This window comes from Ruditapes philippinarum, unplaced genomic scaffold (assembly GCF_026571515.1).
Source record: "Ruditapes philippinarum isolate M1 unplaced genomic scaffold, ASM2657151v2 ctg6577_1_1_1_1, whole genome shotgun sequence".
Classification (NCBI taxonomy): Eukaryota; Metazoa; Mollusca; class Bivalvia; order Venerida; family Veneridae; genus Ruditapes; species Ruditapes philippinarum.
Genome location: NW_026861897.1, coordinates 1 through 51228, shown reverse-complemented (window position 1 = coordinate 51228; position 51228 = coordinate 1). Strand labels below are relative to the sequence as shown.

At 33.4% G+C, this 51228-nt stretch overlaps 1 protein-coding gene and 1 long non-coding RNA gene across 2 annotated transcripts; both read right to left on the bottom strand.

Annotated features, from left to right (window-relative positions):
• Positions 1–11372: 11372 nt before the first annotated feature.
• Positions 11373–48525, bottom strand: LOC132717295 (small ribosomal subunit protein eS21-like). Its single transcript, XM_060700726.1, has 5 exons — positions 48375–48525; positions 36939–37002; positions 32670–32741; positions 14098–14153; positions 11373–11447 (listed from the first exon to the last, which is right to left on the bottom strand). The coding sequence occupies exons 1-5, from the start codon at positions 48422–48424 to the stop codon at positions 11438–11440; spliced, it is 252 nt and encodes an 83-aa protein (XP_060556709.1). The 5' UTR covers positions 48425–48525; the 3' UTR covers positions 11373–11437.
• Positions 44318–45387, bottom strand: LOC132717294 (uncharacterized). Its single transcript, XR_009623941.1, has 2 exons — positions 45207–45387; positions 44318–44885 (listed from the first exon to the last, which is right to left on the bottom strand). It is a non-coding gene; the product is annotated as an uncharacterized LOC132717294 (long non-coding RNA).
• Positions 48526–51228: the final 2703 nt, after the last annotated feature.

The following is a 51228-nucleotide window of genomic DNA, read 5'->3' as shown; positions in this document are numbered from 1 at the left end:
AAAATAAATAAATATATCTACGGCCAACAAGAATTCTTTAGATGTCAGGATTATTTTGCTGTAACTCTGTAGGATCGATTAATGCGTTAAACAGTCTTTTCCTGTCATGACAAAATCTACTGTCTGAATGCATCTCCTGTACAATAGACCTGATTGAGTTCACAAATTGATGTAGTCAAATAAAATAGGCAAGAACTTAGTGTCACTAATGTAATAATGGCTCCTGATAAATCAAGTAGTCGAATAATATATTTCTTATCCTGAAGTATATATTTATCTATTTTATTCGTTAAAACATACATTTTTGTCCGAACAACATTTATGCACTATGTAGATTTACTTTTTTCATGTTATCAAAGATATTTTACTTGGCACAAATGTTTCAATAAATTTGTTTTACAGAATTACTAGAACATGTATTAAAATGAATTCATTGACATAAATAAAATCAAGATTTGCATTTTGAGTAATAACAATCGGTACCATAGAATGAATTTTCATATTTTGTAAATGATAACTTATAAGAACAGTGCGCTAAACAATAATTCAAACGTTAATTTACACTGACGTCAACGTTCATCCTTTATTTGAGCCGCGTCATGACAAAACTAACGTTATGCGTTTGCGACCAGCATGGATTTAGACCAGCCTGCACAACCGCGCAGTCTTATCAGGATCCATGCTGTTCGCTTACCAACTCTATTACAAGTAAAGAAACTTACAGCGAACAGCATGAATCCTGATCAGACTGCGCGGATGCGCAGGCTGGTTTGGATCCATGCTGGTCACAAACGCACTATGTTGGTTTTGTCGTGACGCGGCTGTTTTGTTTCAGTTTATTTTCAATCTATAATGAGTTCTTGCTCTGAACTCCAAACATTAAGCCTTTTGACGTGAATATTTCTTAGTTATTTGTTGAAGTTCTTGCATTCATTTCTTGTCGTATAATCAAAATTACTTGACTGAAGTTGCTATAAAACTTTACGTTTAATTTACTGATCTTGATAATAAAAGGTTAATAAATAACTTAAAACAGAGTTGTGAAAATAAATAAAATAGTGCTTGGTGGTTGATGTGTACTCGTTTCCTTCATTTCCTTTCTGAAACAATAAAATATACTTAAAACAGAACTTGCAGTATACTTGCATTAAACAAAAAAATGAAAATCAAATCAACTTTTAATTTGAAATATTGAGTAGTTTACAGTATAAGTTGACAGAAGTTCTTAAAAATGGACAAATGGAAGTTAGCAACAGATTTAAAAGATACTCTTTTCTGTTTTTCTTTGTATGCTGTTGTTTTTATTCATTTATTTTCACTTTTCGGGGCCGGGGTGAAAAATCTGTGAATTTTGAAAATCCACTACAAAATAATATTTTCATATGTCGTTTTATTAAGTCAAGGTTGTACAAAATCGTAGTATAAAATAGATGAGCAATATTACAGTAATAGGATATTAAGTCAACAGCACCTAAAACAGAACATTTATTAACGTCAGTTTCCATATTTTAGGTCACTGATACGTAAAAATATCACCATCCTTTTGACAACTCTTAAGTTGGCTGTTAATACGATATCTTTATTTACAGCATTACAAAAAAAACCTTGTAGATCATGTTGAAGGGTGTTTGTAACTGCTCTTCTTTCTTGCAGTCCTTGATAATATCAAATTACTTCAGATGATATAACAAATGATCCGATACTCTAAGTAGTAGAAAATACAGACTTTGTTGAGATAATTCTTTAGAATATGAATACAGAACATTCAATAATTACTATCTGCAACTTATTTTAAGAGTTATTCACTAAATTATTAACAATGTTGAAATTATATAATGACAAAGCAATTCTCCTATAATACATATTTTTTTCTCTATAAAACAGAAACACAACATACCATTTTATGTCGATTTATTTTTTAGAAAAAACAATTTTTGGGCTTAGTTGTTCATCATAGAAAACATCTTACAAAGACTTCTCCGACATCAGACGATAAATTTCAACAAAAGGAATCATATGAAAAGCTACATGTCTCGTGTCCCATACACTCTGCCAAATTGCGCTTACCATACATGTTATCAAGACTTGCAGAGGAAGACAAAGGACCTGTAGTTAATTACACAAGGTCTTTAATGAACGCTTCCTTAAAAATACCATTGTCTCCTCTTCCCCTGAAATACTTGAGATAATACTATTTTGAAACCTATTACAAAAATATATCTTCAATAAGTTAAAATATTAAAGTTCAAATACTAACAAGTAGGTAATAGTATAGCAAATTTTCCCCAAATACAGCAAATTCAATACGAAAGTAAGTGCAACGTGCAGAGAAAACACACGCGCGCTCACACACGCACATACATGCAAACAGAAACATGACAGGTGTTCTTTCATGCATTCCCGGACAATGCTTTTCAAATATTTAGTATCAAAAATCTTATATTGATAAAAAATATCAAATATTGATAATATCTATTACAAATTCCAATTAAAATGCTTAGAATCAAGCAAATAAACCAACAAATTTTGCAGGCTCGGTTCAATTGGTTCTCGTCATACGCTCTGTTGAAAAATCATCACAGCCAACGTACCGTAACACCGGTTTTTATAATAGTTTTAGTCATAGTTTAAGTACATCCATTAACATGGCAATTTTTGCCACGTGAAACCTTTTGACTTATTACCATGTTCTGTTTGACCCTACAAACTAAATGAAAGGAAAGGGACAAAACCATCTAAACCTTCGATTTAGAATGGATCCGAGCTTGAAATGTCCAATCTGTTTCATAACAATATGGGTGACCCTTCATTGAAATGTTTGAGAACAAAAAGCCATAAATCCGAAGAAGATAAAAAGTCAACAAGGTCGATGTAAGTAATGTATTATGGTCCTGAACAAGCTTATTGAAACGGAGCCTGAACCCTTTATATCAGACATTTTAGATAATTAAAAGCAATTTCAAAATAAAGCAAAAGAATATTCATCACATACTTACATATGTATGCCGTTTTTGCGACTCCGTAAAAATGGCACTGCACGACCATGTATACAAATTTTGACGAAACAAATACGAGTGTAAAGCGTAATTAAGGATTTATTCATTTTTTACAGTTCTAATTTTCTGTTCTTGGTAAACTGAATAGTTTATTCGTGTAGGTTTATTCTTTAATTGATTGAATATGTAGAATGAAACAATTTAATTCAACTCCTTCAATAAATTCAATATTGAACCTACTTTCATTCAATATCCTCTATTTATTGAATAGTTTTCTTATTTCTGCACGCTTCACGTTTAATTTCATGTGTCTTTCCAAAAAGAGTGCAATATGATTTATGTTATTCTTCTTGCTTTATTTGTTAGACAGGCATGTAGACAAAAATGTTTTGATAAAAGATCTTTCACAAGTGTATACCCGTCAAACAGTTATAAAGTGGTAGTGATCTGTGAACTTTATTACAGAGATATTATTGTCGCCAATCAATGGCTTTCATGAGTAAAGAAGATCTATTATACAGACTGTACTGAGGGTACTAAATACAATAACTCAGTTAAATTTTGGAGATCTTAAACGCACCCCAAAAGGATTAAATCATTAAATCGGTGGAAAAAATCATAAGCAAACAAAATCGCACATTTTTGTTAAAATCAACCACAATTTTGAATAAGAAAGCATTGTTTTGCTTCCGGTTAATCTTTGTTTATGTAATTTGTCATATACCATGTATGCGCTTATATTGCAGTTTGTCTAGTATAGTGTCTCTCCACAAATTGGAAACGTACTTCTAATTATAAATAAGGATTCTGAATCTTCACTTTCACATCGATCTACGAGAAAACTCCTGATATAAATATATTGATGGTAAGTAGCAAATTATCATGTAATCATGGTCTGGCTGCATATAAGACTAAATGCAATTAAGAAATAACAAGATAAGATAATTGATATATATATATTTATACAACACGTCCCGTTCTCTTTGTTGATTTTAAGCGCTCACCATTGTTTGATGTTAAACCATATTAGAGGTCAATATATTTATTTCTGATAGATAAAGAATCTTTTGTTGTTGTTGTTGTTGTTATTATTATTATTAGGAGGGTCATATCATTGCGTTGCTAATGCGAGGTCAAACGCAACGCAACTGTACATCATATGTGTTTTGTAGTATTTGCTCCATCACCAGTAATGTTATGCAATTAATATACTTTTATGTATTTGCTCTTTGTGAAAAGAGGCAAAGCCTGTAGTTGACAGTTCCCCACAAATGGATATATATATATTTATAGTATACTTTATTTAATATATACCTATTTATTATACTGGAAACTATTATAGATATAAACAAAATCCTCATGTTGTGTAAGTAAAAAAAAAGTTACTGAAATTGGTTGTATAGATTAGTGTAACAGAATAAAATGTTCTGGACAAAATATTCCGCAGCTAGTTTAGTAGGTTTGACAATGATTTAACGCATGTCCTACTCGCTTTTAATAAATTATAGTGACATTTCTTTCATTCTAGTTATTCTGTAATTATTGTAATCACAATATGAAAACACAGAGAGCAAAGACAGCAACTCTACTGCTGTATAGCGTTATACACTTTAATTGCAATAGTGCTCCCCTAATTTCAATGAGCCGTTGCTGTAACACAAATTTAAGGGACCATCGAAATTAATCTAAACGTGTGCTATAGTTTAAAAAAATATGTGATAGCTTACAGTACACCACAGATTACTGAATTCATATAAATTAGTACATTTGTTTGCACTAATTGATATTGTTGTAGTAATTTGAACTTTAACTGAAAAAGTGCGTTTTGTTTGTTTGTTTCTTCTTTTTTTCTCTTTTTTTTGCATTATGAGATACGTTATTATTTTTCGAGCGAGATATTGCGGTATCGTCATCAAATTGACTTTACCGTCTTTTACCAAGTACGTCATGCTATGTCCAAGACAACACGTTATTTCAATCAAAACTGCCACCCAAAAATACAAGAACAACACACACACAAGAACTCTGTTTTAATGTAAGTTACAGTTTAACTTTATCGTGCACGCCGCATATTGTAATATGAATTTGCCTTTGTAATAAAAATTAGTTTATTTTAACAGAATACATCCATATAGAGCCAAATGTTTTCACAACATATTACAATAAATGTCAACCTGGATACAGTGATCGCCTGTCTGTAGCGGTCATTTTAGCTCATTCCCTTGCTGACCACTATAGGCAGGTTAGACTGTATTGTCATTTCATGTAACTTTATTATCGTTTATACTAATTTATTTTAGTTCGATTGTGTTGGAAGCTATAAGTTTATTGAAACACTCTCGAATCCGTTCCTGGAACCAACCAGTACTAAGCAATAAGTGTAAGGTGTCTTGCTCGCGAAAAAAAAACGGCTTGCCCCCTTGGCGGGGTTTGAACCAACGCAGCAGTCCTTAGAATACAAATCCAACGCATTTACCAATCGACCATGCCACCACTCAATAACTTCATAACTTGGGATACTTCTTCAAATTTCTCATTAAAGTTATCGATTGTATATTTCATATTTTACTTACGCCATGAAAATACTAAAACTACTTTTTTACCATGTAATAATGTAACGTGGGAGAAAGCATTAACACCGCCCAAAGTATGGTATAAAATATTAACATATTGACCTAAAAATACCAACCTTTATACCGGCTAACATGTTATAGATATGTTTTAAAAAAGTTTTTCAGAGTATTAAAAACCTACAATTCAGGTAATGTATGGAACTTTTACACATGTATATACATGTATTAAAATCGGTATTCAGCGACGGTCTATTGGTTTTGCACTTTTCACGCATATATCAGAAGTAACAATAGATTTGATGAGGCAATTGATTTACATTGACCTGTACTGGAAAGGACGAATAAAGCAGCGTGTAGTTATGAAGAAGATTTAATCATTCAGCTTACAAATCAGACGCAAAATAATGTCACTGCCATACAAAAAACTATTATTATGAGGAGACTAAATCACTGCATTCCCAAAACATGACAAATTATAAGACAATCATATAAAGTGAACTGACAAAGGACTTGTACTTATAAACAATTGTCAGATATATTTTGTAAAGTACAAAACTTTTTTGAAATTCACGACTTTAAAAGAAATGGAGAAGAAAAAAACAGAATCTTTCAAGAAAGCCAAAAACGGCAAATTTGAAAATATGACAGGCTGTTGGATGGACGATACTGGATAGTGCACGCCACCATCCACGCCCCCTAGCACCGGCTTAAGCAGATGAAAATGGTGAACTTTTAAATTTAGAAGCATCTGCAGATGTATCCACATCCACACGTTGGTTAACATGTAAACCTCGTGTGACACGTCTGAGCCATTTCATAAAAAGCGAAATAGTGCTATAACGTATGTTTGACACAACAACTAGGCCACAGTGACTACAGAAAATTAATGTTGGGTTTAAAATGGATGTCCAGTACGTTGCAACTGATAGATTAAGCCGCAAAATATTTTATTTTCATTAGAAATATCTAAAGGTCGACTTTTCAATATAAGAGAAATTTTCAATATTTTCACTTCGATAATATATATCGAAACAATGTTTCCTCTAACAATAAAACAATGGCTTTGTGTCAAAATATGTTATATTGCATCTGCTTTGACCCTCCCTTTGAATAAAAGTTCGCAAAGGATGATTTAATAGTCCCTTATAGCTTAAATTGAAGACTTATATCAGTCCATATATCAGTCGTACAGTAAGTTATAATTAATAAATCTACTACATGTACATGTAATTAAATCGACCTGAAGGTTCGTAACGTATTCACAGCAAATAATATTGATGCAATAATTCCTGTCCTCGTCTTCTTTGCAACTCGATCATTAAGGCAGACCAAATTTCACCTTGTTGCAAAAAATTAAATTAAAGCCTTAACATAAACAAGAGCAACGTTTTGCGTCCAAACTTCCTAATTCTTCAATTTCTGCTACTTTTTTTAAGTGGACACAAACATTTCGAACGATTGATTGTCATCGATAAATAATACAAGAGTGTAAATGCATGTAGTTACTACGATTTCCTTGCAATGCTCTCCATTCATGTTTAAAAACGTTTCAACCATTTAAATGGCTTAATATTATGGAAAGCCTTGACTGTCTTATAATTATAAACCTAAACGCTGTTATGTCCATATAGCAGTATATTGAGTCAACCTTTCCTTACAAGGTGCACTCATCAATATATTATGTGGATCCATCTTTATATGTAGTCAACTGAACAATATATGATGTCAACGTGCCTTTATATGATGTCAATCTATCATTATACGTTGTGCATTTTTGAATATATTATGTGGAGCCATCCTTATATAGAGTCAAAATAACAATATAATATTATGATGTCAATCTGTCCTTATATGATGTCAGTCTGTCTTTATATGATGTGAAGTTATGAATATATTATGTGGAATAATTCTTATATAGAGTCAACATTACATGATGTCAACGCGTCCTTATATGATGTCATTCTATCATTATACGATGTGCATTTTTCAGTATACAATGTATTATGTGAAACCATCCTTATATAGAGTCAACTTAACAATATATGATGTCAACACGTCCTTATATGATGTCAATTTTTCATTATACGATGTGCATTTTTCAATATATTATGTGAAACCATCCAGTATATAGAGTCAACTTAACAATATATGATGTGAATATGTCCTTATATGATGTCAGTCTTTCATTATATGATGTGCAATTACGAATATATTATGTGGAACCATTCTTGTATAGAGTCAAAACAACATTATATTATGTAGAACCGTCTTTATATAGAGTCAACTTAACAATATATGATGTCAATACGTCCTTATATGATGCCAATCTTTCATTATACGATGTGCATTAATGAATATATTATGTGAAACCATCTTGATATAGAGTCAACTTAACAATATATGATGTCAACACGTCCTTATATGATGTCAGTCTTTCATTATATGATGTGCAATTACGAAAATATTATGTGGAACCATTCTTATATAGAGTCAAAACAACACTATAGTATGTAGCATTGTCTTTATATAGAGTCAGCTTAACAATATATGATATAATTTACTTTGAGTTTTCCCGCTGTTGCCATGAACGGTGCAAAGTGAGATATAACCCGGTAAATTTAACCCCATCAGTATAATGACAGAAGCACACCATATAATGATGTTTGCACTTCATATAAAGCAGCGGTGGTATAACAATAGATGCACATCGTATAGTGAAAGATTGACATAATATATTGATAAGTTGACTGTATATAATGATGCAACCACATAATATATTTATAAATGCACATCGTATAATAATAGATGCACATCGTATAATGAAAGATTGACATAATATATTGATGAGTTGACTGTATATAATGATTCTACCACATCATATATTCATAAATGCACATCGTATAATGATTGGTCGACATCATATAAAGACACATTGACATCGTATATTGTTCAGTTGAATCCATATAAGGATGCATCTACATAATATATTCATGAGTGCACATTATATAAAGAAAGAGTGACACAACAACGTTAATTTTTACAATGATAAGACAGTCAAGGCTTTCCATATAATATGATTTATGCATACATGTATATACGAGCGTAAATGCTTGTCCGATCCCAATAGCCTTATTGGTAAGTTCTTGGACTTTAAACTGAAGACTGTTTGTGCTTGTTCGCATCAAGATCAAGAATTGTATTTTTCTGTACTTTAGAGACATTTGACCACTGTGCTTTATAATGAAATCAAATACCTAACAGTTGAATACTTTAATGATCAATACTTTACCAGGAAACTTCGAAACAATCTACACCAAATGAAAAATCTAATATCTCTAGCGTCTTGGAATAGTTTTCGAGAATGGCCGTCGAATCAGAAAGATTTTAGTGAATTATGTGCATACTTGTTTTGTCTACTCACCATGATGGCTTGTTTCGGCAATTTATTTGCAACATTCAATTTTACTTTTAAGCAATTCACGCTATTTTCACACCGCTACATTACTAGATAATGCCTACAATTCAATACATGTCTGTTTTGTCTCTTATGAGACAACAACATAATTATGCATGTTGAATCAAGATACTTTCATATAAGAACACAACTACCCGTCAAAACAAGAGCAATCAGTGATCATGTGTCGCCTGGTGATAGCAAAATGCATGTTGCAGCTACTGTGCAGGAGACACAAAAATCATTAACATGGCAAAACGGGTTTTTATTCAAGAGCCATAACCCGGCCAAAAATCCTTCAACCAGGGAAAACTCATGTAATACGTGCAAGTATTTGAGCTGTCAATCAATCCTGTAACGTTTCATTGAAATTTCTTTAGTGGTATAAAAGACCAGTTATCCAAATCAACCGAAAATTGCCGCTATGCACAACTAGACTTGGTACATGTACTTTCATTCCTGTATAGTTTAACTGAAATTGCACTAGTAGTTTCCGAGTAGTCCGGACAAGTTTTGTGATGGACAGACGACGAACATGTAACGCCTATATGTCCCCACTACTCTAGAGGCGGCACAAAAATGGTTCAGTTCAAATACACAAAGAAATTACCCCTTTAGCTACATGTATTCAAGAGGCTGCAACTCTCATGTATACTGGTATCAGACTGATGTTTACCAATGATAAAAGTTCTGTGCAAACATTTTTTTCTGCAGGCAAATTGTAGATGATAGGCTGAAGACAATCCTCCTCCTTGTAGCTAATCGCATTTTTTTGCAATGCTTGACATCCCAATTCTTCGTTGTAATTTCATAACAAGAGCACCGCATATGTGTTAACACTCATCTGTAAAGGGCAATGAAAACAAGAGGGCCCAGAGAGCCCTGGATCGCTCACCTGAGAAATAGGTCAAACGGTCAAAGTCAAGCCCCTTTTCACCCCAGAAGCACAATTTGAAAACAAGGAACAGCTTAATCTAAACAATTTTTGTACACTGTAACCAAGAAAATTGTTGTGTAAAATTATTTCAAAATTGAACCAGTGGGGGGTGTTGTTTACATGTCGTTGTTTTTAATTTTAGCTCTGGCATCCATTTTATTAAACAGTACGAATGTCACTTAGAGAGGTGAGCTAATAAAAATGACAGAAAAAGAGAAGGAAAACAATCATTTGACCTTGTTGGGGATTGGACTGTCGACATCGATCCCCTGGGGCGGGGCCAATTTTGACCCTAGGGGTTTTATTTTAATAAACATGGTAGACATACACTAGAACATGTTTCATGCAAAATATCTAAGCTCTACCTTTTTTGGATTTTCACAGTTATTACTATATAAAATCAATGACCCCCCTGGGGCAAGGTCAATTTTGACCTTAGGGGTTTTATTTGAACAAACCTGGTAGACATCAACAAGAACATGTTTCACTCCAAATATCTAAGCTCTACCTCTTTTGGATTTTCACAAAAAGATTTTTTAAGTTTTTACTATATACATATAAGGAAAATCAATGACCCCTGGGGCAGGGCCAATTTTAACCCTAGGGCATTTATTTGAACAAACTTGGTAGACATCCACTAGAAGATGTTTCATGCCAAATATCTAATCTATAGTGCTTTTGGATTGTCACAGGATTTTTTAAGTTTTTACTATATACATGTAAGAAAAATCAATGACCCCCTGGGGCAGGGGGTCAATTTTGACCCTAGGGGTTTTATTTGAACAACATGGTAGAAATCCATTAGATGTTTCATGCCAAATATCTAAGCTCTACCTTTTTTTGGATTTTCACAATGTCAATAAGATTTTTACTATATACATGCAAGGGAATTCAATGACCCCTGGGGTGGGGGCAATTTTGACCCTATGACTTTTTTTTTAACAAACTTGGTAAACACCCACTAGTTTATGTTTCATGCCAAATATCTAAGCATTAACTCTCGTGTTTTTACAAGATTTTTTGTAAAATATACTTTTGGTTGCCATGGCAACAAGAGTTCCTTATGGAATTTAATTCTTTGAAGAACTTCGTAGAGCTTCACGCAAGGAACATCCCTGCAAAGTTTCATCAATTTAGCCAAGTGTTCTAATCGAAGAAGTTGTTTAAGGAAATTGTTGAAGCATGCACCGACGGACGATGGGCCATCACAAAAGTTCACCTTCAGGACATTGTCCTCAGGTGAGCTAAAAAGATATCTTTCAGAATAATGCCCCTTCTTTAACAACTGCACTTTGTTATGGTAAGCAAATATTCCAAGTTTCATGTTCATAATTTTCAAAAATGATTGAAAAATGGGCTACATGAAAGTTTTTGTATGGCGATCATAATGGCATGACAGATAAGCAATAATATTCATGATTTTTTTCTCTTTATTTTTTTTCTTTTTACATAGAATTACAACAGCCGTTCTTCATTTCTAGAAGTTTCTGAAACAAAACAATAAAATATTTTATTACATATATCATTTTACCAGTTTATAAATCATATCAGATGCTTTATACCATATATAATGAATAACACTTTTGTGTATATTGTATTATTTCTAAAAACAATAAAACTTGTTAAATTCATCAATAAAACTTGTTAAATTCATCAATAAAACTTGTTAAATTCATCAATAAAACTTGTTAAATTCATCAATAAAACTTGTTAAATTCATCAATAAAACTTGTTAAATTCATCATATCATTTTCCTGTTTAAGCAAATTCTCAAATCTAAAATTCATTTCACTCATTAAAAACATCATAAAATGTTAGATGTGATGTTACTTAGGAAATAGATATCAATCCTGAGTTGTTGTAGAATAATGCACGGTTTGAGTTCAAATGTGTTGTAATATAATCACGAAGGCCGATAGGCCTGAGTGATAAATTACAAAGCATTTGAATGAAAAACGTGCAATATTATACAATAATGCACGAAGAATTGATATCTATTTCCATTCTAACACATCAAGAAAAAATATAATTATCATTATAAAGTTGGACTTTATGTTTGGCGGTTAAATTTGTTTTCGCCTCAGAGTTTTCAATAGAAACATTCTTTAAAGGCTATTCCAGTGGGTGAAAAAAACTGTTGTTAAATCTACCACGTGTAGAAACATTTTGAGAATAACGAATTTTGAAAACGTTGATAAAACTTTGTTTGTTAATTTAATTTCACTCTATAATTTTTCAAACGAAATACAAATTATTAAAAGTGAAATAAATGTAAAACTAAACTTGTTTGCGACATTAAACTAGCCTTCTTGATTTGATTGTTTTGCATGTGCTGTTTGGTGCTACATAGTGACGTCACGTAAACAACACTTTAAACGTTTGTACAGCGTTAACGACTGAATTAAAGATATTGGTGTTCGGATTCATTTTCTTAGTTAGACCATTTTCTTTCATTCTAGATAGTTTTCACAACAAAATTCGACAAAAAATTGTTTTTTATTTAACAAAAAGGCGCCCTGAATGTGAAAATGCACGGGGTGATAATAAGAACGGCGAGTGCATTGTTGTAGAATAATGCACGCTTCGGACCTTCTTTGTTTATATAGAAAAAATTCCAAAAGTGTTAGAATTATTATTTTTAGTCTCATATAAATGTAGTTTAACTAATTGTATTCTTAAGAATAAAATACATCCATTAAAAACTGCATGATTTGTTCTTCAAATTAATTCTGTTGACTATTGTACAAATTTATTCACAACTAACAAAGAAATCTGTAAGTGATAGAACTATCCCACTTAAATTCATCCCTAAATGACAGAATGACCTGACCATCCAGCAATGCACTATCTATCATGAATTGACATTTATATTCTTTTTAATTCTAAAAAAACACTACAGTTAATTTACAATCATGACATTTGACTTGACCTTTTAGCTTCAATACTTAATGCCAGTGTTGTCTTGACAGGAATGGGGTCAAAATTGCTTGATAAAGTAGTTAACTACATGTGATTACAATCATTTTTCAAAATCATTCCAAAAAATCTGGATGGTGACTTTTTTTAAATTTACAATATAAAACGTGTATTTATATCATTCCATCTCATTTTGTTATGTCAAACAGATTTCCATTTTTGATGAGACAGTTTGTTTTTATTTTATTTATCTGGTTTTGGTGCCTATTTTCTTCAAGTTTAAGTTGGGTCATATATGAAAGGAAAATACTTAATATACCGTACAAACATAAAGAAACAGTCTATAATTAATATATGATAAACTAGAAATGTGTCCATAGGACACGGATGCCCCCACACGCCACTGTTCTGTCAATCTTATGACTCTAGGTCAAATATTTTTTGAACTACATGCCGCAAGTTGAAAACTAAAAATCAACAAAGGGCCATAATTCTCTTAAATTTGGTCGCAGCAAAAATTCCTTCCTTTACTACCATCTACACCTTAAGGTTGTTCATCCCTGTAAGTTTAAGCAAAATCTGCCATCCGGTTTAAGAGGAGTTGCATTCACAACATTTCTACATAGTATATAGTGAAAAAATCAACAAAGGGCCATAATTCTGTTAAATCTGGTCGCAGCAAAAATTCCTTACTTTACTACCATCTACACATTAAGGTTGTTCATCCCTGTAAGTTTAAAGCAAAATCTGCCATCCGGTTTAAGAGGAGTTGCGTTCACAAAATTTCTACATAGTATATAGTGAAAAAATCAACAAAATTTTAAGGGCCATAATTCTGTTAAATTTGGTTGCAGCAAAAATTCCTTCCTTTACTACCATCTACACATTAAGGTTGTTCATCCCTGTAAGTTTAAGCAAAATCTGCCATCCGGTTTAAGAGGAGTTGCGTTCACAAAATTTCTACATAGTATCTAGTGAAAAAATCAACAAAGGGCCATAACTCTGTTAAATTTGGTCGCAGCGAAAATTCCTTCCTTTACTACCATCTACACATTAAGGTTGTTCATCCCTGTAAGTTTAAGCAAAATCTGCCATTCGGTTTAAGAGGAGTTGCGTTCACAAGATTTCGGGACGTACGGACGGACGGACGGACAGACGTACGGACGGACAAGTGCAACGCTATATGCTCCCACATTGTGGGGGCATAAAGAAGCATCTTACTTGGCTATGATTCCATCTCTCTTTGCTAATCTGATCAGACAATCATCAGACTCACCCTGCAATGAAAAAAACATTAAACTTTAAAAATGCCTTATGAAAAAAAAAAATCATATCATATACCAATGATCTGATAGGTAAAGATTGTATAACAAGTCAAAATGAGATCATGATGATGAACATGGATATAAAATGTATTATTCTCCACCATTATCTGATTTTTTTATTCAACTGTCTCTATCTACTTTTGTTTACATACAGCAACCCTTTCTATGATTTTCTTCAATTTGGTATCTAATTTTAATCTTAAATATTTTCATAGTTCTCTTTTTGCTTTTTCAATTCAAAACTACTTCAGCATACTGGAATGTACCGGTAAACCAGTATATTATTGTGACACCCCAATTGTAAATTAGCCAAATAGCAATTTTTTTCCAAGAAGGGGAAAGAAGTTACCGAAAGTGTTTAATGAAAAAAAAAAAGTTCATATAAGATCATCAGCACTTAAATTGTTTTATAACAGTTTTATATTACATATTTAGGGAAAGTTTTGAGTGATGCTTGCGTCATATACTGACAGGGCAATAACCTAAGGAGTGTTCCTGTTCTGCAATTTTAAGGAGTGCTGCAAATTTTCTAAATTGTCTATCTACAAATTACAGCCATATTCTACGAATATATCAATTTAATCATTAGTCGCCGGTAGAAACCGGCGACTATATTTGTAACAGTTTAATATTATACCTATGGTAGGAGAAGGCATTAATTTCTGTAAATAAAAGCATAACAATTACTGAACAATTTAAGACTACAATTGTTTTCAGTTATCTCAAAAATTCAAACATACAATAATGTTGCTAAATAAATTGAAATATTCAAATACTGAATTTTTATAAAATGAATTAATGACGTATCCCTATGGACCAGTCATTGAATTTAGGGATGCTTTTACTTTTTTTAAAGTGTCAAGCGTTGCTATTTTATGATAAACAAGCAATTATCATAGTATTGCAAGCAATCCATAAGTCCCCTACCGGTAAGAGCCCAAGCAACATTCTGAAGGGCCATTGGCCTTTCACTTAGGTTCCTATTTTAAGTAAATTTGTTGAAAAAGTTCTTTAAAAGTGATCACAGGAAATAGTTTTTATGTACAGACAAACTGAAAGACACTATAAAGTTATTTTTTAAACATCCCTGTTATCAAAATATAACATTTTTAAAATCCTATCATGATTGAAGAAGTTGGAGTAAAAATTACCAATTTCTCAAAAAAATGTCTAAGTTCAAAAGGGGCATAATTCTGGAAATAGTCTTGCTAGAGTATTGAACACTCACAAATGTTGAGTGACAATAAGAAACATTTTTATGAAGTTTGAAGTAGATACATTCAGAAAAAGAAGTTATTAAAAAAAAACAATGTTTTTTTCATGAAAATTTAGAGTTCAAGGGAGGTAATTCTGATAAATTTTGTGCTAGAGTTGTAAACCTTGTCACATATGATGTGGTTGATGACAAGCAACTTATATTTAAAGTTTGAAGAAAATACCTTAAGAAATAAAGAACTTATAGTGAAAAAACTTAAAAACTAGAATCAGAAATCTTGAAATTCAGTCTATTTGTTGCCATAGCAACCAGAATTTTCAGGATGTGAATAATTTCCATACTGCCATCTACCCATATGTCAAGTTTCATAAACATATTTTCAGTACTTTTTGTGTTATCACTGGATTCAGGTTATGTGTAAAATTTGCCATATTTTCAGTCTATTTGTTGCCATAGCAACCAGAAGTTTCAACATAGGAAGAAATGAAAAAGACGTGCATAATCTCCATACTGCCATCTATCCATATATCAAGTTTCATAAAAATATTTTCAATACTTTTTGCGTTATCGCGGGATCCAGTGTATGTGTAAAATTTGTCATATTTTCAGTCTATTTGTTGCCATAGCAACCAGAATTTTCAACATAGGAAGAAAAGAAAAAGACGTGCATAATCTCCATACTGCCATCTATCCATATATCAAGTTTCATAAAAATATTTTCAGTACTTTTTGCGTTATCGCGGGATCCAGTTTTGTGGACGGACGGACAAACGGACGGACAGACTGACGGACAGACGGACGGAGGGTAAACCTAAAGTCCCCTCCGGTAAACCGGTAGGGGACTAATAAATCATGCATGATATTTGAAATGACACTTTTAAATTATCTGGTTGTTTGTATCTTATGAGACCTATTCTATTTTTTATCTTATTTATTATAAACAGTTTCTCCCAGAATCACGTGACTACACGTTGTATGTTATTGTTATGAAATCTATTTATAGTAACAAATGGCTGATAAGATAGACATACAGGTACATGTAACATGTGAATGGTTGGCAGCTAATAAAGTGCAAATCAAAGTAATTTTGTATGAAAAATCTCGGTATGACAGTAGGGGTCGGAATCGTATTGGATACACAGAGAAAACTAATAAACCATCTTTGTGTCGATAGTTTATCGCACTGAAAGGCAATTAAACATAAACTCTATCGTATGTGACGACAGGAATATTGATTTCAGCTAAATAATATATTTTTTTGATAGTGCATAAGAATAATTTGTTTATGCAGACACCACTTTTACTGTAGAATTGCATTGTTTTATGCAATAATTAAGCATATATATATTCATAGTCACTTTGTAAATATTCGATGATCGGTAATAATTTGTCGGTTGTTATCGGATGCTGAAGAAAACCATACGTACAACGGTATATGTATAAAGAAGAAATACAAATAGAATTATAATCATATCACTTGCTTTACAAGCCTCGATGACAAGGTGGTAGATTTTAAGTTAGTTTCAAATTGAAGACTGTAGGTTTGATAAAGTGATTTTTTATGTTTTCTTTTATAATACTTTTTGTTTTTTGCAAAACTTGACCGTTTATCAAAATTATGAAACAAGAGGGCCATGATGGCCCTGAGGTCGCTCACCTGTATATAGCCCCCCTCCCCCCCCAACGGCCAATTTTTACCCAAGGGCTTTTATTTGTTTATTTGAACAGACTTGGTAGACAGCCATAAGAAGATGTTTCATGCTAAACACCTAAGTTCTAGCTCATTGGGTTTTTTAAAAGAAGATTTTTTAAGTTTTAACTATACACATATAGTTAAAAACAATGACACCCCTGGGGCAGGGCCAGTTTTGACCCCAGGGCTTTTATTTGAACAAACTTTGTAGATATTTACTTAAAGATGTTTCATGCTTAATATCTAAACTCTAGCTATTTGGGTTTTTTCAAAGAAGATTTTTAAGTTTTTGCTATACACATAAAAGGAAAATCAATGACCCCCGGGGCGGGGCCAGTTTTGACCCCAGGGCTTTTATTTGAACATACTTGGTAGACACCCATTAGAACATGTTTCATGCTAAATATCTTAGCTCTAGCTCTTTGAGTTCTTTAAAAGAAGATTTTTTAAGTTTTTACTATGTGCATATAGGGAAAATCCATGACCCCCTGGGGCGGGGCCAATTTTGACCCAAGGGCTTTTATTTTAACAAACTTGGTAGACACTCATTAGAAGATTTTTCATGCTAAATATCTTAGCTCTAGCTTTTTGGGTTCTTTAAAAGAAGATTTTTTAAGTTTTAACTATATGCATATAGGGAAAATCAATGACCTCCTGGGGCGGGGCCAATTTTGACACCAGGGCTTTTATTTGAACAAACTTGGTAGACATTCACTAGAAGATGTTTCATGCCAAATATCTAAGCTCTAGCTCTTTGGGTTCTTTAAAAGAAGATTTTTTAAGTTTTTACTATATGCATATAGGGAAAATCAATGACCCTCTGGGGCGGGGCCAGTTTTGACCCCAGGGCTTTTATTTGAACAAACTTGGTAGACACTCACTAGAAGATGTTTCATGCTAAATATCTTAGCTCTAGCTCTTTGGGTTCTTTAAAAGAAGATTTTTTAAGTTTTTACTATATATGCATATAGGGAAAATCTATGAACCCCTGGGGCAGGGCCTATTTTGACCTCAGGGCTTTTTTTTAACAAACTTGGTAGACACTTATTAGAAGATGTTTCATGCCAAATATCTAAGCTCTAGCTCTTAGGGTTGTTTAAAAGAAGATATTTAAAGATTTTTCTTTCGGTTGCCATGGCAACCAGAGTTCTGCATGGAATTAAATTCTTAGAACAATTTTTAAAGGTGACCACCAAAGGAACATTCCTGTGAAGTTTGGATGAAATTGGCTCAGTGGTTTATGAGGAGATGCAGGGCCTTTTTACCCTTCTTTGCTGTAGCCGGTATTCGGCTTCTTCCCCAAGCCAACATACTACCTTTTTTCCCCAAAAAACAGTCTAAAATTCCCCTACTTGCGAAGATTTTCCCTTTCAGATCAAAGAAAAAAACTTGTAAACAAACTTTCTTGCATAAAAAAAGATCATTGTTTTTGTCCAATGAAAGCTAATTATTCAATTACCCGCTAGAGGGATACCTTGATTCAATACAATTGATGTTTACTCACAGCCTCTGGCTGAAAGCAACATGGGAAAACCCCGCTGCACACGTGATTTTTTTACGACAATACGGCGACCGATTTACAATGTCGCAAATGTAAACAATGTCACAGAACCAGACGATTGAGTGACATTTGTAATTGTTTATGAAAAATTGGACAAATTGTTGACCTTCCTGTAAGTCCAAGAGAATCCAATACATGTATCCACTCGCAAATTCATGTGTCCGAGTAGCACAACATGCCCAAGTGTGGGAAATAGCGAGTCTAGCACAACAGTTCCAGTAATAGTGATATGGTGGGAACTGATAATAATGTTCCCTCTGAATCAAATCAAGAACCCTCACATGTCCTACGTAAATTTTCTATAATTAGGAAAGATGAGTCAATGTATTCTTGGGCAAATATAAAGTGGCAATAAATTGATCTGTAAAAAAATCCCTTTAATAATTACTTATGTTGGGCAGAAAGCTCCTGAAATAAGTGTGTTTTGAGGAAAATATGCAAATATATTATGATATTTCCCCCAAATGTGTGATTTAAATAAGTCTTTATTTATAGTAATAATGGTTAAACAGGGTTGCCAGCACTTTGGTGAAATAAAATTCCCTGACTTTTCCCTGACCAATTCATGTTTTTCACTGACCAAAATCGTCAAACACATAAACGTCCTCCTGACCTCCCCTTTTAGCCGTCCAATCCTCCCATTATATTTTTGCATGTAAACTTGTATTTATTTTCCAAAATATAAAACATTTACATCAAAGTAATGATTCAAACATTGTGTTCTACTATTCTTAACTATTTCTATTCAAATACAGTGTGACTGTTGGTCAGTGAAACATATGACATGAAAATCAGAAGAATCATAATATAAGCATCTGTATTAGAAATCACATAAGTCACTCTTTCCTTCCCAGTAGTAACACATAAAACATCAAGACTATAAGAGTAATACTTGTATGACAAAACTTAAAATTCAAACATCTCTAAACTATAAGAACAATAAACATTTAACACAGTTACTTGTATAAGGCATCATGATAAACTCCACTGATTGTGAAAACAAGAACATAGGGCTCATTTTGGCATATCATGAAATAATCACAATAAAATTAAAGACTTTGAATGAGTGAAGTAAGTTAGTGTGAAAAAAAGTTAGAGTGAAAAACATAGCATTGCATAATTTAACCAGTTTCATCATGTTTGCAAGACAAATCCTCTTGGGCCTAAAAAAAAAATATGTCTGTTTCGGGTAACCCGACCCTACCTATAAAAATGCGCCGACCCTAACTATTTTTTTCCGTTTCTGAACAAAAAAGAGAAAATATTCTTTAGCGAATAAAGAGTTTCAAAGGGCGGATAAATGAGAATTGAAAGCTTGAGACGCTGTCGTAAAACTCTCAGACGATTTAGATCGGTCATTTTTAAGTTATACGTGTTTTGATTGGCTCGTGCTGTATTGCGGTCCAATGAATATCACGCTATCGGAAACAAAAATTCTACATGTAGACGATATTTTTAGAAGGGAATTCCTACCGGAAGTATTCTCCGGCTTCCGTTTTACATACATTGACATAGAGCGGAACGGGGAACCACGCACCTGTTGCGGGAGAACACTTCCGATTTAGGAATTTCTACATGTAGAATTTTTCTTAGAATACAGGCACATAGGACTTAGTGCCACCCGTGGAGGATAAAATCATTTAAAAGTATGTAAAATCCAGTTGTTTGCATGTGTGTTCGACCCGTTTGATCTCTTTGTTGATGTAGTATTTCATTCGTAAATACCAGGCTACAATGTACATGTCATGACGGTCTCATCTTTCGGACCTGTGTGATTTCTGACTTTCTGGCTTTACTGTGGTAATTTACGTGAAAATAAGGATCTGTTCATAGACAGTTTCGATAGAAAAATATATATTGCATTGATTTCATGCGAAAACCCGACGATACTACCTGCCGGTGGAAAATTTTGACACTGAGAACGAACATACCCATAATTTTCGTACTCGGATGTTGCATACCTGTCAGTGAATTTTTTTTCAGTCTATATTGATATTTTGTTGCATAAATAACAAGGTTAAACACATTTTAGTAAAATCAATGCCACTATTTTTTATTGCTTTTAATATTTAAAAATTTGATATGTCCTGTGCCACACTTCAAAATGAATATTAAAACAGTAACATTAAAATGAAAAGGGTGAAAAAAACACTGAAGTTACACATTTCAGCTTGATTGGAAAATTGAAAGTGTTACAATTTAGTAAACCAGTTCAAGTTCAGACAGTATTTAGAGGCAAATGAGACCCTAGTCCCACTGAAAATCAAGTGCACTTGAGTATAAAGTATAGCCACAGGTCATATGTACATAGCTATTCTGGAGACCTGCAAAGCTTTTCCAGTATATTTTTCATCCTCTTTTGCATACTGAAACAAATTTTTAGCCAGACTTGGAGTCTGACTCTGTACTGTGCATCATTTTGTTTCATACCGTCACAAATGTATCCCATTTTCCATGTGTTATAGAGATCTAGTCTTTGCTTTTTTTCAGATGGGCCATGGATACTATTAGACGACACTTTGAATGACATCTACAAAATATTCATAATGATGACATTGCGGCAGTGAAAACAACGTTAACGGATCTTACGGCGGAAGTTACGGGAAATATTGACATCATGAAAAAAAACATTGATGATCTGACGGCATGCTTCTCATCGTGTCGATCTAGTATTTCGGACAACGTAAACATGTGTAAATCAAATATACTTTTTAATGCATGCAATATTAAACAAATGCAAGACCATACGCTACGGTTATCCTCTGCTTTCACACAACTTAAAATGTATGTCGATGAATTGTTTACAAACACCTGGCATCAGTCACAGAGTGCACATTCATTTGTCAATTCAACCCCCTATACCGCCCCTGAAACAGACTTGCAAGATTGCAATATCCATGACACGCCCTACATTCCTACTACATATAACTGTCCCGATTCTGAACCTGATAATTCAAACCCAACAGACCAACCCCTTCCGGCAAACGACCATGTCCAAATCATAAATGGTATAACAACCTTGGATTCTGAAAACTCTCAGCTTCGTTCACCGGGACCCGAAATTGAAAACCCACACAACTCCCTTCCTAAAAGTTACAGTGCCGTTTCCTCAAATCAAATTGATACCCTTGAGGATGATACCCACATTGACACACAATTACCAGAGGCTGAAGTCGTCGGTGGCTGTGCTTACACGGCACGTCGTGTTTGCACAGTAACCGATCAATATGAGAAACAATCCGAACCTACATTCGGTGGTCTTCCCATCCCTCCTATTATAACCGATCGAACGGCAAACAATAAAAAGCTTGCGTCATCTGGTGATTCATATCAAGAGGTTATATCAGAGGAGTCTCAAACAAAACCCTTAAGACGCTCGAACCCCAAAAACATTGTGACATTGTCCAATGGTGACTCGTCACATACCGATAACACAATTAGATCTCGGAATACTCAATGTACCGATAATGACGAAGATTTCTTGCAGTATGTCCGCCGCCGAACTAAACGGTTTTATGTTGGCGGTTTTAAACCCAATATAACTGAGGCAAAGTTAGCGAAGTATGTTAGTGACAAAGGCCCAACAGTTACCAAAGTTTCAATCTTCAGAAATAAGAAATTTAGATCAACTGTTGTCCGAGTAAATGTTGAGGACAATCATATGGCTGACTTGCTTGTCAATGACCCATATTTCTGGCCAGAAGGTATCCAATGTAGACCTTGGTTATCATATAACGGTTATAAAAACCGTCATAATGAAGCACCCCCACGCCAAATAGGTCAAAGAGACCAGAAGGTCAATAATGGAAAGTCCCGCTATCCGTCTCATATGCGGTATTCAAACCGTTATAGAAATGACCAGTATAATCCGGCTGATTATAATCCTTATAGCACTCTAGACGGCGATGTTGAATAGAATCTTTATTATTACTTATGGATACTTTTAATAGTTTAAAAATAGCAACATGGAATGCAACTGGTGTAATGTCCAGTGCAAGCTACTTAGCAGACTTTCTGGTAAATAATAAAATAGACATTTGTGGAATATCTGAACATTGGTTATTTAGACGGGATTTACATTTTTTAGAAAGTATTAACTCTGAATATATAAGTTACGCTATATCTCACCCCGATCTAGATATTTGTTCAACGAGAAAAGTAGGTAAAGGAGGGCTTGCTCTCTTATGGCATAAACGTTTGAATCCAGCTATAACGAAACTTGAACTGAACTGTGAAAACTTCATTGGTGTTCAAGTTATGACGTCTCCTGGATGTTATATATTTATAGTGCAAGTGTACTTTCCATGTAAAAATCACACAATACGCTTGTATAAGCAATACATTGAAGATTTAGAAAATATTATATGTGCATATCAAAATAAAGGTACATTATTTATAATTGGCGACTACAATGCTGAACTTGAATCCAGTCGCATTTCAACTCCTATCCATAATGATTCTCGAAGCAAACTGTTATCAAATCTCATGGCAAAATTTGATCTGAAATCATTAAACACTCTTCCTATATGTAAAGGATCAAAGTTCAGCAATGTACCGTACAATAGTGATAGACAGACACTCATTGATCATATAATTGTACAGGATACTTGTGTACAAAATGTAATTAATTGTCAAATTTTAGATGACCATGCTCTTAGTGTTTCTACACACCGGCCTATTGTATGTTGTTATCATATACATGTAGCGAAAGAAATTTTCAGAAAAAGTACACAAAATATAATTAACTGGCGAAATGTTAAACAGGAAGATTTATGTGCTTATAGATCATTCTTAGACAATAGTGACGTTCTAAAATGCGCTTTAAGTCTCGAGATTAGTGAAACTTCAGTTATTGACGAATTATACTCGGCTATCGTTCTTATTGTCAACCTAGCGACAGACTTATACATCCCAAAAGTTCGCTTTAAGCCTTACATTAAACCATATTGGAACGAAACGCTGACAACTCTACATAATGAAATGAAGAAAAAAAGACAATCATGGTTAAGTGAAAAATCAATTGAAAGGCACGCCCACCCACGAAAACTACAAAGCTGCGAAACGAGCATTTAGGAGTTTTCACAGAGATACGGTTTTTCGTTATCTACAGAATCAAGAGGAGGATATAGACTCCGCTGCTGAATACGATAACAATGAATTTTGGAAATTAATTAATAAGCGACGAAATAAGAAACCATTCACTGCCGGGTCTGAAATGAACTTTAATGGCTGTGTCTTGAATGACCCGAAAGAAATTAATTCCGCTTGGAAGCATTATTTTAGTGAGCTTTACTCACCAAATGAAGAATCATCATTCAACCCGGACTATAGGATTAAAATTGAGAATGACTTTCAAGCATTAAAAGAGGCATTACCACAGCGGAAAGGAAAACACCATATAATTGACGAAGAAATGCTTTTGAAAGCACTTAAATCATGTAAAAATGGTAAGGCGTGTGGAAATGACAAAATTTATTATGAAAACATTACTCACGGTGGGTCCTTACTTCAATGTGTATTATTAAAGTTATTCAATGGAATGTTAAACTTATCCCACACCCCGACCGATTTAAAAAGGGGATTATTTCAACACTTTTCAAGGGAGGCAATAAAAAGAAAACTGATCCTAACAGTTACCGAGCAATATCTTTGTGTTCTTGTGTGCTTAAACTTTATGAAAAAGTCCTCATGCAGTTAATTGAAGATGACGGGAAATTAGAGTTTAACTCATCACAGGGAGGTTTTCAAAAAAATGTGAACTGCCTGATGACAACGTATATGTTACGTGAATGTATCAACTACGCAAAAGAAAATAATTCCCCGGTATATACGTGTTTCCTAGACGCCAAGCAAGCGTTCGACAGAACATGGACATCTCTTCTATTAATCAAATTATACAATACCGGAATTGACATTACAATATTCAAGGCAATATTATCATTCTTCTCAGAATGCTTTAGCTGTGTTAAATCACAAGGCTATACATCGGACTGGTTCCCGATTCTGCAAGGTACCAGACAAGGGCAGTGCCTAAGTCCTTACCTATATATCGTATTCATTAATCAGCTGATGAATGAAATAGAAAATAATGAATATTGCTTCAAACTTCATGATATACGATGTGGTTGTCCAACGTCGGCGGATGATATGGTGCTTATATCACATGTTAAACACGGTCTTGACAACCTTCTTGACATATGTTATGCAAATGCTCAAAACGAACGAATTTTGTACAATCCAGATAAGTGTAAAGTAGTTGTTTTCAATGACAAATCTAATGTTCCTCGTAAATGGAAACTTGGAAGCAGAGAAATCGAAGAAACGGACAGTTATTTGCACCTAGGGGTTCCTTGTAATAAGTCTTTATCCTTATCACAAAAATATAGAGGAAAGCTGTACTAAACTCCGCAAAACATTTTATAGCTGTGCGGATTGTGGAATACAAAAACATGGGTTTAAACCCGCTCACGTCTAAGAAAATATATGAATCAGTAGTTTTACCGCGAGCGCTTTATGGGAGTGAACTGTGGAATGACATTACGGACGCACAGTTAGCTCCCCTTGAACGAGCTCACCGTCAATGCATAAAACATATACAAAGCGTTCCGACAAATTCAAGAACAGACTTCGTGTTAAGCAGCCTAGGCATGTATCCGATAGGCGTCATCATTGACAAAAGGAAACTCCTCTTCTTCGGTTTACTGTGTCGTTTGAATACAAAATTTAAAATTAAACAAGTATTTTCAAATAGACTTACGTCGTACATGCTGGAACCGAGAAAAGTGTCTGGATTTATCCCAGATTTATACAAAATATTAGGTCGGTATGGACTAACTTCGTTCTTACGAATTTACATGAACACTGGAACTATACAATCATCATACGCATGGAAAAACACGATCAAATCAGCCATTCACAAAACTGTTGAATTCGAATGGCGCAATAGAATATTATGCGATGCCAGTCTATCTAGTTTCTCCCGCTTGCACTCAAAGTATGAACCTTGTATGTTATGGAGATTCAGTCGCCAGTATAAAACATATCAAATTCAATGTGTCTATGCATTCAGACTTCTTTCAAAATTTTTCTCAAGAAGCTATGAAGTAACGTGTGATAAATGTGAATTACCCACTGACTATATTGTGTTACATCTTATTTTCTTCTGTGAGAAAATGGAGAGTATCAGATCTACATTATGGTCTAACCTGTCACATATGTTAGCATACAACAATTCGAAATCTTTTGTTCCTTTTCACCAGAATCACAACTTTTAGAAATGTTCAGTGGTTTTGATTCTTTTGACATGAACGATAGCCTGAGAGTATCATGTTTTAAGGTGTTCCTAGCAAGTGTCTATAACATGACTACCTAAGCAATGTATAAACTGTGATATAAGCAGATGGCGAATAACTTCATTGCATTAAGTTATATTGAGTTATGAACGTGTACATAAAGATTTAATACTGAATGTTATATATGTTCAATTATTTATGTTTGATTTATGAATTTCTTATTATAAATGTACATTTTTGTGATATCATTACTCTTTGTTCACAACACAACTTACACGCCTTAATGTTTCGTTTTCGGTTTAAGGTTAACGTATGTAAGTGTTGTTTTCATTAAGAATCCCTTTTTATCTTTTTTTTTCAACTATCGCTCAATTTAAATCATAGACAATGTAGATTTTAGATAGTCAATAATTGATAGTTTTGCGTAAGTGTCCTTATTCATATATAAAATAACAATAACTGGCCTAGCTTAAACACATCTTAATCGCCTTGATAATTTCGTTTCGGTTAAGGCTTATTACTTAATGTGTTTTTTGGCAATCATTTAAATATTATAAAAAATTTGTTTTTTGTTGTTTTTTTTTTTTTTTTTTCTCAATAATTATTCATCGTCTTTCCTCAAAATTAAAATTATTGTAACTTTAAACTTTACTTAATTGAATTGAATTTTACCTCTGCCTTCACCTAAGTAATTTTGTTACACTAAACAAGCTCAGGTCTGATGCTCTTGATATATACATATGAACCTGATATCTATGCAACTAAGTAGCTTATTCCCTTTATATATATATATTTATTCATTCAGTTAACATTTGTTGATAGATATCACAGATTAATTGCATTATTTTTCTTTTAGTATGTTTGTACATATTATAATTATGCCTTTTCTTTACTAATTTATTTAATTCTAAAACAATCTTGTATTTATATCTACTGTATATATGATCTTTTGTACTATCTGTAATATGTATAATGTAAATGCTCTTCAGTAATGGAGGAAATAAAGATAATAATCATTTTGTTTCATACCGTCACAAATGTATCCCATTTTCCATGTGTTATTGAGATCTAGTCTTTGCTTTTTTTCAGATGGGCCATGGATACTATTAGACGACACTTTGAATGACATCTACAAAATGCCAATTCAACAAAAAGCTTGGCTATTGTCTTTGATATGTTGACATACATGTATCTGATAGAAAATAAATAGTTTTTGATTGACATTACTAAGGGTGTCATTTTACAAATAGAAGTGTTTGTACTTTTTATGTGAACCAGTGTATCAAAAGTGCAATTCAAAATTATAGATTTTGTTAAATTGTACCATAGTGTCAAAATATAAAATTTGTTATACTGTAAGAGCTTCAAGATGTCGGCTTTACAATTGTTTATTCAATGAAATGTGCAGTATTTAATGCACGAATATCAAATAATGAAAAACAGAATAAGTCTAGATTTTTTAACTAAAACTTTTGTCATTTTAGCTCTTTTATTGTGCTTAACTCCTACCACGCAACCAATGTAGACTCAGATCAGCAGAATTGCAACCATGCAATCTGATGAGAATCTGTACTGTTTGCTGTTCAGATTAGAGTCAAACTTTAAAGTAGTGCCTGTAGCAAACAAACATCAAAATTAACACATGTTTGGGTATATTGTCTTTATTCAATATTGAAATAACATTAAATGGCATTAAAGCTATGCAGATTTTAATCAGAATTATTGTTTATATGATAAAATATGATAAAACATAGTCAGGCAATGTCAGTAGTGTAGGAAAGACTGCCATGTGCAAGAAAACACCCTGAACTTACGACAGATTTTGAAAAAAAAAAATAAAAAAAATAAAAAAAAATCCCTACCTACCCTACCTAGCAATTTTGGGAAGGTTACCCTAAACAAACAATTTTTTTTTTTTGGCCTTGTACAATTTCTTAGTGTCAAAGCAAAAAGCAAAGAAGGGCTTTTAATTACTAACAAAATCTAGTCAGTATACATGTATACCAAACTACCATATTGGCATATAACCTGCTTTGATTTTTGCTTTGACACTAAGAAATTGTACAAGAATATTTGTCTTGCATACATGATGGAAACTGGTTAAATTATGCAACAGAAATTACGTATTAGTCAGCTCTGGAGACAAGGGTTGCAAAGCCTTTCAGTCTTTAAGCTGAATGATGTTCTAAGGTAAATACTGGGTATTATAATCACTAAGTTGACATATAATGCTTCTTAATATCATAGTTTACTGTTATTTGAATTTAATGCTAACTGTGAGAGTGATAAAGTCAAATATTAAATGCCTAAAGACTGCCATAGCCAAGAAAGACCTTCAATGCGCATATTTTTCGACCTTTGAAATAATTTTTCCCTGACTTTTCACTGACTTTTCAGGATTTTCATTTTTCACTGACCAAATTTCAAAATTCCCTGACAATTCCCTGACCTTGAAAAAATACCCAAATTCCCTGACTTTTCAAGTCCGCTGGCAACCCTGTTAAACTGCCAGTGGAAAATATGATTTTTTTCCCCAAAAGTATGAAAACCGCGCATTTTTTCCCCACAAAAAGGGCTAGGGCGCCTTCCCCAAAACTAGTGAAAAGGCCCTGAGATGTCATTTAAAGCAAAAGTTTACGGACGGACGTCGGACGCCGGACGAAAGGCGATCACAAAAGCTCACCCTGTCACTTTGTGACAGGTGAGCTAATAAAAAAGTGCTTAAAATGAAACACGCGATTTATCAACTTATGTTTCATAAAGTTAAAAGATATAATAAAAATCAATTTATGAAAACTACACACAGGATTTGTCCGAGATTCGAACTTGCGCCTACTACATGTAGGTTACAACTTCGTCATACTTACCACTAGGCCATCGAGCAGTATTAATTGATATAATCATACATGTAATTATACTTACAATAAAATCGTTAACATTAATCATAATAAGTTAAGTAAGCAAACGAAACAGCTCCCGAAAATTATTGAGTCTCGGGTAAATATTGCCAAACAATACTTGCTTATTTAATAATGATAACAGTTTCTTGACAAAATTGTTAAGCAAGTTTGCTTCAAATATGTTTTATTATAACATAACATAAATTTTTTGCATAAAACTCTCAGCAAGAAAGATATAATTGTGGCAAGTAAATGAAAACGTGTTTATGAATAAACATTACTCAACTTATTGTTCCTCTTTTCTTTATACTAGAACCATTAAACTGATATTTTCTTTTATTTATGATAATACAATCATATTTCTATCCGGCGACTTGATGCTTTAGCATCAAAATCTCTACTTGTTGATAAGGGAGTAGTTTTATTACTGATGAAAGAAGCGATACATCCAACAATACAAGGGAGCTAACTGCTACAGAACACACATTTCTTGTTATACAAGTTATCTACTATAGTACCTTTAATGATAATAAAAGTTAAAAAAAAAATTCTTTCTTTATATCTATTATATATGACAACTTTAAATGATTTGCGCCATCCTTCTGATAATCAATAAATTGTGGACAAAGATTTTTTGTAACTAATGTATTACAGTCCAACAGTTGAATATGCAAGGGCATTTATCATCAAACTGGTCAAATTTTTATAACATCAAGTTGTTAAAATACCAACAAATATGTTATAGATACAACATATACATCCTGTTATTTTGTATACGATGAACAAGAGGGCCATGATGGCCCTGAAGTCGCTCACCTGTATATAGCGCCCCCCCCCCCCCCCCCCCCCCCCCGGCAGGGCCGATTTTAACCCAAGGGCTTTTATTTGAACAAACTTGGTAGACACCCATAAGAAGATGTTTCATGCTAAACATCTAAGCTCTAGCTCATTGGGTTTCTTAAAAGAAGATTTTTTAAGTTTTTACTATACACATATAGTTAATAAATGACACCCCTGGGGCGGGGCCAGTTTTGACCCCAGGGCTTTTATTTGAACAAACTTTGTAGGCACTTACTAGAAGATGTTTCATGCTTAATGTCTAAATTGCTAGCTATTTGAGTTTTTTCAAAGAGATTTTTAAGTTTTTGCTATACACATAAAAGGAAAATCAATGACCCCCAGGCGGGGGCCAATTTTGCCCCCAGGGCTTTTATTTGAACATACTTGGTAGAACAACCCCATTTAGAACATGTTTCTGCTAAATATCTTAGCTCTAGCCTTTGAGTTCTTTAAAAAAGATTTTTAAGTTTTTACTATATGCATATAAGGAAAATCAATGACCCCCTGGGCGGCCAATTTTGAACCCGGGGGCTTTTATTTGAACAAACTTCGTAGACACTCTGAGAAAGATGTTTTCATTGCTAAATATCTTAGCTCTAGCTCTTTGGGTTCTTTAAAAAGAAGATTTTTTAAGTTTTTTACTATATGCATATAGGGGAAAATCATTGACCCCTGGGGCGGGGCCAATTTTGACCCCGGGGCTTTTTATTTGAACAAACTTGGTAGACACTCACTAGAAGATGTTTTTCATGCCAAATATCTAAGCTCTAGCTCATTGGGTTTCTAAAAAGAAGATTTTTTAAGTTTTTACTATACACATATAGTTAATAAATGACCACCCCTGGGGCGGGGCCAGTTTTGACCCCAGGGCTTTTAATTTGAACAAACTTTGTAGACACTTACTAGAAGATTTTTCATGCTTAATATCTAAACTCTAGCTATTTGGGTTTTTTCAAAGAAGATTTTTAAGTTTTTGCTATACACATATAAGGAAAATCAATGACCCCCAGGGCGGCGCCAATTTTGACCCCATGGCTTTTATTTGAACAAACTTCGTAGACACTCATGAGAAGATGTTTCATGCTAAATATCTTAGCTCTAGCTCTTTGAGTTCTTTAAAAGAAGATTTTTTAAGTTTTTACTATATGCATATAGGGAAAATCAATGACCCCCCTGGGGCGGGGACAATTTTGACCCCGGGGCTTTTATTTGAACAAACTTGGTAGACACTCATTAGAAGATGTTTCATGCTAAATATCTTAGCTCTAACTCTTTGGGTTCTTTAAAAGAAGATTTTTTAAGTTTTTACTATATGCATATAGGGAAAATCAATGACTCCCTGGGGCGGGGCCAATTTTGACCCAAGGGCTTTTATTTGAACAAACTTTGTAGGCACTTGATAGAAGATGTTTCATAATTAATATCTAAATTCTAGCTATTTGAGTTTTTTCAAAGAGATTTTTAAGTTTTTGCTTTACACATAAAAGGAAAATCAATGACCCCCAGGGCGGGGCCAATTTTGCCCCCAGGGCTTTTATTTGAACACACTTGGTAGACACCCATTAGAACATGTTTCATGCTAAATATCTTAGCTCTAGCTCTTTGAGTTCTTTAAAAGAAGATTTTTTAAGTTTTTACTATATGCATATAAGGAAAATCAATGACCCCCTGGGGCGGGGCCAATTTTGAACCCGGGGGCTTTTATTTGAACAAACTTCGTAGACACTCATGAGAAGATGTTTCATGCTAAATATCTTAGCTCTAGCTCTTTGGGTTCTTTAAAAGAAGATTTTTTAAGTTTTTACTATATGCATATAGGGAAAATCAATGACCCCCTGTGACGGGACCAATTTTGACCCCGGGGCTTTTATTTTAACAAACTTGAAAGACACTGACACTAGAAGATGTTTCATGCTAAATATCTTAGCTCTAGCTCTTTGAGTTCTTTAAAAGAAGATTTTTTAAGTTTTTACTATATGCATATAGGGAAAATCAATGAACCCCCTGGGGCGGGGACAATTTTGACCCCGGGGCTTTTATTTGAACAAACTGGGTAGACACTCATTAGAAGATGTTTCATGCTAAATATCTTAGCTCTAGCTCTTTGGGTTCTTTCAAAGAAGATTTTTTAAGTTTTTACTATATGCATATAGGGAAAATCATTGACCCCCTGGGGCGGGGCCAATTTTGACCCCGGGGCTTTTATTTGAACAAACTTGGTAGACACTCACTAGAAGATGTTTCATGCCAAATATTTAAGCTCTAGCTCATTGGGTTTCTAAAAAGAAGATTTTTTAAGTTTTTACTATACACATATAGTTAATAAATGACACCCCTGGGGCGGGGCCAGTTTTGACCCCAGGGCTTTTATTTGAACAAACTTTGTAGACACTTACTAGAAGATGTTTCATGCTTAATATCTAAACTCTAGCTATTTGGGTTTTTTCAAAGAAGATTTTTAAGTTTTTGCTATACACATATAAGGAAAATCAATGACCCCCAGGGCGGCGCCAATTTTGACCCCAGGGCTTTTATTTGAACAAACTTCGTAGACACTCATGAGAAGATGTTTCATGCTAAATATCTTAGCTCTAGCTCTTTGAGTTCTTTAAAAGAAGATTTTTTAAGTTTTTACTATATGCATATAGAACCCAAAATTTTTCTCTTTTTTGACATTAAAATTTAAAAGACTTTCCCTTAAATTTTGTGTACTGGCAGAATTTAAAAGAAAGTAGTCCGGCAAGACACCAGTGAAAATACGGAAAATATGTTTCACTGCAGTGAAAAATAAATTTTTACAGTGAAAATACGGAAAATGAAAATACGCATTTTATTTCATCAATATTTCTCAATATTTCATTTATAAGTATATAATAAATCACAGTATGCTCCCACTTTTTTAAATAGAGGCATAATAACTTTACAGTCATTGATAAATATTACAATTAGTTATAACTTATACCAACCATTCTTCTGATTGGTCCACAGACAGCGTAAGTTTTATATGTACCAGTCATTCTGCCAGTTGTCTCATCAACCTAGAATATATGGAACAACTACACATGAAGTATTATACTTGTGTAACATCTTACAATATAACAAGACCACCACATACACAATAAATATTGCATCTTTTTATATTTAGAAGTTCTCCCTTGCAGACTAAGTTTAATTATTCATGACTGACGGCCTCATAAACCAAAGATCTATTAAATTACAGACCCAGAAATAGTAAAGAAACAATATAATAATAATAACAATAATAATAATAAATATAAACAGCAAACATAAATTAACATTTCCTTAATTTTTCTTTATTTTCTAATATATTAATTAATCAAACCCTTCATAACCTTTTCAGAGACTGTTTGTGTCTAATGTCAAATGTTTATTACTGTTATTTCATTATTATATACCATATGTACATCACAACATGGTAAGGCAACCTTTTCTTAAAAGATGCTAAGGTGTTTGTGCTGCCAAGAGATATCTAAGCCTGAGCTAATTTCAACATAAGTTAGCCATCATTTCACATAGATAACTAATCAGCAATTTTCCAATTTCTCCACAAGTGACTGATGACATCTAATCTCACATGAATTCTGAACCAGCGGTTGGAAGCAAATGACCATAAGACTCAATATTTGAGATCACTTGTCACAATGTCTATTCTAGAAATTCCAAAAATAGTGTGAATTTTCCCCCTCATTAAACAAGAGGGCCATGATGGCCCTGAGGTCGCTCACCTGTATATTAGAGGCCCCCCCAACCCCAACGTTGCAGGGCCAATTTAGCCCAAGGGCTTTTATTTGCACAAACTTGGTAGACACCCATAAGAAGATGTTTCATGCTAAACATCTAAGCTCTAGCTCATTGGGCTTTTTAAAAGAAGATTTTTTTAAAGTTTTTACTATACACATATAGTTAAAAACAATGACACCCCTGGGGCCGGGCCAGTTTTGACCCCAGGGCTTTTATTTCAACAAACTTTGTAGACACTTACTAGAAGATGTTTCATGCTTAATATCTAAACTCTAGCTATTTGGGTTTTTTCAAAGAAGATTTTAAGTTTTTGCTATACACATATAAAGAAAATCAATGACCCCCGGGGCGGTAGAGCTGTCATTGATTCAGTGCAAAGCATATCAACCATAGCTCTTTGAGTTCTTTAAAAGAAGATTTTTTTAAGTTTTTACTATATGCAATTATGCATATAGGGAAAATCAATGACCCCCTGGGGCGGGGCCAATTTTGACCCCAGGGCTTTTATTTGAACAAACTTGGTAGACACCCATTAGAACATGTTTGATGCTCAATATTTTAGCCATAGCTCTTTGAGTTCTTTAAAAGAAGATTTTTTTAAAGTTTTTACTATATGCATATAGGGAAAATCAATGACCCCCCCGGGGCGGGGCCAGTTTTGACCCCAGGGCTTTTATTTGAACAAACTTGGTAGACACCCATTAGAACATGTTTAATGCTCAATATCTTAGCCATAGCTCTTTGAGTTCTTTAAAAGAAGATTTTTTAAGTTTTTACTATATGCATATAGGGAAAATCAATGACCCCCCGGGGCGGGGCCAATTTTGACCCCAGGGCTTTTATTTGAACAAAGTTGGTAGACACCCATTAGAACATGTTTCATGCTACATATCTTAACTCTAGCTCTTTGGGTTCTTTAAAAGAAGATTTTTTAAGTTTTTACTATATGCATATAGGGAAAATCAATGACCCCCCGGGGCGGGGCCAATTTTGACCCCAGGGCTTTTATTTGAACAAACTTGGTAGACACTCACTAGAAGATGTTTCATGCCAAATATCTAAGCTCTAGCTCTTACGGTTTTTTAAAAGAAGATATTCAAAGTTTTTTCTTTCGGTTGCCATGGCAACCAGAGTTCTGCATGGAATTAAATTCTTTGAACAATTTTTAAAGGTGACCACCAAAGGAACATTCCTGTGAAGTTTGGATGAAATTGGCTTAGTGGTTTATGAGGAGATGTCATTTAAAGTAAAAGTTTAGGGACGGACGCCGGACGAAAAGCGATCACAAAAGCTCACCCTGTCACTTTGTGACAGGTGAGCTAACAAGAGGGCCATGATGGCCCTGAGGTCGCTCACCTGTATATAGGCCCCCCCACCCCCTGGCCAATATTTACCCAAGGGCTTTTATTTGTTTATTTGAACAGACTTGGTAGACACCCATAAGAAGATGTTTCATGCTAAACATCCAAGTTCTAGCTCATTGGGTTTTTTAAAAGAAGATTTTTAAAGTTTTTACTATACACATATAGTTAAAAACAATGACATCCCTGGGGCAGGGCCAGTTTTGACCCCCGGGCTTTTATTTGAACAAACTTTGTAGATATTTACTTAAAGATGTTTCGTGCTTAATATCTAAACTCTAGCTATTTGGGTTTTTTCAAAGAAGATTTTTAAGTTTTTGCTATACACATATAAGGAAAATCAATGACCCCCCCCGGGCGGGGCCAGTTTTGACCCTAGGGCTTTTATTTGAACATACTTGGTAGACACCCATTAGAACATGTTTCATGCTAAATATCTTACCTCAAGCTCTTTGAGTTCTTTAAAAGAAGATTTTTTAAGTTTTTACTATATGCATATACTATATGCATATAGGGAAAATCAATGACCCCCTGGGGCGGGGCCAATTTTGACCCCAGGGCTTTTATTTGAACAAACTTGGTAAGACACTCATTAGCAGATGTTTCATGCTAAATATCTTAGCTCTAGCTCTTTGGGTTCTTTCAAAGAAGATTTTTTAAGTTTTTACTATATGCATATAGGGAAAATCTATGACCCCCTGGGGCGGGGTCAATTTTGACCCCAGGGCTTTTATTTGAACATACTTGGTAGACATTCACTAGAAGACGTTTCATGCCAAATATATAAGCTCTAGCTCTTATGGTTCTTTAAAAGAAGATATTTTAAGTTTTACTATATGCATATAGGGAAAATCAATGACCCCCTGGGGCGGGGCCAATTTTGACCCCAGGGCTTTTATTTGAACAAACTTGGTAGACATTCACTAGAAGATGTTTCATGCCAAATATCTAAGCTCTAGCTCTTACGGTTCTTTAAAAGAAGATTTTTTAAGTTTTTTACTATATGCATATAGGGAAAATCAATGACCCCCGGGGCGGGGCCAATTTTGACCCCAGGGCTTTTATTTGAACAAACTTGGTAAACACTCACTAGAAGATGTTTCATGCCAAATATCTTAGCTCTAGCTCTTTGGGTTCTTTAAAAGAAGATATTTTAAGTTTTTACTATATGCATATAGGGAAAATCAATGACCCCCTGGGGCGGGGCCAATTTTGACCCCAGGGCTTTTATTTGAACAAACTTGGTAGACACTCACTAGAAGATGTTTCATGCCAAATATCTAAGCTCTAGCTCTTAGGGTTGTTTAAAAGAAGATATTTTAAGATTTTTCTTTCGGTTGCCATGGCAACCAGAGTTCTGCATGGAATTAAATTCTTTGAACAATTTTTAAAGGTGACCACCAAAGGAACATTCCTGTGAAGTTTGGATGAAATTGGCTCAGTGGTTTATGAGGAGATGTCATTTAAAGCAAAAGTTTACGGCCGGACGACGGACGGACGCCGGACGAAAAGCGATCACAAAAGCTCACCCTGTCACTTTGTGACAGGTGAGCTAAAAATAGGGGGGATTCTGAAAAACATGGGTGCCAATATAAAGTGTAATTGCGTGAAATTTAATGTTCAATTTGTTATTTATATCAACCCAGGACTTGTCTTTTTATCTAAAAAAATTTGAAAGGCAACTGGATTTTTTTTATTAATTAAGAACCAGATCAGCGACGGGTCACCCTTGTTTTCAGGTGTATTTTGGGGTTAGATATAATAGTGATATCGGACTGTGCATCTCCCGCCAAATGACAATGATGTCTGATCAATGCTGGGTTTACAAAATAAATATATTATTCATTTCTTTTATGAAATGATTTGTCTGCACTCTGTAATCAACTTTATACATAAACACATTCAACCGATGATACTCTTTGAACGAAAATATTTATCAACGGCAACAAGGGTTGTCCTTCTCAACATTTTCAATGAAAATAAATTTTATTTAGTTCATAATTACCTGCAATCGGTTTTCAGTGTTCATGTAAACAAATGGGCCATCTACATTTTATACTTTTCAGGAAAATTTATCAATTAAGAAGTATGTTTAACGTATTGATAACTTACATCAGCAAAGTTAACTTGAATTGAGGCATGGTCCTTTGCAGCAATAATTCTGTTGCTTGCAGAGCTGAAAAAGTATTAATTGGCATAATTAATATATTCTAAAAGATACATGCGGGACAATATAACATTTTAATCTGACGGCATATGAATGCATTGCACTTCCATAGCAAGGGGCCATAATAGGGCTGCTTCCCCAATGAAAGTTTTTTCATGAAAAAAAGTTTTTAAAATGAAATTATATAAAGTTTTTTCTACCCTTTTGCAGATATACTATGAATTTTTCCCCCAAAATTAAGGGCAGTGCTGCTTCCCAAAATTGTCAAAAAAAAGCCCTGTATAATTAATAATTAGACATTTTTAACAGGCTGGTGATTAAGCCCAATCAGGCTTATGACATAAAAAATCATATTTCTAGAAAAGTAACAAAGATTTTTCTTTTAAACTTTGTTTATTGAGAATAATATTTGACATTTAAACAGATACTGTTACTTTGTGAGAATTATTTCCCCTTTTTCATGTTTTTATAACACATAATTTTTTTAGCCTTTAAAAAATATGTTACACAATTATGCAAAGTGTAAAACAAAAGAAGTTAAATAACTTCTTTATGGCATAATGCTCAAATTCATTGCGCCAACACCTTTCAGCATAAATTTCATTCAGTTTTCAGAGAAAAGTTTAGTGTTCAGTGTCAAAGAATTGTCAAAATATAAATGCCTGAAACAGAATATTGAATCCAAATATATAGAATAAAGGTACTGGCGCAATAATCTTGAGCAAAATAAAGTTGTTGGACACACTTCTTAATAGAATTTTACATTACAACATAATTTATATGAACTTAAAATATTTTGTTTCCAGATAATGGGAAAAAGTAAAATAATCTTAAGAAAATAAAAGATAACCATAAATTTTTATTTTGAATTTATCACATATAAATGTTTAATAAACATTATTAGCAAGTTAGAAAGAATTTTTAGAAACATTTCAATTATAGATAGATAGATAGAGGTGGGTGGGTGGGTGGGTAGGGTAGGTAGGTAGGTAGGTAGGTAGGTAGATAGATAGATAGATAGATAATTTATTGACGTATACATTCAGTACATAGTCATATTACACACATTTATATAGTACAATCAAACACAATATCATGGTACATGAACAAAGTTGTAGCACAAATTTTCAATTTACATATTTTTGGAGAATGAACGTTAACACCATTTAGTACTAAAGTGAGCTTATCTATTATAAAGCGTTTACATTCTTAAAGATATAAAAATGGATTTTAAACTTAAATTATATGCTGTGATAAGATTCCATTTAACAATGTTTCATACTAGACACATTATCAAGTAATTTCAAGAAATAAACAATATCACATTTAAATACAACGAGACAAATTTATACATTGATTTACAGAGCATTTAGTAGTTCAATTCGATGTTTTGTAGCATAATACAAATATTTACCTAAACCTATTAATTCAGACTTCTTTTCAGTACTTAATAATTCAATCAATTTGAACATACTTGGTCTTCTGTAGTAGTATTGCTTAATGTAAAGAGAACGTATATAAGAGTAACTATTACAAACACATATAAAATGGAATTCATCTTCTATTTCATTACTATCGCAAAGCTGACATATGCGTTTCTCACGGGGTATTCTATTAGCACCATATCTACCTATTTCAATCCGAAGTTTATGTGACGATAATCTTAATCTTGCTATGCAATTTCTATAAGTTCTGTTATGGAGAATTTTCAGGTAGTTTGCCATTTCAAATGACTTATGCAAATGTACATATATATTACTTAACAATGGACTGTTTGAAATATCGCTAGAAAGTTTTTGCAAAAAGCAGTCAATCATCCTTTGTTTAAAAAGTTTAACAAAATATTTGGCTTCGTATTGAAATGGGTTGTTCCAAACATCAGAGAACCCGTACTCATTTAATATTCCATGTACTTTAGGAGCCCAACATTGATTGTTGTTTTCATGTAATTCAAATGAAGAGTACATAGCAGTTTTCAAAATGATATTATCGCTATTAATTATTTTAAGCCAGTATGTAATAATTTGCACATATCGTTTAATAAATAATGGATAACGACATAATTCTCTATAGATTGCTGCAGTACAAGTACTTTGTTTCACTCCTAATATAGATTTACAGAATTTAAGATGTAATCGCTCTATATCCTTTGATTTAGAAAATCCCCAAACAGCACTAGAATAGCTGAGAACTGAACCGACAAAAGAGTCAAAAAGCTGCAACGCAATGCTATGGGTTAATACTCATATTTATTGATGTTCTTTAATAAAACAGACATTGCCTTTAAACCTTTACCAATTACGTATTGATTATTAAGTGTAAAAGACCCATTGTAATTAAAAACTACGCCTAGATAGTTGAAATTGTCGGCAATTTCTAGTAGAATATCACTATAATACCAATTTTCATTATCTTTTAAAGGCCCTCTTTTCCTAAAAACCATTATTTTGGTTTTATTTGTAAAACAAATTTATGTCTTAAGCCTTATCTAGTCTGTATAAGCCACTTTTTTAACATTTTTCTTTCGTCTTATGTGGCATTAAAGTTTTGTATCAGACCTGTTATGAAACCTAACCAGAATAAGACATGTTTGTGAAACCTTGTTTAAATTTGCAAATACCCTTTTCCTAATTTATTCTTGTGCATTATCTGATGAAAATATTATTTCAACATTGTTCTAGACTATTTAAATTATTACAAGAGCTGTCAGTAGGACAGCACGCTCGACTATTCTAAGTGCTTGATAGTAAAAGAGCCTTGATAATGTTAAATTTTTTAGGTTCACAAAAGGGCTAATTTTTTTTTATAAATTCATGTAATACTGGCCTTAGAGACAGTCTAATTATACAGTATTGGCTTGACTATTCGGAAGGTAATGTCACAAGGGTGTTTTATTGAGTAAAATAATACTAATTACCTATGAATACATAAATTTGACAGAAATGGTACAAAAGCTTGTTATTAAGATTTTTTATCAAGTAAATCACTGCTTTATTATTATGAATGCATAAAATTGTCCCAAAAAAGGCACAAACCCTTCAGTAGTTATTGAGATAACAGCTTACAAGCAAAACTTTACCATGAATTTCTAAGTTGAAAAAGGGAAGAAAAATCAGCCTAAATGCAAGATAGAATAATGGATCTTTGTCAGTGACCTACAATTATGACCCTAAATGCATATGTGAAATTATAAATAAATATCTTTAATAGTTATTGAGATATGTAAAACTTGCATGTGAACATTAACCAAGAGACTAAGTAGAAAAGGGGATATGAACCAGCCTTAATGCAAGATAGATTTATGGAACTTGGTTAGTGACATACAATTATGACCCTCCAAAATGATTATGACCCTAAGTGCATGTGTAAAGTTTGAAGTAAATATTTTTGAAGACCTGTAACCTTTAACCAAAATTTCTAAGTTTCAAAGGGGCAAATAATTCTACAAATATTGCAGGCAGAGTTATGCAATTTTGCAAACTGATGTACATTGTTACTATAAAAAAGTATTTAAAATTTCAATTGAATATCTCAAGCAATAATTGAGATATTTGACTTTACAAAAAAACTTTAACCAAAATTTCTAAGTTCAAAAGGGGCATAATTCTTTCAATATTGTAGGCAGAGTTATCCAACTTGTCAATCTGATGAACCTTGTTACTATAAATAAGTATTGCAAGTTTCAATTGAATATCTCAAGCAATAATTGAGATATTTGACTTTACAAAAAACTTTAACCAAAATTTCTAAGTTAAAAAGGGGCATAATTCTGTCAATATTGTAGGCAGAGTTATCCAACTTGTCAATATGAAGTATCTTGTTACTATTAATAAGTATTGTAAGTTTCAATTAAATATCTCAAGCAATAATTGAGATATTTGACTTTATAAAAAACTTTAACCAAAATTTCTAAGTAAAAAAGGGGCATAATTCTGTCAATATTGTAGGCAGAGTTATCCAACTTGTGAATCTGATGTACCTTGTTACTATAAATAAGTATTGTAAGTTTCAATTGAATATCTCAAGTAATAATTGAGATATTTGACTTTATAAAAAACTTTAACCAACGCAGACGCCGACGCGGACGCTGACGCCGGGGCGACTACAATAGCTCTCATATTCTTCGAATAGTCGAGCTAAAAATACTAATATTGCAAATAAAATTGCATATCGTCCATGACACTTGGGAAGTTGGGAGTCACGCAAGACCTCGCATGACGTAGTTCGGGGGAATTATTCAATCGCTTTGAGTACTGGCATGTACCATATTTAGAACATCTTTGTTGACATGACATGATTTCAATACACTAGCTTTCATTTTTATTTACTTTTTTTATTTTACACTAATAAAATAAAAAAAGAATATAAGTCAGCAAGTCACAATTTATAGTTTTGGGAAAAAAGTATTTTGTTAAAAAAAAGCACATGGCATTGTTTCTGTAACCGTCCACACATAATTAAATGAACCCCGAGGTCAATCTCGTACTTACATGATCAAACATCTTGGCAGCGAAACGATGATTATTTTCATCTGGTAGTTTGTGTTTCAATTAAGTTTTTTAAGTGTTGATACTTGGCTTATTAATAGATTATATATATCTTTTCAGTGATTTTTTTCACTGTATTTTACAACCGAATAAAGGCTGTTTTCCCTAGCCAAAAATAGGTATATTTTCCCCTAAAAAGCTAATATCTTCCCCTAAAATGCCTCGTTCTCTTCCTTACCAGAACCATGACTTAATAGCATCTGACTTATATCAGCTAGAAGACAGAAATCTGTCCCTATAGAGATAGCCTTTTCTATGTACCAATTCCATGCATGTTAAATTAAATTGAATTAAATTTTCAGTTGTTGGAATTTGATTTCAGGTTTCCCCTTTTTCTGATTTATCCCCCTATATTTTCCCCTTGAGAAAGCCAGGTTTTTTTTTAAAAACTGGGGAAAAAAATCACTGCTTTTTCAGCATCACTTTTACCTAATGGCATGCTCTATGAATGATAAGGAGTGTGTCAGATTCCTGGCACAATTACTGGTGAACTTTCCCTATGCATCCATTTTCAGCGTTCATGTCATTGTATATTAATGGGTATGCTGAAGACCTTGAGCTAAGCCCGATCAAGCTTTTCACCAGTCTGTTTAATTTTTTTATGTTCCTATGTTTAAAAGCAATACCCATTAAACGTTGGGTTTTAACAAAATGATTATAACAAGCCTGTAATGCCGATATAATGGACTGAGCTCTGTCAGTCTATTTACCCCAAGACACCCCTAGACTACCCCAAGACAACATCAAGTAAATTTACCAGCATTATTATGTCTAAACTGCCCTATTGAAGATTGTGTCTACCATGTATAGACCCATACTAGGTAGAAGAGAGGCAGAAGAAGACAAGTGAATTGGTGTTTGTATGTGATGAACATTGTAGGGGTGTGTGACGAACATTGTAGAACTATACGTTGAACATTGTAGAACTATGCATTGAACATTGTATATATAAGTTTAACTATGCATTGGACATTGTAAAAACAGTAAATTATGCATGTGTTGCTTGTTTGTTAATATTGAAAGTTTTTATATAAAATAAATAATAAAAGATATCATCGTAAAACTTTTGTTGTTGTTTTTGTTGTTAACTTATATTTTATTTCTTGAAAAGTGTTTACACTTTAAAGCAAAATAAATAATAGAAAAAATGGGGCCGGGTTGACCAGAAATAACATTGATTTGCCGGGTTGACCAATATGGGGCCAGGCTGACTTGTACTGGTTTTCTTAATTGATTTCTTATTGATTTTTTTATTTCATTATATTAAAGAGCATATCAATAAATATTTTAGTGATGAAAGAAGTCCATACATAATTAACAATATTTTATATATTAAACAGTAATTAACAAGATGACACGTAAATAATTAGTTGTCGTATATAATAACACTTTCCCAATATACTTATAGCGAGCTCGACGAGCTGGCCCGAAGGGCCTGCTCGCAAAGCGAGCTTTACGGTAACGCGAGTACCTGCTAAGTGACGGTTTTGAAAACTTTCGTCCGAAATATAGAATTGGACACATCGCAACTTTTCGAATTTAAAGATAACGATAAAAACTGAGGAATTCTGACTGAAAACGGATGTGTAGACTGGTCACCCGCGCACGTCTATGGAAACCATAATTGGACAGGGAACCAGAATAACGGAAGCTGTGTATAATATATCGAATGACAGTTTTAAAACGGAAAATGTAAAATGAAAATTGATGGCGCCATTTTGTTTGAAAAATCTAATAAATAAAAACAATTTTTTGTCGAATTTTGTTGTGAAAACTATCTAGAATGAAAGAAAATGGTCTAACTAAGAAAATGAATCCGAACACCAATATCTTTTATTCAGTCGTTAACGCTGTACATAAGTTTAAAGTATTGTTTACATGACGTCACAATGTAGCGCCAAACAGCACGTGCAAAACAATCAAATCAAGTACGCTATTTTAATGTCGCAAACGTTTTAAGTTTTACATTTATTTACTTTTAATAATCTTTATTTCGCTTGAAAAATTATAGAGTGAAATAAAATAAACAAACAAAGTTTTATCAACGTTTTCAAAACTCGATATTCATTTAACCACAGGAACTTGAAATTCTATCAAATAACCAATATTAATTATAATATCCAAATATACCCCCTATATACTATAAAAAAACACAAGGAATGAAACGCCTTTTCCCCACCCGAACATAATTTACGCCGAACAAATCAACAAAACAACGGATCAAATTATTCTATCTGGCCATTTCGATAAACAATACATAAATGAATCAAATACCACCGATAACTTTTTAAAATCGCGTAGCTGTGTAGGAATTATTCAACATTTTCTGATTATTTCCTGCGATCTGAGTTTGTCGCCGACTCCATTCCGTGACGTCACTGGATTTTGAATCGAGGAGAATAATATTTATTAAAACTAGAAATGTGTCATCATGCCACGGATGCCCCCGCATGCAGCCAAAATTTCAGATGTTATAATATTTAGTTCCAAATTTGTTTGCACAAATTATTGTTTTCATTTTAAGTTCAAAGCCCTTAAAACTTTTCAACGTTTACACAAACCATTTTCATACAATGTTCAAGGCACTGAAATTATTCAGTCTTAACCTTTTGAAAATAGCATATTTCATATTTGTAGCCAAAATTATGGCTACATACATTTCCACAAAAGTATGAGTGCTGAAACTGAAAGTTCAAATTTTTTCCAACATTCAAGAAAGATAAGTTTGTCCAAAATCATTGAACCATGACCAAATTCAAACTTAAACTGCTTATTCCAAAGATGTATCTATATTATTTTCAAAGTGAAAGGGACATAACTCTGCCAAAAAATCATCGAACCATGACCAAATTCCAACTTGACCTGCCCATTCCTTTGACATATCCATATGTCAAATTTGAGTTGAATATGTAACACTGTTGGGTAGATAATGAACAGAAACTGTAAATTTCATATTATTTTCAAAGTGAAAGGGGCATTACTCTGCCAAAAATCATTGAACCATGACCAAATTCGAACTTGGCCTGGGCATTCCAAAAAAATATCCATATGTGAAATTTGAGTTGAATGTGTTGTACTGTTGGGGAGATAATAAACAGAAACTGAAAATTTCATATTATTTTCAAAGTAAAAGGAGCATAACTCTGCCAAAAATCATCGAACCATGACCAAATTCAAACTTGACCTGTATTTTCTCATGACATATCCATATGTCAAATTTGAGTTGAATGTGTTGTACCGTTGGGGAGATAATGAACGGAAACTGAAAATTTCATATTATTTTCAAAGTAAAAGGGGCATAACTCTGCCAAAAATCATCGAACCATGACCAAATTCGAACTTGACCTGTATTTTCTCATGACATATCCATATGTCAAATTTGATTTGAATGTGTTGTACCGTTGGGGAGATAATGAACGGAAACTGAAAATTTCATATTATTTTCAAGTAAAAGGGGCATAACTCTGCCAAAAATCAGCGAACCATGACCAAATTCAAACTTGACCTGTATTTTCTCATGACATATCCATATGTCAAATTTGATTTGAATGTGTTGGACCGTTGGGGAGATAATGAACGGAAACTGAAAATTTCATATTATTTTCAAAGTAAAAGGGGCATAACTTTGCCAAGAATCATCGAACCATGACCAAATTCGAACTTGACCTGTATTTTCTCATGACATATCCATATGCCAAATTTGAGTTGAATATGTGCAACCGTTACTAAGATAATGAACGGAAACTGATGATGACGGAATGACAGAATGACGGAAGGACGGAATGACGGAATGACGGAATGACGAAAGGACGGAAGGACGGAACAGGGTAACACTATATGCCCCGGCCATTACATGGCGGGGGCATAATTATTTTTAATAAGTTCCAAAAAATAACAGGTATGTATAAAACTTTTATACAAATTATTCTATGTAAATAGATTTAAACATCTTCATGTAAAACATTTTAACAAATTACTTTTATAAATACATTTGAAAGGGAAACCCCAAACAAGAACGGTAAATCTTTGAAATAGTACTTTCGTTTTTAACAAAAAATTGAGTACTCTATTTGATATGGCCCATCAAATAAATTCAGCCCTGTCGTAAGAAATAAATCAGTCATTTGTTCTAGTTTGACAGTATTTTACTTGCAAACTTGTTATTTTTGGAACTTGTTAAAAATAATATTAATAAATATTATTCTCCTCGAATCAACATCCAGTGACGTCACGAAATGGAGTCGGCGACAAACTCAGATCGTGGGAAATAATCAGAAAATGTTGAATTATTCATATATAGCTACGAAATTAAACAAGAGGGCCATGATGGCCCTGAGGTCGCTCACCTGTATATAGCCCCCCCCCCCCCCCGGCCCAATTTTTACCCAAGGGCTTTTATTTGTTTATTTGAACAGACTTGGTAGACACCCATAAGAAGATGTTTCATGCAAAACATCTAAGTTCTAGCTCATTGGGTTTTTTTAAAAGAAGATTTTTTAAGTTTTTACTATACACATAGAGTAAAAAACAATGACACCCCTCGGGCAGGGCCAGTTTTGACCCCTGGGCTTTTATTTGAACAAACTTTGTAGATATTTACTTAAAGATGTTTCATGCTTAATATCTAAACTCTAGTTATTTGGGTTTTTTCAAAGAAGATTTTTAAGTTTTTGCTATGTATATAAGGAAAATCAATGACCCCCGGGGCGGGGCAGTTTTGACCCCAGGGCTTTTATTTGAACATACTTGGTAGACACCCATTAGAACATGTCTCATGCTAAATATCTTAGCTCTAGCTCTTTGGGTTCTTTAAAAGAAGATTTTATAAGTTTTTACTATATGCATATAAGGAAAATCAATGACCCCTGGGGAGGGGCCAATTTTGACCCCAGGGCTTTTATTTGAACAAACTTGGTAGACATTCACTAGAAGATGTTTCATGCCAAATATATAAGCTTTAGCTCTTACAGTTCTTTAAAAGAAGATTTTTTAAGTTTTTACTATATGCATATTGGGAAAATCAATTACCCCCCAGGGCGGGGCCAATTTTGACCCCAGGGCTTTTATTTGAACAAACTTGGTAGACATTCACTAGAAGATGTTTCATGCCAAATATCTAAGCTCTAGCTCTTTGGGTTCTTTAAAAGAAGATTTTTTAAGTTTTTACTTTATGCATATAGGGAAAATCAATGACCCCCTGGGGCGGGGCCAATTTTGACCCCAGGGCTTTTATTTGAACAAACTTGGTAGACATTCACTAGAAGATGTTTCATGCCAAATATCTAAGCTCTAGCTCTTACAGTTCTTTAAAGGAAGATTTTTTAAGTGTTTACTATATGCATATAGGGAAAATCAATGACCCCCCGGGGCGGGGCCAATTTTGACCCCAGGGCTTTTATTTGAACAAGCTTGGTAGACACTCACTAGAAGATGTTCCATGCCAAAAATCTTAGCTCTAGCTCTTACAGTTCTTTAAAAGAAGATCTTTTAAGTTTTTACTATATGCATATAGGGAAAATCAATGACCCCCCGGGGGCGGGGCCAATTTTGACCCCAGGGCTTTTATTTGAACAAACTTGGTAGACACTTATTAGAAGATGTTTCATGCCAAATATCTAAGCTCTAGCTCTTAGGGTTGTTTAAAAGAAGATATTTAAAGATTTTTCTTTCGGTTGCCATGGCAACCAGAGTTCTGCATGGAATTAAATTCTTTGAACAATTTTTAAAGGTGACCACCAAAGGAACATTCCTGTGAAGTTTGGATGAAATTGGCTCAGTGGTTTATGAGGAGATGTCATTTAAAGCAAAAGTTTACGGACGGACGACGGACGGACGGACGGACGCCGGACGAAAAGCGATCACAAAAGCTCACCCTGTCACTTTGTGACAGGTGAGCTAAAAAGTTATCGGTGGTATTTGGTGCATTTATGAATTGTTTATCGAAATGGCCAGATAGATTATTTTGATCCGTTGTTTTGTTGATTTGTTCGGCGTAAATTATATTCGGGTGGGGAAAAGGCGTTTCATTCCTTGTGTTTTTTTTATAGTATATAGGGGGTATATTTTGCATATTATCGTTAATAGTGATAGAATTTCAAGTTCCTGTGATTTAACGACAGGGGTGGAGCCATATTTAACACAGTACGTGTCACGTCACACGCACTCGTCACTGCATTTGAAATAAAATGAGCGATTATTTCATACTATTTCACGTTTAAATTACATCGAGCTCGCTTTGAGGCTTTGCCTTTTTCAAATTAATCTTTATTTTGCTTGAAAAATTATAGAGTGAAATAAAATAAACAAACAAAGTTTTATCAACGTTTTCAAAACTCGTTATTCATTTAACGACAGGGGCGGAGCCATATTTAACACAGTACGTGTGACGTCACACGCACTCGTCACTGCATTTGAAATAAAAATGAGCGATTATTTCATACTATTTAACGTTAAAAGTACATCGAGCTCGCTTTGAGGCTTTGCCTTTTTCATATTAAGATTCTTGGGGTGTCTTTGGGTAGTCCTGGGACTAAAAATGTGCGTCATTCTGTCCCAGAGTAGTCTTGGGGTAAATAGACCGACCCGACTGAGCCTATTCCAATGACATCAGGTCTTACCCACTTGATTTTCGGGAAGAACTATTGTAGTGTGAATTCTTAAGAAAACTGCATGATTTTTAAAGAATATTTCAACTGGTGAGCCTCTGTTAAATATGGCAACACCTGGACGTAAAAGTTGAACTTTTCTTCTGACACACTGTTAATGTGAAGAAATCCTTAACCTTGTATAAAGATATTTTTTTCTTTTTATTTTAAAAGAAACACATCGGCTTACCATTTTCTTGGGACATACATGTCCACAAACTCTCCTGTTTCGTTCTGCATGTTGTGGTTTTTAAGTTTTTGACCTGAAAAATATGAATATTTATTAATTTAATCAAATCAGCAATAGTAAAATCACAAATTTCGTAAAATATTAGGAAAGCATGTTTCACCTGGTACTAGCAAATATGGCGACCGGAAAAGGAAGAAACACGTGTGCTTATGATAAATTCCGTACGGAGTACGGACTATTATACTTTCCGGTACTGTTAAAATATATAGTATTACTTTCAATCGCATCTTCTCGGCCTTTTAGGTATTCTTTAGGGTTTCGGTTTTTCTTTTTTAGATAGTATTCATGTATATGCTCACGCCCACATTTTTTTTATTTTTTTTTTATTCAAAATGTGTGTGTTTTTTTAAAACAAATTATTTTCATTAAGAAGAAGGTTTGTTGTTGCATCCATATACAGATACTATAAATAAAGATAGGTGAAATTAAAAAGAAAACTTACTTATGTTGTATCATTGAAATATATATAAAGTGGGCGTGGTCATGTGCATGTATACTATCCGGATAGAATAGTTAAAAAATAGGAAGCCACACAATGACTGCCTGTGCAGAGGGCATTTTTTAAATTGATTTTTATTGTCAGACAAATTTTCAATCCGCAATGAACTTTTTTATTTGGATATCAAATTCAAAAGTGCATTATCAATGATAACACCCTCTGTAATATTAATTGACATTTTGTGTTTACATGAACGTAATGTTCAAAGTAGCCTCTCAAATGTTGTTTTCATTTTAATCCACCTTCCAATTATAAGACTGTAACATAGCTCTATGTTTTGGATATTTTTATTCACAATTTTTATTTCCATATACATGTATTAAAGCCAATACACTTGTCAGGTTTAAGCACTTTTTAGTATAAGTTTCTGTTTAAAAAGAGAAACTGTATATGTCGTACTGTATTGTTGTATTATGTGATATTATATACAACACAAACTAACGTCATTATATATTAAGCAAATTTTGTAATGTTCATACAAAAGGCTCGAACCAAAAGTTATAACAATATTTTTTAAGGCCTATTTTTTTGCTTAATAGTAAGTTATTAGGTAATTACGGATTTCAGAATATAAAGTTAGCGATATGGTTTAAACATATTTATGTGAGCTCGATTGCGAAACAAGTTCTTGCAACTTATATTAATCACTTTCGAGTCCGCTTCCTGGAACCAGGGTCTTTCTATTTGAAAGACCCTGCTGGACAGGGCTGGGAATCAAAACTGCGTCGTATCCTACAAAATGTAAACAAACGCCGCCATCTTGGAACGAAAAACGTATGTTTTTGTTTATAACTTTTTTTGTTGGAAATGACTGAAAACCAGATGTATGTATTAACACGCTACACTATCGGTATATGTTGCTTGCACAACTATTTTGTAAAACAAAAGTTATAGCGAACTTGCAACTCGAAGCGGGGCAGGAATTTTTATGAAAATGTGTGGATACGACGCAGTTCATATTGCTTTATCTATCGTTTTTTCCTTGAAATCAAATTATATATTTGTTTCACCATAAACTTCGAAATATAATTTTGCATCATTTACTAAAATTTCATTAAAAAGAGATGTTTATTTTCTAAGAAAATAATGATTTTTACGAAATGATACGACGCAGTTGAAAATAAAATATGATACGACGCAGTTGTATTTTTGGCAGTCTAATTTCAACAGGGATAATTGTGGCAATATATTTCTATTTATGGAATAATCACTTGCGCTAGATAAAAAAAAAACAGATCATTTGCGGTGTATAGCAATGTGATTATTTAGAATACATTTTGTCATGCCCAATATAACATTTAATTTGAAAATTTACATTGCGGAAGCTACTTTTCAGTTTAACATGAACATGTTACCTAATTGATCATAATATCTGAAATAATTTCTCATATTTTCCTGTATGTTCAATATTATCCCTATTTTTTTCGCAAAACAAAGTGTAGAAATCTATTAACTTGAATTCATTTTGGCTAGCTATGTTCTAAGTTAACTGTGGTTCTGCATGTTCTGGGTAATGACTGCTTTTTGTGGTTTGTTTTCAAACTTTCACTCTACACATTAGCGTTACTGGAGGCGAGGACCTCAGGTGCGCCTTTGTGCATTATTCAGGCAAAATGTTGCACCTGCAGAGAACCATCGACATTTTGAAACTAGGTTGATAGCTTTTCCAATCCTACCTAAATTTTATGTTCAATATTGTGAAAAATTCTTCAATAGTGTTGAAAGATTATGTCTGCCTATATCTGTATCAAATTTATCGGTGCACAGCGTAAAATACCTTTGCAAAACGGACACCTTCTTCACAAAATAATTTGTAGTTGTATCATATGTAACTCGATTTTGAAAATTTAAAGTTTTTAAATTGAGAAGAATGATACTTAAGTGCAAATATAGAAAATACATTCCGTAGACCTTTCCTCATCGGCGATAAAGAAATGTAATACGACAAAATCAGCGGTAAAGTTCCGCGGCGCTGAAAATAAAATGACTAAACTGAACGCATAACCAACTTGCAAAAATATATTGTAGCTTAACCATTTATAATATAATTTTAAAAAATTTAATGTTCATTTTCAAATAATAAAGCTCATCTGTTCTCACCGATTATTAAGAAAATGAATACAATAAAATCGGCACGTAAAATACATAAGTAATAATGGAATTGACGGAAATTATTGTTAATTAATTACAAGTAACAAAGGAAGGCATGCAATTTGCGCATAGCTCTCTTCCGATAGCAAGAGACCTTTTCAAAAATTGTAATTCATTCTCTCTTTTTTTAAAAAATCTTCCTTT

What these genes read in the sequence shown, in the direction of transcription:
- LOC132717295 (XM_060700726.1), bottom strand. Translation starts at nt 48,424, where the DNA reads ATGCAGAACGAAACAGGAGAGTTTGTGGACATGTATGTCCCAAGAAAA. An exon ending in ATGTATGTCCCAAGAAAATG is followed by an intron (nt 37,003 to 48,374) that starts GTAAGCCGATGT and finishes ATACTTTTTCAG; the next exon opens with CTCTGCAAGCAACAGAATTA. An exon ending in TTCAAGTTAACTTTGCTGAT is followed by an intron (nt 32,742 to 36,938) that starts GTAAGTTATCAA and finishes CATATATTCTAG; the next exon opens with GTTGATGAGACAACTGGCAG.